Source organism: Ostrinia furnacalis, unplaced genomic scaffold, assembly GCF_004193835.3.
Source record: "Ostrinia furnacalis isolate ACB-3 unplaced genomic scaffold, ASM419383v2 OfSCF4231, whole genome shotgun sequence".
Lineage (NCBI taxonomy): Eukaryota > Metazoa > Arthropoda > Insecta > Lepidoptera > Crambidae > Ostrinia > Ostrinia furnacalis.
The window spans coordinates 62,728-134,816 of NW_021134470.1; the positions used below are offsets into that span (position 1 = coordinate 62,728).

Sequence of the window (72,089 nt, forward strand, 5' to 3'; positions counted from 1 at the left end):
GGTTTCTAATCTCTTCGGACAAAGCCCTCGCATAATTATGATAGAACTTCACTTTTTAAGTTCGTTTAATCATTAATTATGCTCGTGCTTTGTCCTCGAGATTAGAAATAAGAACTATGTAGATTTTGAGAGAACTGATGTGAAATGATAATAAAAACAAAGCTGTTTATTACTTTGCAAAAATAATAAATCATTAGTAAGAATACAATGCTTGTTTTATAATTACTATTAAGTGTGACATAACTGTCATAGTTACCCGAGTGAATACTTTCGTATAATTGATAATTAAGGGTAAGTAATTAAAGGCAAGTATAATTAGCTGTTATATTAGCCATAATGTAAGTGGGAAAGTTAATTATTGTTTCCCAAATCAATTGTCAGTATTAGGTTCTTCTGTCAATTAAATGTTGATTGTTACTTCTGGACGCAATAGGCATTCTGTTAAAGAATTTGCCCAAAGTACCTATTTGAAATAACGCTCCAACCGGGGGTAATTCTGATAATCAAGATTAATTCCTAATGTATATGCTCTAGACGAGGCAGCATGCCTCGTGCTGTGAGTGGTGAATATCAAGGTGTCAATATCACAAGCCTGCAATGTTAATTGAACTAAACTTGTGACTAAACTAAGTGCTCGTTGTTAGAGCGGTAAAAAATTTCGTAAGCAACACTTTGCACAAAATGCTTGTACATGACATAAATTGTCAAGACAATACCAAGATTGATTGTTGTGCACTTGGGCGCGATGTCGTGATTAGATTGAATATTTGTATGCATAATATTTGAATGCTTATAAGGAAGGTTTGAACAATGTGTGTAATAATTACACTAACTAATGACAGTAAAATGGCTAATTTCTCAATATTTTAAATTTTTCGGAAACCATAATATCTGATTATGTTTCCAATATGACAGCCAAATGAAAAGACAAGCTTATTACAGCTATCGAAATTCACAATTTTTTATTAAAATAGTGGAATCTAATACCTCAATGAATGATAGTTATGGCAAAAGTAAAACAATTTCCTTGAAATTGTTTTGTACTGCTTGATCATCAGACAATGATGAAGATATAATATCCATAGATAGATGAAGATGTAATCTTCGTTTTATATGAGACATTTAGACACGTGTAGCGTTTTTATTTTTATTCAATTAAAGAAACAAAGCTAGATTACGTTATAAGGGTACTGCTAGTATACCCGTCGCTTGATCACATGTGATTTTTCGCAATGTATGTGTAATACAAAAAAGGAAGGAAACCGCAGAAATAAGCTTGACCTTGTTGTCTTAAAATTTTTAATTGCGTATGCATCGGGGTACCTATCTAATTTGGGGTATATAACGATAACGAATTTAGCAAAATTAACGATGCCACGTTCTCCAAATGTAAAAATAATAAAATGGTGAATTTGGTAATGTCGAGTCCATACTAATATTGAATGGACTCTTCAAGATTCGGTATCTACCATGCTATTATCTAGATAAGATAGATCATTAGATAGGACACATCATTGTGTATTGATGATTATAATGATTTTTCTAGTTTCGCATCATTGCCACAATTATTTTTATTTGTGTTAAGTGGGGGGAAACTGCACGCCACCTATGCGGTGTACAAAACTGAATTTCATTCTGAGAAACTGAAAATTTTGAAGATCCTTAGTAAATACTTTTAGGCCAAGAAAGGTCAATGTTTGGAATCTTTGCAGATTAATTCTTATATTATGTTTTTAATATTAGATAATATTAATAAAATAAAATAGATGTTGGACCATGGGTCCCCAGAAGTTTCCCCGTAACACGCCGCCCTCCATCCCGTAGTTGAGACATCGGAGTACTATATTTCATGACACTTAATATAAGTTTATGAATAGCCTGATATAATTGCAATTTTTCTATGTCCGAATATAATCATGTATTATGTGATTTATACTGACATTTATTAATGGTTGTGAGATTGAAATCACATAACTCTATCCTAGTACAACAGAGTCACTTATTACTAGTGACCACTGATGGTAAAAATTTAAAAGCCAACCGACATATTTTACGAGATTCAACTGTTGCGGTTCTGAGCTGGATGCGGCTGGTGCGCTCACGAGCATGACACGTGATGACTGTTTTGAAAGTCAGGAGGTCAAGTCCTCTGTTTTCATCGGTTGTCTGCCTTTCGGGGAAGTCCCTTCAAGGTTAAATTCGTATAAGAAAGGACTTTTTTGGTGGCTGCTGATTTGATTTTGGGATTCAATTTCAGATCAGCTCCAAACTTTGAAGTTCGCTAGGCAGTTTTTAGTGTTTTGGAAAGTTTTTATCAAAAGACATGGAGTCAATCTTCGGTGTTTGTAATAAATAAATAAATAGATGAGTCTTTTAACAATTTCACACAGCGCCAGCTGGCCCCAAAGTAGGTAATAATTGATCTTATCTTTAATGAGTCTAAGTAGAATTACNTAAATTCGTATAAGAAAGGACTTTTTGGTGGCTGCTGATTTGATTTTGGGATTAAATTCCAGATCAGCCCCAAACTTTGAAGTTCGCTAGGCAGTTTTTCGTGTTTTGGAAAGTTTTTATCAAAAGACATGGCATCAATCTTCGGTGTTTGTAATAAATAAATAAATAGATGAGTCTTTTAACAATTTCACACAGCGCCAGCTGGCCCCAAAGTAGGTAATAATTGATCTTATCTTTATTTTTTTTTTTTTTTCTATTTATNAGGTTCGCTAGGCGATCTTCGGTGTTTGCATTGAAGTAATATTACTACGTAGTAGGTACATTATAACTCAATGGGTGTTTGTAATAAATAAATAAATAGATAAGTCTTTAGAGAATAGATAATTCTTTGAACAATTTCACACAGCGCCAGCTGGCCCCAAAGTGCGATTGCGATTGGCATCGATAAGAAATATAATATAATATAATAAGAAAATAATGTACTTTTACAAGTATGGAACAGCCCTTTTGACTGCCTGCTAAAATATGTAGCGGGTAGGTAACAACTTAATACGAATTTTCTGCATGCCTAGTAATATTAACGTTTATATCAATTTAAAATTAAATATTATCGCCAAATTGTTATCACCGAAAAACTTAGACTTGAGTTTACTTGNGGTTCTGAGTCCAATGTTTCGATAGCTACTAATGGTTTTTCACCTGCTAACGATTTGGCATGTATCATATCACCGCCCCGTAGTGTGGATATGAACCCATCAAATCATGTCTTATTAAGATAACTCCCAATTTCTAAACAAGTAGGTATGCATTATTGCATTTTTTTTTTTTTTTAATGTGATAATGTACTTTTACAAGTATGGAACAGCCCTTTTAGTACGAGAGCCCACGACCAAAATTTNAAGCATTACCATAGTTAACTACGGTTTTATATTTTTGAGGTGTCGTTTGTTGATATTTATTTATGATTGACAAAAGAACAAGGCAGTGGTCAGTTACTGTTGTATTTAAAACCGCAGTAAAAGTCGTGTTGCTCCCTTTATCTACTCTTAAAAAGACATGATCAAGGCAGCCGTCTCCCCTCGTTGGTAAGTTATGAGCCGCTGAAAGTCCATGCAGTGATAACATGTTCAAATAATGTAATCTATTTGTTCGTTCTTGATTTGTTTCAATTGGGGAAATAATTAAATCAATATTGATATCACCTAAAATTAATACATTTTTGTGAGGGGCGGTGTTTTCAAAATGATTATTGAGAGATGTAATAAAGTTACCTGCGTTTAAAAACGAAGGGGAGCGGTAAATACCTAGTATTGTATAATTTAAGATTTGTAATTCGATTCCGGTAGCATTTGCAAGTTTTAGCTCCTTAAATTTTACTGATAGACTATTTTTAGTGTAAGCGACTACCCCGTCACTTTGGTTATTATGATGTTTTGTTTGGAAGGATTTGTAATGTTCTAATTGCGGTATATTTTTGTTAGGGTTTAGCCAACATTCCGTTAAAATTAAAATATCGAATTCATATTTCAGTTGTGCCAATGTAAGCTGTAAGTCATTAAAATTTTTGTATATACTTCTAATATTTTGTGTTAAAACTATGAAATTATGTGTAGAATTGTCAGAATTTATTTTTAAATCCTGTATATTACATTTGAGTGATTCTGAGAGCTGTATCTGATCGAGTTCTTTAAGCGTATCAAAGCTATCCATTTAAAATTAAATTATTACTCTTGAGGTTACAACTGGGGTAGTTAGGTTGTGCAGTTAGCGGCAGGTTAGGTAGTGGAGAGTGTAAAAGTGTGGGTGTGAATGTGGTATAAAATTGTCTAGATGATTGAGTAAATGGTGTATAGAGTGATAGGTATCTGTAATAAATGTAGTATAAGAGTTCGTTTCCATAATAAGTGTTGGTGGTGTAACTATATGTAGGTAAATGTAAGCCTTGTTTGTGTTTTGAATAATTGTTTTGAGAGTGAGTGTGTAGTTTGAGTGAGGTATAGAATGTGCTACTGTTATTGTGCAATAGGAGTGTGTATGTATGTGTTTGAATATGTGTAAACGTTTGTGTGTGTTTTGTTACATTGTATGTATTTAACATATTATTATACACTAATAATTTTACCAAACAGTTAAAAAACAATATTTTATAAGTGAAAAATATTTTTATGAGAAATATGCACATAGATAGTCATTTTTCTTGCATTAGTTGTTGCACTTGTGCTTCATGTTGAATGTGAATAATTTTTGACGTGTCATCTTTCCTTACAAGTACTTTACCCATGGAGGTCCAGCAGTACTTGACCTTTTGAGCTCTTTTCAGATCCCGCGCCAAGAAAAACAAACGAGCCCCTTTGGATAATAACAAATAATTATAAATAAGTATCCCTGGATATTTTACACAGTCATCTAGTACTAATCTAAGCTTATTGCTATAGGCACTCTTTTTGTAAATATTTACTTACACCCGACTACATTTCTATTTCTGCTCCTAATAAGAAAAAAGAAAGAAAAACACAATTTTGTTCTCCCATGTAAAAAAAGAACTTATAAAACTCATTTTTGCAAGTAGGCTTTTAAAAAGACTTTATACGTCCCAGTATTAACCCTACCACTGCTTTGGGACAATAAATGGGCCAATGCTTTAGGAATATGGATCTTATACCTAAGATAGATGTAGATAAATTGTGCACCTAAGTATGTGTGGATCGAACCCGAGATTACTTCATAGTCGTTTCAGCCAAATGACGTCCACTGCTGGACAAAGGCCTCCCCCAAGGTTTTCCACAATGAACGGTCCTGCGCTGCCCGCATCCAGGCTTTTCCCGCGACCTTTACCAGATCGTCGGTCCACCTAGTAGGAGGCCTGCCCACGCTACGTCTTCCAGCCCGTGGTCGCCACTCGAGAACTTTCCTGCCCCAACGGCCATCGTCTCTACGAGCTATGTGCCCCGCCCACTGCCACTTGATTTTAGCAATTCTGCGAGCTATGTCGGTTACTTTGGTTCTCCTGCGGATCTCCTCATTTCTGATTCGATCACGCAGGGAAACTCCGAGCATAGCCCGCTCCATCGCCCTTTGGGTGACCTTGAGCCTTCTTATGAGGCCCATAGTAAGCGACCACGTCTCTGATCAGTATATCATCACTGGCAACACGCATTGGTCAAATACTTTCGACTTGAGACACTGCGGTATTTCGGACGTGAGTATATGGCGAAGCTTCCCGAACGCTGCCCATCCGAGTTGGATTCGACGATTGACCTCTTTCTCGAAGTTGGATTCAGCCAAATGACGTCCACTGCTGGACAAAGGCCTCCCCCAAGGTTTTCCACAATGAACGGTCCTGCGCTGCCCGCATCCAGGCTTTTCCCGCGACCTTTACCAGATCGTCGGTCCACCTAGTAGGAGGCCTGCCCACGCTACGTCTTCCAGCCCGTGGTCGCCACTCGAGAACTTTCCTGCCCCAACGGCCATCGTCTCTACGAGCTATGTGCCCCGCCCACTGCCACTTGATTTTAGCAATTCTGCGAGCTATGTCGGTTACTTTGGTTCTCCTGCGGATCTCCTCATTTCTGATTCGATCACGCAGGGAAACTCCGAGCATAGCCCGCTCCATCGCCCTTTGGGTGACCTTGAGCCTTCTTATGAGGCCCATAGTAAGCGACCACGTCTCTGATCAGTATATCATCACTGGCAACACGCATTGGTCAAATACTTTCGACTTGAGACACTGCGGTATTTCGGACGTGAGTATATGGCGAAGCTTCCCGAACGCTGCCCATCCGAGTTGGATTCGACGATTGACCTCTTTCTCGAAGTTGGATCTACTTCATAGTAGTAAAGTTTATTTAATGACCTGATGATAGTCATTTGACCTGACTAAATTTTATTCTCCACTGCAGGAGCACCCACCCTCTCTATTTAATTTGCCAGATGCAAAAGGAACACTTTTCTCTTGTCTATTCATTTAGTCCGCGAATTTTGCTCTTAAATACACTCGTTAGGTACTTTATATGATGAGATATAGTTATATGTCGCATGTTTCCAACAAAATTCAGACAGATGTTGAACAAAGAATATTAAAATTCAAAATGTTTCAATAAACAACTTTTTCCGCTTCCATAACTTGGTTCTAAGTGCAAAACTTCGATATTTATTTCGTTCTACTGATCTGATGGGCTGTTTATATTTTTCTCAAAAGAACTTTTAAGTGGAACACAAAGAGCTTGCGAGTTACCCCAGTTGATATTTCCTTCATCGTATCCAGTAGGAATATACAGGGTGAAAGTTTTGAAAAAGCTTACCGAGCAAATAAATCTTTCATGTTATAAACGCGATTATTGAAGCTTAGGATTTTATGAAGATTGTTTTAAATTTATTACGTGTAGCCCTGTAAAACTTTGTTTTACCGGTTGTTATCCTGTTTTCAGACGTTTAATTTTGACTAATGTAGGCGTATTCACTTTTCATTGGGTTTTTCGTTGAGCTCATTGTCAATGAGAACACACCTACACCTACAAACTACTCGACGGATTTGACGCAGTATTTGAGATGTCATCAATCATCGTAGAAAACAACATTTTTGTATTAGAGCAATTTTTCTATTTCTCTAGCTAGGTTCTGTTTCTGAGTTTTTAGTCATATTTTATGCTCTACCAACCTAAAATACCTGACGTATACGTACGTATTCGAATACGAATAGGCCTGAAATTATAACCACTAATTATGCTATTATTTACTTAGACTGGGTCTGAATAAGTATTAAAATAAGGTCACATTCGTGTATCTAGACAACATAAGATTTTTTTTTTTATCCACAACGAGGAAGCTCTTGGCCTGTATCTCACCTTCGCTTCACCCGGAATCCTCAACCACGGAGGAACTGGCTATCTTACCTCTAACTGCCGGAACACAACAATGCTGTTAACATTGTTGTTGTGGTAATTAAAAGTTTCAATCATACTCGTAAAACTTAAAATAATGAGTTTAAAAAGGGTTCCTATTGAGAGGGGCGAGGAATCGACATTAAGCTAGCGAACTTCGTACCGCCGTGGTCGCTATTATTCAATATTATCTAATTTTCAACACACCCTGTATATCAACGAAAGATCCAGCTATCACAACTGAAGTGCGGCCACGGGGGACCCGTCACAGAATACATAATTCACTCGATATCTGCTCTGTGATGCGTCACTCGATATTGTCACTGTGACGCCGTGACGCGCTCCAGAGTGGAACAGTGACGTTGATAGCATACTATAGTGACAGATATATTGATACTCATGGTATGGATAGAGCTTTAGTAACATTTTAAAACTCTACAAATAAGGGCCCTCGTCCACGGCGACTATCTAGAATATCTAGAATCCAAATCACTAGTTCTGAATAAACCACGGATACTCTCGGCGCACTTAAGGGACTCTTATCTAGGTTTAAATAAGACGTCAATATTTAGGTGACAATTTATTGCTTGACACAGGTTGTCAATGGTTCACCAAGGTGTCAAAGGTTCACGGATGTCAAAGCCGCCCAGGTATATAAAGCCGGGGAAAAAAATCTGGACACCGCGGTACAGCTTTACATGTCTCAAAGTACAGTGACATCTCTCGGCAAATAATACAAACAAGTTTCATGGAAGGTTTATACATATCGCCCACCAAGGACCTTCCTAGGTCCTTAACAACAGGAAAATCGAAATAAACCCAATGAAACTTAATGCGAATGCATCGCCCACCATGAACCATGTTACGGTACACATCAACAATAAAATAAAAATAAATCATGTAAAAAACCATTGTACCGTAAAATAACAAAAACATTTTCAATAAACCTTAAAACTAAATAAACTAAAATTATTTAGCCTCAGGAAGGAGACCAAATCGTTTACCTTGAAACTCTACAACTTTAGCATCGTCATTACCGGGATGGACCACAATCACCCTGCCACTAAGCCAAGACCCGTAGCTAGTTGTTCTCCTTTATGACAACTAAATCACCAACTGTTAGGTTGACGAATTTACATAGTCCACCTCTATGTTTTTCACCTTACGACGTTCATGAAGTTGTGAGTTTTCAAATCTCCAACCAAATTCCAACATGTTGTTCACATCAAGAAAAGGAGTCAAGAACTGGAGCTCAATACGTTTGGGTAAGTATTCATTTTCTTTTAACCTTTCAACATCAGCACTAAAGTTTTCAGATTGGCATGCAACTATACTATACAACCCATAGCCTTCTGTATCTCTACTGTCGTTGAATACCCATCGCGTTTCTCAAGCGTCCCTTTTTTTTACTTTTCTTTTTGTTTCAGATTCTTCATAGGTCTGCACGTCGACCTTGTAACGGATCACAAATCTTCACTGCAATTCCAGGTGATGCCGTCACTTTTTATTATTTCATCATTTTTCCTTTTCAGCCTTTCTTCGTTTCCTTTCCGTTGACTTACTTTACCATCTTTCATTGCCTTGACCAAATCTTCATTATTAGTAGTCGACTTTTGCAATTCAAACCCTTCTTTACCTAACGTTATGTTCACCTCTCTGTAAAGTTGAATCCTCTGATCGATAGTTCCGCAACCCATCATGAGATCGTCCACATTAAAATCTGACAATATCTTTTCAGCCGCTGTTGGAGAAACTTCACCATGATCCAAATTCATGCTTACATATTCATTAGAAACCTCTATGTATTTCTGTTTCAGATCGCCGTTCTTCAGTCTTCGTTCTAATGAATACATTCTTTTTTCAGGTGTTTGCCGGGAATTCTTCTCATCGGGATCTTCATTCTTCACCGGAAGACGACGCACAATGTATCGACCAGTGTCATCTCTACGAGTAGTTTTGGTAAAGTATCCTTCACGTGTCTTTTGATCTTCTGTACATGTTCGTTCCTTTGGCAACGGAATGTCATCTTCTAGCTTACGACATTTTCTTTGAAGCTGATTATCCTTCACACTACAGTGCATCACTTTTATTGTTTCAGAGGGCTTCATCGGCGTGTTAACGACACCAGACAGAACCCATCCCAGTGACGAACACTGAGCAAGTGGTGAACCAAGCGGTCCCTTGATGACTCCGTTTTGAAGTACCCGGCTATATACTTCTGACCCTAACAACAAATCCACCCTGTTAGAAGTATAATAGCTCGGATCCGCGAGGACAATGTCCTCAAGCTCCTTCCACTCCTCCGCTGTTATCTTTTGGTTAGGCAAAAGCGAAGTGATAGAACCTAGTACATAAGCCTTCACCGTCATAATAAAGTTTGGATCAACCCGTGATGATATTTTTATTTCTACCATCGACTTTGTCGTGAGCCCGTTCGTGCCACCTACTCCTACTATCTGCCCTCTAGCTGGTATCTTCTTCAACCCCAATAAATCAACCATAGCCTCTGTAATAAAAGAGGATTGGGACCCTTGATCCAACAGAGAACGAATAGTATAGGTCTGGCCGTGTTTAGATACAGTATCTACAAGTGCCGTCGCTAGCAATACCTGGCTACAATCCACAGTGCTTCTTGTAGACGTGCAGGAAATAACAGCACCAACTTTCTTGGTATCAGCCGTAGTAACCTCCCCGTTTTGGGGTTCCTGAGCAGCAATCTTGTTCGTAGGATGCAGCAGAGTGTGGTGCTTCCTCTTGCAGATGCGACACTTGTACTTACTGTAGCAGAATTTGGCAGAGTGATTGTTTCCGAGACAACAAAAGCAAACATTATGTGATGCAACAAATTCGCGACGTAATTGTACTGAGCTATCCCTAAAACCCTTACACGTGCTTAATTTGTGCTCCTCCTTACAAAAGGGACAGACTAACGTGGTAACGTGCATGGTCTTAATCTGACTAACAGGCAAGTTTCTGTTAGGAATTGGTTTGGACTCTGAACTCAAAAATTCAAGGGCGCGGTAACGGTTGTTAAGAAACCTCTCGAATTGACCGTAAGTTGGTAGCTCGGTAGAGTTATTATTCGCGATGCTAAACTCCCATTGCCTTTTTGATTCAGGGTCCAACTTCAGCGTTATTATATGGATTACCAGCACGTCCCAGGTACTAGTATCTATGCCAATATTAGACAGAGCGGACAAACAATCATTTGTGGTGTCCATCAGACCTTTCAAACCACTAGCCGACTCACAAGTTACATTTTTCTGGCTTAGCAGTCTCTTCAAAATATGATGACAGATGTATCGTTTGTTGTTGTACCTCTCATCTAATAAGCCCCAACAATAATCATAATTACTGTCTGTAATCGGAATGTTACATAAAAGTTGCTCGGCTTCACCTTGTAAGTACCCCTTTAAATACAATAATTTCTGAGCATTTCCTAATGTCTTGTTTGAATGAATTAAGGACCGGAATAAGTCTCGGAAGGTGTTCCATTCCGAGTACTTTCCTGAGAAGATCGGAATATTTACTTTTGGCAGTTTTACATTAGGCGCCTGTAGAGTGGGCTGGTCAGAATCAGTGTTGGAAGTACTTGTGATTATAACGTATTCAGATAAACCCGCTTTTAATTTACATTTATAATCAATATAACAATCTTCTGCTTTGTCATAAGTATCGCTTCGCATATAGGTCGACTTGGACAATACTTTAGGTTCCGAAGTGCGCAACAATTCCTTATGACCCAACAGAAACTCATTCCACAAACCTTCAAGAAGTTCCAACCTTCCCTCTCTTTGGTCAAACGATCTTTCGGACCTTTTTTGAAATTCGTATTCGCTTTTTCTATCCTTGACGCAAGATCAAATTGACAGTTCTCTAACCGTTCCATCATAAATGACAGTTCAACTGACATGTAAACAAATATCCAAACAAAATGCTAAAAATTCCGAAAATTTCTAAGTGTTTGAGAAAATTAATAACTCTGACAGAAATCGGGCATAGGTTCCCCGTAGCAACCGCTTTTTCAAAACTATTCTAAGTTATAAAATATTAATCTAAAATTATTCTAAGTCAATGTAAACAATTTAAAATTTCTAAGTTAAACTACCAGTGTAAATAAAGTCCAAAATCCTTCAACTTTCTTCTCAATAAACTGCCAAAAGAGTACTCACAGTTATATCCGTTTCACTCACACACTATCACAACAGACGGCGAACTCTTCATCCAACACGAACTTCTTCGGGTTCCGAACCCGAACTCCTTTCGGGCTCCGACACGAACCGCTTAGGGCTCCAACACGTCCTCCTTAGGGCTCCAACACGACTCCCTAGGGCTCCGACCGTGTCTCCACCAGATGGCGCCACCTCAGCGCAGCACCACCATCATCATCTCCTGATCTTCCTCAACCAGTTGGTTGCCCTGACAGCACCACAGCTGGTACTGTCAAACTGGTGTCAGCAGCTCCTAGCTGACCCAGCTTCTTCACCTATCCTGTTTGCGACAGCAATCCACTGTCCAGGACGTCACCCCCCTCCAAAAATGCACAAAGTGTGATCGCGGCACCTGCACCGTTACCAGTGCCCAATGGACATCAGCTTCCTGATGATATCCGACTCGACAGGACCATGGATAAACCACGGATACTCTCGGCGCACTTAAGGGACTCTTATCTAAGTATAAATAAGACGTCAATATGTAGGTGACAATTTATTGCTTGACACAGGTTGTCAATGGTTCACCAAGGTGTCAAAGGTTCACGGATGTCAAAGCCGCCCAGGTATATAAAGCCGGGGAAAAAAATCTGGACACCGCGGTACAGCTTTACATGTCTCAAAGTACAGTGACATCTCTCGGCAAATAATACAAACAAGTTTCATGGAAGGTTTATACAAGTTCCTAACTAATTGTGTTAATTAGTAGATGATCTGACACTATAGTCTGAGCTAAATAGAATTAATTTTGCTTTTATATTCAACTACCTATAAAATGTAGTTAAAAGAATAACTAAAAATGTAGGAATCCAGATTATCAACGATCTCTATTGTGAATAAAAACTTGGACGAACAATAGTAAACACAGACAATAGAAGTGATGCCACAGTAAAATGGAATAGTAAGATATCTACGAGTAGCACCTGAGTTTTTCTCCAGTCCGTAAAAGAGCCAATCGAAAAGAAGACGAAAGTGAAGCTGTTAGAAGCTGATAGTCTCTGTACCGTACGTTCCAAAATGCGATGAGATTAGAGAAAGCTCTTGGCAAAAAAAGGTGTATACACCCACACAACATAATTACATCAATTTAACAAATTACATCAATTCTCAATAGGAAAATGGTGTAATTGTAGATATTGCAATCTTTACCATCATTATTCCTAGATGTCCCTAGAGGTAAAGGCTTCATAGAACGCCACAGCCAGTGGGTCTTGACTGTTTCTGTCTTGAAGTCCTCTTTACCTTCATCGGGTCACCGGGTCAGCGGCGATCAGTCTGCGTCTTTCAATTTCTGTCCCCCACTTGAAAACATTTCTTCCCAAATAATCTTCTTCTTCTTGTCGTGCCGACATCAAACCTACACAGTGTCAGCTCAAAACTCCGCCACAAGAGTGGTTCCCGAATGATTATACAGTCGTTTTATGCATGTCATCTTATCTTATCTTATCATGGAGATGACTTACTATTCCCTTTCACTGTGCCACTACGTACGGATTAAAGTGCTTAAAGCCACTGACAAAGTGTAAGCACGTATTGTGGGGTCTCCAGCGCATTGTGGCCGTTCTCGGCGTGGCTTATCCTTTGACACAAAGAAAGCCGCCACTTCTGGGCTTATTGTCATCTTGAGTGACTGCTTACGCGATGAAGAGACTTTTGTTGCGATGGGTTTTGACTTTTGAGTTATTCAAGCCATGGAAATAATTATTGAAAAAATGTTTGTCTTTAGAATACATTGTTCGTTCGTTCGTTCGTTCGTTTCAGCCGAAAGACGTCCACTGCTGGACAAAGGCCTTCCCAAGGATTTCCATAACGATTGGTCCTACGCTGTCCACATCCAGGCACTTCTCGCGACCTTTACCAGATCGTCGGTCCACCTAGTGGGGGGCCTGCGCTCACTACGTCTTCCAGCCCCACTCGAGATCTCCAATAGGCCCTTTTCAGAGCACATAAGCTACCCTACCTGGTGTTGAGAAGTGTCGGAAGAAAGTCATGCCCGTTTTCACCATCAATCCCTAATTTGTAAGTGACCCATGTGATAACACATAACAGGAATTTTAGTTTTCATAGGGGTCACTGAAAAAATAAGGGATTGTGGGGAAAACGGGCATCAGTCACCTATGTCAGCCTCTTATTTAGTACGGAAAATCCCATAGAGCACATAATAAGCATAAATCTAGGGCACATTATAGCGTTACACTTCATTCACTAAAAACTAACATTCTGTGACTATTTTAAATAGGCAGTACTGCCTAGTACTAAACTAAGCATACCATTGCATTAAAAAATGTCACAGAGTTTTCTAGAATTGTTCTTTTCCAAGTTGTTTTCCATTTTGTAATTAACTGTGTTTAGCTTTGTAGTCTTAAGAAAAACAAATTCTGGTTTCATTTTAGCTACATTAACTTTACAAAAGGCGGCGACAAAATATCTTTTATTTAGACATGTACCAATTAAAATAATAATGTAAAGTTAGAGTATCTCCTATTCATCTTAGAGGTCCTATTTTCAGAGGTTTTTTTTAGCTCTGTCTCTTTCATAAATTATTATTAGCGCTCCTGCACACGACGCCGCCGCCGCGCCGCCCCCGCGCCTTTGCACTGTTTAACCGTGCCGCGTGAAGCTCGCTGCCGCGCCGCCGCCGCGCCGCCGGCGAAATTATGCTTTGACGGCGCGGTGGCGGGCTTTACTCGGCCCATAAATGAACAGTGTATGGGCGCGGCGTCGGCGCAGCGTCGGCGCGGTGGCGGCGTCGTGTGCAGGAGCGCTTAAGCCATTACCGGTTACCAGCTGCAAAGATCCCTTGGTTCCTTTCGACTTTCAGAACTTTGAAGTCCAATTCCCAGATGTGACATCCTAATGTAAAACCACTAAGTATTTGTTCCCAGTTTAGTTGTAACTTTGTAGGAGAACTAAAAATAAGCATTTGGTTAAAGATTTTTATTTGGCTATTATAATTTACCCTATGGGCAATAAATTGATGTTTTTATTTAAGAAGGAACCCTGAAAAGGAGTAGAAAGCTCGATTCTACATGTTGTGGTCTAAATCGTAAGCGTAAAGTAGACTGAAAAACTGAAAGTATTACGCAAGAAAACTAAGTGAACACAGCTGTAGATCTCATCTAAACAAGCGACTTTCTTTTAAACAGCCGACTTCAGGAGAAATTATAGCCCAAAAAGTTAGCGTATTTCTGGCGACAAAATATACTACTGGGCGCTTTTGCTAACAACTAGGCAGTCGAAAGTCGTATCGATTGTGTTTGGGCAAGTAATAATAAAAAAAAACATTTAAAAAGAAACAAGAAATGTCATGAAATTAAAATAACACTTATGACGCCACGTACCAAAATATGGTAAAGATTCATGCTTTTTTGCTCTTATAAAAACTAGTTAATTTTAGCTTATATTATTCGACGATCAGAGCCTGTACCTTGCACCCCAAGCTACTCTGAATCAAGTCAGCGACAGGAAGTGCGAGCGAGGAAAAACGACCGTTCCGGTCTGGTAATGGTTTGGCTATGCCGTCCGTGGGGACTGCCTTTGAACAAAGCCTTCTGAGAAAGAAAGCCACTGCTGGAAAAGGTTTCCACAAGGAATTCCATATCAACTGGTCCTGTGCTGTGGGTATTCAAGTACTTCTCATGACCTTCACTAGATCGTAGTTTCACCTACGGAACTATTCCCACCTCACGTTCCCACCGCTGCAATTCCTGTGTAGCCACGGTCTACAGCTTGACCGCCAATAAAAACCCAACCAGTGAAGGTTAAGTTTGTCCCGGGGGAGAGTTTAACTATCATTAGACCCGAAACGAAATTAATCAGAAGAAAATAGGAGGAGCTCGAAGTTAAGGTTTGGCTTCGCTCCATTGCAAAGCGGCTAATAGGTGACAAACAAAGGTTTAGTAACCCTTATGAAAAGTAGGTAGGTATTTTCATCTAGTGGGCAGCCTGCCCAGTGCTACGTTTTCCGGCCCGTGGTCGCCATTCGAGAACTTTTCTGCCCCAGCGGCCATCAGCTCTACGAGCTATCTGCCTCACCCACTGCCACTTCATTTATAGGTAAGGTTCATTGCGCTGTTGCTAATAATAAACTTCGAAATCTAAATAATATAACTCAAAGGTTGACTGACTAGTGATCTATCAACGCACAACCCAAACCACTGGACGGATCGGGCCGAAATTTAGCATGCAGGTAGATTTTATGACGTAGGCATCCGCTAAGAAAGGATATTACGAAACTGCATCCTTAAGGGGGTAAAACGGGATCCACACGTACGAAGTCGTGGGCGGCCGCTAGTTATTAATAAATTAGTGAGACTGCGCTGCTAATTACTAAATGGAAATGCTTATTTTAGTTTCGCTTTAGATTTTAGTTTAACTCAAACGTTAACTCGAGGTGTCTCCACTGAAACAACAATAGGTCGAAAGATTAAACCATTAGCGCTGGGAACAGGTCGAAAGTTTGAAGAAAACAATTTTAGCTCAACGTAAACTTGGTTGCATTTGCACCGAAACGAACGAGCTATTAACGAACGCAATTGAAAATTAGTCGAAAGAGAAACTAAATTCGTAGTTCATATTTCTAGCCAAATACAGGATGGTTGTTTTGTTCAGATGAGTCACATTTTTACAAAGTAGGTATCAAATATTTCGTCAGGTCTTCTCAACAATCAACCATTGCTTTTCTAGCAGCCATTTGTCTAGTACACATCCCACTCCCAGGGGAAAAATATGACCTTCTTTGGGTTTTTATTGGCGGTCAAGCTGTAGATCCTGGCTACACAGGAGTTGCAGCGGTGGGAACTAGCTGTCGGAATAGTCCCGTTAGTATAAATCCCTATTTATAGAAAGTCGTAACTATGTACCTATGTTTTATAGCTGTAAAAGTCTCTAACGCCCGTATTCACAAACATTACTGTGAGATCTCAAAGTTCACGTGGACGTATGGGGTCACACACGAACCAATCATAGAGCTCTATTCAACGCTGTGCGTTCGATTTGCTGCTTCACATAAGCAAGCATCGTTTGTCAATACAGGCGTAATTTAAGCGTCACTAATACCATGGCATGCTTCAGAAACCTACCAACAACTGCCATTACATCACCATGTAAATTAAGATCAATTTTATTCAGAACTCGTTCCTTAGTTCCTTCTTGTGAAACGACATATTCATATTTAAATTTATGGCGAAACTTTGAATAGTTAAGCTAGAGGAGCAATATAAGTTTCCCGCCATTGTTCTACTTTGAAACTCCCTACTTTTAAGGTTCAAAGTTTATAGTCCATTCTGTTGTTGGCAATATACAACGATAAATATCATCTACCTACTTATGTTCGCTGTAAATTTTACTGCAATTGCGAACGTAAAAGTTGCAGGATTGTTTTAGCGCGGGAATGAAGAACCATTTAATGGGCTCAGAATAGAAATAACTTTTAATGCTGTTTAAACGATTTATTTGAATTTATCTACTTTGTATCACATTATTTATTTCATTTCTTGAGTTGTTGGTATTGTTAATTTTAGTTGTTACAACTGACTCGAATAGATTTATCTGTTCACTACGTGCATTGTTTTCGTCTATAATAAGTATAATGGAAGAAAGTGTTTTATTGATTGAAAACCGTTATTATAAAAATATTATAATAACGGTTCTGCTTACAGCCAACTTAGGCTGGGTTGCACCATCTTGCTTTAACTTTGAAAAACGTCAAAAATTTGTCAACCTCCATAAAACAAGCACCGGTTATCGTCAAAGTTAGGTGGTGCAACTCAGCCTTAGTGCTGATGTGATGCTTGTTAAATATTCATAATAACTAAATTATTTTCGTAATAGAACCAGCCAAGCGGCAAAATCTAGAGAAAAATATTATTTTCAGACACAACTAGACGATTTAAATAATTAGAAAATTTTGTGAGGTGTAAAATTGCAATTCACTAAGTTTAAAATACGCTGGTAACTAATTAAAGTAACTTAAGTAGTAAGTAAGTAAGTAAGTTTAAAATAAAGCTACACTGTGATTGGTTCATTGATTTGCTATTTCAATAGTTAATCTTATTATTTGGATAAAAATTGTGCTAATTTAGCTCTCTTGTTAGTTTCGTTTATGCGCAGTGAACGGGTTAATAAAATATTGGATTAACTTTTAAAGTCGTATTTGCAAAAAATACTTAGGCTGACTTGCAACACCTAACTTTAACGGTAACTATGACGATAACCGGTGCTTTTTGTATGAAGTTTGACAGAATTTTGACGATTGTCAAAGTTAAAATAAGATGGTGAAACCCAGCCTTAATTGAATTCATCCTGCCTCCTCAACCCGTATTTGACTCTAGTAAATAAAGAAAAATAGATTTACGCCCGTTTTCACCAGCAATCCCTAATTTTTAAGTGACTATGAAAAGGAAATTCCTGTTATATGTGTTACCATAGGGGTCACTTAAAAATTAGGGATCGATGGTGAATACATAATTTGTAAAATCTCACGTGAGATTAGGGGGAGGAGGAGGGGTTAGAAAAATCTCACGAAATCTCACCAAGGCCGCAAGGGGGAGAAGGGATTGAAAAATTACCAAAATTGTCTCACGTAATAATTTGAATAAAACTTATAAACCTGTAGGAGTACGGACCAAGTCTGTAGACTGAAAATAATAAAAATGGGTGTCTTTTGTTTTTAATATACAGGGTGTTAGGTAAATGGGTAGGTATATGAGCCGACACTAGCCCATGTTAACATGGTCATATAAATGATATGGTGAAGTCAGAAAACTGATATCTTCATTTTAATTATTTCAATTTTCATACAAGTCGGATTTTGTAAAAAAAAATTGTATGAAAATAAAAAAATAATGATATCAAATTTCTGACTTCACCATACCATTTATATGCCCATGTTAACATGGGCTAGTGTCGGCTCATATACCCATTTACCTAACACCCTGTATTTCAGCAATGGAGGTAATTTTCTAAATTAAATATCACGCTGTATGGATGTAGGTACAATATCTACATTTTTAAGAACAATAAGATTCATCTTCAAATTCAAATATTCTAAGACTTGCAAATAAGATGAATTTGCATCAAATTAATTTTTATAATTTGAATACACGTTACATTCTGATCTTGGTGGAATAAATGGCAATGCCAGATTTTGTATGGAAAGTGGCGTCTTTTTTTTTTCGCGCGGCCATCGACCAAACTTTGTTTTTTGATTACAAAATAGTGTAATAAACCAAACTTACTATGACATGTATACCTCTAAACTCAGTCTGAACTGAGTTACGAGCATTAGAAGTTTGATTATTTTCATACTAGATTTGCTTTTTGTGCGCAAGTTTTGTAAGAAATTGCAACAAAATATTGCGCTATTTTTTTACGCATACTGATGTCTGGAGCCTTTAATGGATGATATTGTTTGTTTACACATACAATCTCACTATTTTGTTGCAATTTGTTAAAAAACTTTGCGCGCAAAAAGCAAATCTAGTATGAAAATCATCAAACTTCTAATGCTCGTAACTCAGTTTAGACTGAGTTTAGAGGTATACATGTAATAGTAAGTTTGGTTTATTACACTATTTTGTAATCAAAAAACAAAGTTTGGTCGATGGCCGCGCGAAATGAAAAAGACGCCAATTTCCGGCATTGTCTTTTGATTGATGTTCGCAATATAATTAATTACTGCTTCATATCTTTAGAAACCCTTTAGAATTATTGTGGATTATAAAGTCTTAAATTATATTTAAATTAATACTGTGAGTTATAATAATACTTGTGAGTTACCTATTTATAAGTAGGTATGAGCGTATAGTAGTGAGTTTATTTCAAACTAGCTTTTGTCCGCGGCTTCATCCGCGTGAAATTTAATTTGTCACAGTTCGTCATAAATTATAGCCTAGGTATATGTTATTCTGGGTTATAAACTACTGTAGTTTCATCAAAATCCGTTCAGCAGTTTTTGCGTAACAAACATCCAGACATCCACACAAACTTTCGCATTTATAATATTAGTAGGATTGGAGGACAGTCACAGGCAAGAAATAAAAAATAACAAAATATTTTACGCCTACCAATTAACGTAAGGCAAAGTCACAAGGATAGACCATAGTTGGAAATAAATAGACAGGACCAACCAACATACGCAGGTTATACTACAACATTTTGAAAGGTGTCAAAAAATAATTATATTCAGTCGACAAAGTCTAATATCTTGTATTTTTAATTATTTCGTTTTGACTAAAATAAATGTGTCAAAACCTTTTTTTACTTTTTATAGTAGAAAGATGGATAACTAACAGGTCAACAAAAAATATGCGATGCGATCGATTTTGATGTTCTTCTTATCTTGAGTCATTCTGAATACTCAAGATTGTAGAATATTTGTATGACAAAACAGTTACTTGAATATTCGACCTTATCACGTTGAGTTAAGGAGAACTGGCAAACCTTCTCAAACCGTTGCGCGCTACACGTGGTAACCGTTCTTAAGTTATAATTTCGTCGCTCTCAATAAGTCTTCGGTAGTATAGTGGTCAGTATCCCCGCCTGTCACGCGGGAGACCGGGGTTCGATTCCCCGCCGGAGAGAACTTTTTGTATTTTTATTATTTTTGTTTCTTGAAAATATTTGTATTTTAATACTTTAATTTACATTTCCAAATTCTTTTAAAATTACTATACTACGAGTATTTACTCATAGGCCGAATTAGGCAATAGTTGTAATAAAAACATTATTTTATTGAGCACAGATACTGAAAGATAAGATTTATAAAAAATGTAACATACATATAGGGTGTACTAAGTGTAAACAGTTAAAATATTCATTACTAAAAAATTACGTCTTCGACAATAATAATATTATCCAGTTAACTAAGATCTCTCATTTATATAGGAGTACTTGCAATAGAGAGGTCAAACTAAACTAGAACTACAGTACATATCGAAAAATGAGTTAATTAAGTTGGGTAAATTGCTATCAAACAGTAACATTTAGGCTGGGTTGCACCATCTTACTTTAACTTTGACAAACGTCAAAAATCTGTCAAACTCCATATAAAAACACCGGATAACGTTTTAGTTACGGTCAAAGTTGGGTGGTGCAACTCAGCCTTATAGTCCTTCCTTAGGTAACATAACGGGCGTTTTCGAAATCTTGGCGATATTTTTTTGTCTGAAAAATCAATATAATAATCTAAAAAACCCGGGAAAGATTTGGGTACAGACACAAGATAGATGAAAGTAAATAAAAGCTTGTAAAAACAATATACTAACTGGCCCATCAACCCAGTTCTAACAGTGTGTGTAGAAGTGTTTTTATTGCGATTATGATATTGATTCTTATGAGACGCAGCGTGGGACGTCCACCCACAAGGCGGACCGACGACATCATAAAGGTAGCAGGAAAGCGCTGGACGCAGGCCGCTACCAACCGGGTAACATGGAAAGCATTGGGGGAGGCCTATGTTCAGCAGTGGACGTCCTATGGCTGAGATGATGATGATAATATTTATTGATTGGTCCCATACATTTTTTTTAACACCTTGTAGGTATGTATATTATTTTTAATACACCTGTATTTTATCTTTATTACGTTAATAAATAAGATAATTTTGACCACTAAGCTGGAAGATAAAGCACTCTGGTCTTTGGTGGCCATAATCACTATGTGTTATGTCACTGCGGTCAGAATGAACGTGTTTGTGTTTTTATTGTTGATTGTAAAGATTTTGTGTGTGACCGGCAAGTACAATTGGGATTATAAAGGGCAAGTTTATTTATAAGGAAAATGTCAAATTAATTTTTGCTATAGTGAAATATTCATCACTACCTAGTGATTGTGCGGCGCTTCTTCTCAGCACTTGCCAAATGTTTGTCTCGAAGCACTGGTAGGGCAAAAAAAGAATGAGACATGTATTGGCTCCCGATTTGTAAGTACACACGGCCACACTGTTACTGATCTATTTCCGTTTTTGCTCTCGCTCTCATCAAATGGTGATTCTTTGCGATAGAACGAGACGACATGACAGGCAATGGATAGTTAACACTGTTGCCGATGGTACTAAATCAATTAGTCTATACAAATAAAGATACATAATTTTGATTTTGTTTCAAATCACTATTGGCACTTATGAACGTAGAAATGGAACGTCAATAATGGCTTTTATGTTTTATCTTTAAACAAAATAAAAGTTGAAAGAACACAGAAAGAACAAAAGTTGAAAGTTAAAAGAAGCAAAAAAAAAATTATTTACCAAGTAGGTACTAATAAAACTATGCGTGTACTCATACAAACAACATAAAACTGTACCCGAAGCACGAACAAATACAGTTTTCGTTATGATAATGGCGCCGCTACGGTTTTTAAGGAATATGATTACGAGAAGTAATTCGTGCTTAGGGCACTGACTGGTGCAGGTGTAAAAAAATTACCTACCATTATTATTATTAGATGAATTCATAAAACATACATTAGGCCACTGAGGTTTCAATTAATTATGAAGTAACCAAGGCAAGGAGAACTTAACTACAAATAAAAAAAATAATACAAAATAATACAAAAGGTAAAACACTTAAAAATTACAGAAAATGTATTTTATTTGTTGTATTTAATATTGGTTCGTTCGTTCGTTTCAGCCAAATGACGTCCACTGCTGGACAAAGGCCTCCCCCAAGGTTTTCCACAGTATTTAATATTATTAAACACTAGCTTTCTGCCCGCGGCTTCGCGCGCGTGGACTACATTATCTACATATTTTACGGAACCCTATTTTTTTCCAAAATAAAATGTAGCCTATGTTACTCGTGGATAATGTAGCTTTCGAATGGTGAAAGAATTTTTAAAAACGATCCAGTAGTATTTGAACCTATTCATTACAAACAAACAAAGTTTTCCTCTTTATAATATTAGTGTAGAAAAATAACAATAGTCGTATAGGCTGAACAACTATTTTATCCTTTAAGAATTTTTATTTAAAACATTTGTTATTTGATTACAAACTCCATAATCATATTATTTTATTACGTTTATCGTTAATTCGATCAATCACGAAGAATTAAGGGAACTTTTATCAGACAAACGTTGTTATCATAATTTTAAGATATTTAATTAGCATAATTAATGTCTATGAAAGGTCAAAAAAACGTATGTAGCTATGAATCGGCACTCAATAAAGATTCAACAAACTATTATACATAATAAAGTATATTAAGTTCATCATCATCATCATTTCAGCCACAGGACGTCCATTGCTGAACATAGGCCTCCCCCAATGATTTCCACATCGCCCAGTTGGTAGCGGCCTGCATCTTTATGAGGTCGTCGGTCCAACTTGCGGGTGGTTATTTAAGTTGTTTGTTTCATATTGGACCAAAATTACTTATGAAAAGGTCAGTTAACTTCATAACAAGGTCTTTCTTTTATAACTGAATGAAACACACTATGAAATTATCTTTAAAATAACTTGAAAAAAAAATCGAGAAAATTTGAATCACTATGAAATAGTTTTTTGGCCGAATCTTAAAAAGGTTTTTTTTGTGTTTTTTACTCATAATAGTCGCAGGTACACCGCAAATGTTGTAAACTTCAATCACAACTTTTTTTCTCTTTCTACTTCCAGTTACAAAGTCTACAACGTAGACCTGAAGACCGAAGGCCAAGAAAAGCAGTTCCATCTCCTGAAGAGTGACGCTGTGGACTATTGGCGAAAGCCTTCAGTAAAGCATGGTGTGGTCGGACAAGCTATGGTGCCTCCTTCTCATGAAGAATGGTTTGAAGATCAGCTTGAGCTATTGGGGGTAGAAAAAGATATCGCTATTGAAGATGTTTATGAGTAAGTGTTTATGTGTGTGATTTTTTTCATTATCAAGTTTACGTACCCAAAAAATACTCTTGAACGTATAAATAAGGGTTCCTTGTCAGGACTACGGATCCCTAAAAATGCCCGTCTCGTCTCTGTTTGTCTGTCAGCGGGATGAATGATCCGTAGGTAATAAGTAGACAGAATCATCATCATTATTTCAGCCGCAGGATGTCCACTGCTAAACATAAGCCTTACCTATTAATTTCCACATCGCCCGGTTGGTACCTACCTACATCCAGCGTCATCCTGTTACCTTTATGAGGTCATTTATCCACCTTGTAATTGGACGCTTCACGCAGCGTTTTCTGGTATGCAGCCTTCACTCCAGAACTTTGCTGCCCCATCAGCCGTCAGTTTGTGTACTATGTGGTCATTGCCTCTTTGTATTACTTTTATTAACTGACTGTAGCTATGACAGAGATGAGTAACGATAAATATTAAATAATGTCTATTGATCTTTCAAGTCTTTGAAGTTTTTTTCATGAGTAGTTGATGTTGGTTTTTTTGTGATTTCAGTTATTTAGAAGAGAAAGACTCAAATGTGGTGAGAATAGCTCGCAATGATGCTGATGGCGGTGCTTCTGATGATATTGGTCCTGAGGATGAAGACATTGAAGGCAGTGGCGAGCAAGACATTGGCTCTGAAGAAAATGGCTCTGAGGACGATGACGACGAATCTGTGGATGACTTTGATTTTATGGACTACTATCGGTATGATAAGGTAACGTCAGATCTGTATTCCTTTATACGAAAAAAAGGTAAAATTCTTAGGTTCGTTTCAGCCAATGGCCTTCCTCAAGGATTTCTTCAGATGTCATAAATTTTAAATGCAACATTAATATTTTTACAGAGCAAAACAATTTTCGTCAATATTCGTCCATTGGAAATCTAATCACACCTCAAAAATGTTGATGTTTTTATGTGAATTATAGTGGAGGTTGTCCAAAAATGCCTGTTCACTTGTGACTTGAAGGAATGAAAAATTCAGGAACGTGTAGACTAATTACTGTGCCTGTTTCTTGTTATTGTAAATAATAAGTTCCCATGTCTACTTTCAGATTCTCGCCCATTTATACCGCCTACAAGAATCTTACACTAATTCAACTACTTCCTTAGAAGTTATCGAATTTGGTCGCACTGAAGAAAACCGACCTTTAGTTTATTTGAAACTAACAAACATGAACAATCAGACAGACATACAAAAACCCGTTATAGTGGTCGAAGCAGGGATTATACCTAGAGAATGGATTACTATACCCGCTTCTTTGTATGTGGTTAAAAAAGTTTTGAATGAAACTACGTTTTTGGATGACTTTGAATGGGTGATCATTCCTGTATTGAATCCTGATGGATACGAGTACACGCATACTAATGTAAGTCTTGTATAATTTATATTTTAAGTAATTATCTAAACGTACCTTTAATAAGGTTGGATGATGTGCATAAACTCACTTTTGATTGAAAAGATAGATCACTATGTCAGTCAGTCAGTCTGTCAGTCAGTCAGTCAATCAGTCAGTTAGTCAGTCAGTCACCTTTGAGTTGTATATATTTAGATTACTTAATTAAATTGCTCTGGGTGGCACGTTAAGATCTCCAATTCTCCATTCTTTCTCAGCTAAGTTAATATTTAAAGTGCTATAAACAAAACGTATCTTTTTTAACCTTTAACCAGTGACACGTAGTCTGACAGGCGTCTCATGTTTTTCAAATTCTTAGAATTGACCACTTCCCCTCGCTTGCAGCGACCCAGCGTCTTAGTAGCTTTTGTTTTAGTGCTAAAACGACCACAGAAGAAGGCAGACGTGTTATCGGTTGTTTTGCACGTAAGTTATACGAATTAGAAAATCGATCGTAGCCTGTGAGGCTACATGTCCCTAGTTGTCATACAAAAACTTTTACACTCTACTTTTTATTTTAAGTGCAAAATGGCAGAAAAGACTAGGAAATGATAACTCCAGCCCACGAATTCATCAAATAATAAAATATTACGAACGGTCAGTCAATCGTTTGAACCTTTTGAACCTCGTCAAGGTTCAAACGATGGACCGTCTGTTCCATCCTGAAACAAGTCAAGCCAAGCAAAGGGCATGCATGTTGCATTTGTCTGCCTAAACTACACAAAATGACAGTGTACACAGCGGACAGTGGCGACGTAGACGTACACCCGCCCCGGGTGCCAAGCATCAGGGGGTGACAACGGAGTGACAACTCAGTCGCGAAGATTTGTGCCCACAGGTGCATCTGCATGACAAGGACGTCGCGCATCTGATATGTCATGATAAGGGCGTGCATGCAATTGGTATCATCTCATCATAATTAAAGCTCATGACTTAGTACTAAAATCTTTCGGCTTCAAATCGGTAACCCGAAAATTCTGGGGGACACCAGACCATTCTGGGGTGTCTTAGCCCCCGCAATATGAACATCCAACTTATGGTCTTATGGGAGGGGGGGGGGGGGGGAAGGGGTCGCCCCCGGTGCCAAGCCATGCTACGCCGCCACAGTACGCTTGTGTTGGGGTGTTACAATCCCATATGTTTGCAATGTTCTCGCCTTTTCTGCAAAAATTGCCATTGATTTTATGCCAAATTGAGCGGGTGTCAGAATTTTTATTTTTAGTTTTCAGAAGTGGCTTTTATGTTTTTTCGATTTCTGTATTATTAGATTTTTAGTAAAAAGTATTGAATTTGACATAGAATTTATATAAAGTCTATTAAAATGCTAAAAAAGGACCTCATATCAATTGAGGCTGAAAATTATCACTAATTGGTAATTATAGCTTTTTTCTATGTAATTGTAAAAAAATGATTGAATTCATTTACATTTGTTTTATTGACATACCAATAGTTAAATACAAATACAATTTTAAAGTAATCCACATGCAATTTTGTCAATTCTTTGATCTCGAAGTAGTAGCCTGTGAGACGGGGGGGGGGGGGGGAAGGGGTCGCCCCCGGTGCCAAGCCATGCTACGCCGCCACAGTACGCTTGTGTTGGGGTGTTACAATCCCATATGTTTGCAATGTTCTCGCCTTTTCTGCAAAAATTGCCATTGATTTTATGCCAAATTGAGCGGGTGTCAGAATTTTTATTTTTAGTTTTCAGAAGTGGCTTTTATGTTTTTTCGATTTCTGTATTATTAGATTTTTAGTAAAAAGTATTGAATTTGACATAGAATTTATATAAAGTCTATTAAAATGCTAAAAAAGGACCTCATATCAATTGAGGCTGAAAATTATCACTAATTGGTAATTATAGTTTTTTTCTATGTAATTGTAAAAAAATGATTGAATTCATTTACATTTGTTTTATTGACATACCAATAGTTAAATACAAATACAATTTTAAAGTAATCCACATGCAATTTTGTCAATTCTTTGATCTCGAAGTAGTAGCCTGTGAGACGTCATGTCCCTTATAGTGTTATAAAATAGTCATGTCACTGGTTAAAGGTTAACAAATATACATCCGAGTATAACCTCGCATTAGGCATGATATAATATGTATGTATATGTGTTCAGCGGTGTTACAAATGAGAGAACCATGTTTTCATGCCACTAATACTGTTCTAAAAATAGGCAGTTTAATTTACGTTTTAAGCTTAGGTGGCACATACCTGCGATGAAAGTTTCTAAGGGATAAGAAAGCAAAAAAATATGATTATCTGAGGAAAAAAACACATTCATAAACAATTGTAGGTATGTTTATAGATTTGTCATAAATTAATAAAATAATGTTTTTAAATATGTCGTCATATCAGTAATAAGATTATTTGATTTTGTTCATCAAAATAAATCTGAGCTATCATAAAAACAATTTGAGTTGATAAAACAACTAACAGAAAATAGCTGATATAACACTAGATTTTGAATTACCTACTACATTATTTGCTTCCTTCGGCCTGTAGAAGCCGACATAGTTCTAATCATAAGAATAAAAATTTTACCAACTAAGATAAAAAATGTTTTGTAATCAAAATCAATTATATTAATGCATTCTCCACCTTATTACAAAAAGTTAGACTCTGGTTGAACTCTGGTTTAAATTGACATTTAGTATGATCACTAGCGGCCGCCCGCGACTTCGTACGCGTGGACCCCGTTTTACCCTTAGGGGTGAAGTTTCGAGTTTTTTAGGGTTTACCCGGAAATTATTCAAACTTTTCTCGCTGTAAAAACCATCCTTGGACTTCAACAAACATTTTAAAAAAAGAATTGGTAAAATTGGTCCAGGCGTTGTTGAGTTATGCGCTTACCAACACATTTTGAGATTCATTTTTATATTATAGAAGATTACATTTTAAAGTAGTGTTCGTCCCGGGTTTAACTTTTTTGTTTAATCAATATTAACCTTTTTTTAAATATCTCATTCCAGCTTCGTTTTTGGACCAAATCTAGGAGCACCAACAGCAACTTGGGCTTCATCTGCCCCGGAGTGAACATCAACCGTAACTTCGACATCGACTGGTTGAATTTCGATTCCAGCTCTAGTGCTTGCAGCCACCTCTTTGCTGGAGTCAGTCCTTTCTCAGAAATCGAGAGCCAACTCGTACGATCCATCATCGAAGAGTTTGGGAGTCGACTGAGGATGTATATCTCACTGCAAAACACAGGAGGCTTCATTTCATATCCTTGGCATTACGAAAGGGCTGCCAGTGGGATGTTCAGACAACACCTGCTCTTAGGCAGGGATATGGTAGCTGCTATGGATGAAGATTATTCCTTAGATATTTCTGCAGAAGCTTCTGGAGACAGAGTTTCAGGAACGAGCACAGATTATGCTAGAAATGCAACTGTACTGTACACTTTTAATGTAGATGTTGTGCCTAGAGGCACTGATGCAGTTTTAGTACCGAAGGAAGAGATAGTCGATATTGCAGAAGATGTCTGGAGAGCTGTATCTGTTGCTGCCAATGGTGTACTTTAAGCTGTGGGAAATCTCATGTTTATACATATTTATATTGTTTAAATAACTCATTATTTATTGTAAGCAACTACACTATATTTTTATACCAATCAAGAAAGCAATCTAGAAAAATAATCACCGATTAAATACTCAATTATTTAAATATAGGAGGATATTCCTCCTATCACTATTTATAATCCATATCCATAATGTTGTCATACTTACTTATGATTCAGTTCATTCGAAAATATTACAATCATCTCCATTATGAAAATTTATTTAGTTTCAAGTAAACTAAACTACATCTTAGTCCTGCAATAAACTAATTTAAACTAAGAACGAGTTTTCAAATAACATCGTTATCTTCTTTTAAATTTTTCTCATAACTAAGTCGCAAATTCCCAATAATTTTCGAGGCATCACGAACCACTTAGGATTTCTCCGGACCAAATTTGTTTTCACTCCCTGCAATCATAAAGGAAGATTCTCATTTTGAAATCCACAGACGTTTGCACAATAGAGAAAAGTGAGCGAAGAACCAACATATAAAGAAGTAAATACAGTGATATTGTTGCAAACTTGGTTCTGCAGATTCTGAAAATTACACTCTAATTTTCGGATGATTAGCTTGAAGCCAGCAATATACTTTAGTAAGCTAAATAGTGCGCGTCTTTTACATTAGTTTAGATAGATCTTTACGAAACACAAATGCAAAAAAACGTTATGATTGATTTTGCAAAGAATCAAATGCACATACCGATACAAAATGAATTGCGATAGTGAAAATTAGTTTACCTTCTGATTTTATTTATACTGTGAGATCCTACAGATTTAATATGCTCCAAAAATTTGTAGTTAATCCTCAATATAAAATCCTCGATTTGGAAAATAAAGTGAAAAGTTTCCGTCGGCACCTGCTTAAAATAGTCCCAGGAATTTAGATTTGGTTTTGAAATAAAATTGGGCGATCTGAATAAGGTTGCTAGGCTTGGATTGAGAATGCCGTGAAAATTTCTAATTAGATGTCCGGCCGAATTCTGTCCCGGGGTTGAAAAGGTAAAATATTCCATAAATCAAGACCTTATTGACTGACGATAACAAGTAGGTACATATCAATGACTAGCGGCAGCCCGCGACTTCGTACGCGTGGATCCCGTTTTACCCCCTTAGAGGTGGAGTTTTGTAATATCCTTTCTTAGCGGATGGCTACGTCATATTAATAAAATCTACCTGCATGCCAAATTTCAGCCCGATCCGTCCAGTGGTTTGGGCTGTGCGTTGATAGATCACTATATCAGTCAGTTACTTTTGAGTTAATATTTAGATGTAAGTATTAATCTAAGGGGCTGCTATGTAAACATTGGCCTCTCCAACCCGTCTGACTACCATAGAGTATATATAGGCCAAATCCTCCGTTTACCTTTGGAAAATAAAAAGGGTCTTGCTTCTGAAATGGAGGCCAAATGCCCAGACGATAATGACATTAGACATTTGTTACACTTCGCAAATTTAATGCGAGTCCTCTCTAAGACATATTATATCCACACGCTCACCTGAAACGTTAGCTTAAACTTCATACACATCCGTGTTTGACTACGGAATCCGTAGAAGTGTTTGGTGTTCCGAACGACATTTCCTAACCGAAACTGTGTTCCGATTCGACAGAAGTACCAATGTAAAGTAAAAAGGGACAGCAACCCCAAATTTTACAATTTTGAATAAGGACTTGTCTTTTGTAATTTTAAGAGACAGGATAAGTGTACGATCATCATCGTCAAACGATTAAGTCGTTTCAGCCATTGGTAGTTTATAGTTTGACATAAGCCTCGATAATACCCGTGTACCTATGCAATGTAGGTCATTGTTATTAGAGAGTTTTTATGAATAGGATGAAGAGCTAGTTTTTTTAAATCAGTCGAACTTATGCTCTATTTCTTCAGTAGAATTTCATGTGAATAAGGTCGTGTTCATCATTCACGAGTTGGTTATTTAAATAGGTTTTCAGAATGATAACACATTCTGACTTTATTCTGCTCTTTTCTTATTGCATTACAAGCATAGGAACTATATAGAAGCAATAAATATTTGAGTATTGAATACGTAGAGGACGCAGTTTATAAAAGATGTTGTGGACTACGATGACCATTAGGTACTCCAATAGCTGTCAGTAGTCTGCTACTAATACTTAACCTTTAGTTGAAATCAATACTACTGTTCCTTTTGACACTGTGCTAAAACTGTGTCCCGATTCAACAAGAGCACTAACGTTTTCTGGCTTCCAAGATGTCTGCCTTAATGATGGTGAATGTCAACATCGATAGTTTTCAGGATTGAAGCTTTGAATTGAATTACCTGACATCTAACCTATTATAAGAACCCTTGTAACCTTTGTTCATACACAATAAAGACTTTTATCATCATCATCATCATCATGTCAGCCATAGGACGTCCACTGCTGAACATAGACCTCCCCTAATGCTTTCCACATTGATCGATTGGTAGGCGCACTATGTGCCCTGCCCCAAAGACTTTATTACTTTATTACTCTGAACCTATGACCAATCCAGAGCTAGCTAAATTCTCGTATATTAGTAAGTTCCCTAGAGAGAAACTTGATTTAAATAACGGCACACAAAGTAGTTATAATTATTTTGAATTCCCAGTTTAGTTGTAAGTCTTAGGTTGTTGAAGCCTGTACTTTTGACCAAAAAAGGTCAATCGAGTAACTTAAAGGCAGCTAAGTTGTAAGTCATGGCTATGCAAGACTTATAGAGATGATTTTGAACTGAGAAAATTGAGTCCATAGGTCATGGTTATGGGCACAATCGAAAGCATATCAGACTATGTATTTTGTTGCAAAATCGCCCCTCATAATTTTAGCCATAGGACGTCCACTGCTGAACATAGGCCTCCCCCAATGCTTTCCATGTTGATCGATTGGTAGCAGCCTGCGTCCAGCGCTTCCCCGCTACCTTTACGATTTCGTCGGTCCACCGTGTAGGTGGAAGTCGCCCCTATTACAACTTTATGAAGTGCCACAGTATTAACATTAAAGTGCTGTTGTCCATACAAGACTATTGTGGCAACGAAATGACCCTGAACAAGAAACTTTTTATCGATATCGACAATCATCCTCCCCAGCACTACTGTCCAGCGGCTGTCACGTCTCACCTCCAGGCAATATCCCCTCCCACGGCACGCGGAGGCATCCAGCGAATTCTTTGCTTATTACTTACCTGGCTGAAAAAACAAAGCTGAAACATTTTGTGCCAATAGCGAGGTTTAAAATCGAATTCAACGACAATGTAATGGGTATTTTTAGATGCAGATTTTTAGACTTAAGCAGTGAAGGTAATTATTGTGTAGTTAGATTGTTCAAGATATTAATCACCTAAACAAAATACTGTTAAAAACCTGCTTTGTATGTGAAAAAATACAGATTCTGTTTTTGGCAAGAATTACACACACACATAGAGAGAGAGTTGTGTTCCAACAGTGGCGCCCAAATGATCTGATGATCATTAAGCGTCATGAAATAATTCGCTATAGTTTATAAAAATAGGTCATTCGAGAACAAATATGTAGTTTTAAGCACTGGTCTATTTTCTCATACGAGCCTGAAGGTACCCTTCCCAATGAAGTTTTACATAAAAAACATTTCCTTCTAACTTCGTTCCCAGCAATTTCAATATTTGTTTCAAACGAAGTCCTATCGTATAAAGTTCTGTGTATTTTCCGATCGTTTGAATTGTGTATTTTTCTCTGAGATAACAAACAATAGAGATGAACTAACTGGTTTGTTATTTTTGGTCAATTTTCTAGAGCTAGAAATCAACTATTGTAAATGAAGCCTAATTTAAGAACGAGAGTGTAAATATTAATATGTTTGCTTACACTTTGCCATATTAATCATCATCATCATCATGCTATTGGAGATACTCCATTGATTAAAGGGCTGATACTTAGCACAATGGTAGATCACACTCAGACTAACCCCCTTACTAATATAACATAACTTACACGTTTGTTGAACAATGTTTTAAAGTGACGTTTAGTATGGAAATTTCATTAAAAAAAATTTTTCAACAAGTGTGTAACTTTTCATAATTCCCCTTACTAAGGGGGTTAATCTTTTAATTAAATGTAAGCAGCATGCATGGAAGTTCTCATGCACTTGGTTATATTGCTCAAGGGGTCGGACTGGCCGACTCGTGATCCGGGGAACGCGGGTTCGGTCCCCGCCGCCGCTCGACTATTGTGGTGAGCTCACTCGTGACACAAGCATATTTAGCTTAGTACGAGGGGCTAACGGGAATATTAGTAATTTGTGTAATAACAAATTACTTATAATCTTTTAAAAAAAAAAAAAAAAATCATGTTTTTTATTCATTACTTAGGTCCATTCCAGGGCGTACAACATATGGTCCTGGTGCTGAGAAGAAGTGACAAAATAACGTTACCAAGAATACTGTCGAAAGTGCAAAAAAATTTAAGTCGAATGGCATAATTATATATTATGTATGTATAACTCATTTTTGACCCAAATGTCGCTTATGCCCTATTTCCTTTTACCCGTCAATGTTGTGTAATAGCTTAAATTATTTCATGCCTGCAATCTTTCACGTATTCTTAGATTTGCATTAATTACTTTATAAGGAAAATTAGCATTTTATCGTGTGAAGTATGAGTTGAAATTCGTCCAGTGGTTTGGGATGTGCGTTGAAAGACCACTATGTCAGTCAGTCAGTCACCTTTGAGTTGTATATTATATTAACTTAAAATATAATTAGTAACTTATTCCTTATACTTATTAGTTAAATTATAAATCCACTAACTACGGAAAACAAGAACAAGTATTACCATACTAATTAAATACTAACAAGCTACACTCACACAGAATGAATTAAGACAATAAGACAACAGCACAACTAACTCTTAATTCTATTTAAATGCAGACAATAAAACGAAGCTTCAGCTTGGCTAGCTTAACCCTCTAGAGCGAAAAAATATAAGGCTTTGTGCAAACGGAGAAACAAGAAACGCTTTTTATATGATATAAATTACTTGCAATTTTTTACAGGGTGAAAACTACTGTCACGGTCTGAAAGTAAATATCTACACCTTTGTATTTTTAAGGTACCAAACTACTTATTTATGGTACTGTCAAATCTACATGCCATTCCATTCCTCCATTTAAGACACGAGCCATTCAAAAGACAACTTCTAAGTCTTAGTAAATACTCAAAGTATAGTAATGATTCCAAATAACGTCACAGTCTAAAACGTTGCCTGCAGAAATAATATCCGTCCGTATGAGCAGCTCCTAAAGCCACTCTTGTAATTAAAATTCTATTAGGAAATAGAAAGTGTGGCATAAAGTGGTGCCTTGCGGTTCCCCGGCATCGGTGCAATGTTCTAAATTCATTGAAAGTTAGAGCGTACGGATTACGGCATTACCATTCTGGGCTGCTCAAAACTCACACTAGAAAAAATAGTGCGGGTCAGTAGTTGTCGATAATTTAGTATTCGATTTGTTTTTCTATTTATTAATGTGTAGTTGTATTTGAGTGATGGCTTTTAAGCAATGACTAGAAAATGTAACATTCGTGATATATCCAACTTCGTGCTTGCGTCACTACGTTAAAGGAATTGAATGCAACCCCTCATCGATCACTATTCGCCTTTATCATAAACGGTAGATGCAATAAAATGGTTGTTGGTGTTGAGATTATGTTTATTGTCAGTTTTAAAATGTTTATTATCCAAAAAGATTTTAGGTATGGCACAAGCATCCTTTTAATTTAAATTTTACATCGAAATAGGTATATTGAATTCGAAATTAATTTTGAAACTTATCAAAACCAATACAAAAATCAACGGAGCATATTTTTTCTCATACTTAAACTGTCCCTCACAAATCTGGCCCCAGCTTTGATGCCTTCCCAAGTCTCGAATCCAGCTTGTCTGATGAAAGCTGGGTCTACTAGGAAACCGTTCAAAGTTTGTCCTGCACCAGAGAATGCGGGGAGTTCATAAGTGTAAGATAGCGGTATACCGATGGCCTGGGCATAGTCGCTGGAGCCGCCTGAAGCAGCGTACAAGACGTGAAAGACGTTGCCGACAATGTAATTGGGTTTGTTGGGCCATTTGACTCTGTCGATAGCTTGCGCCATATTGACACCGACTAGGTTGATAGTCAACGCATTGGGTGGGAGAACGCCGTTGGCGTATCCGTACAGGATCATGCTTCCGAAACTGTGGAGATCCATGAAGATCTCAATACGGCCGGAGTGTTCGTTGAGGACGTCTCTGATATTTGCAGTTTCGGGCTCGGAGAAAGGCCCGTGGCCGTGGAAAGTGTCAGAGCACACGCTGTTGCTGGAAGCTGTGCCCCAGAAGATGTCGAAGTTTCTGTTCAGATCAACACCCATGCAGAGGTTGCCGACCATTAAACCGTTACGGCGGTTCTTTCTCCAAAAGCGGAACTGTAAAATTAATTATCATTTAAAGAATCTGTGTATTATCATATACATAAGTATATTAATAAATAAGAATCTATTATATGAATGAGTATTGTTACAGTTTTATGAGAGATACCTGATATTAGAATATAATTATTAGACTGTCTATTGTCAAAAATAATTTTTAAACTTTGGGAAACCAACAGTTCAATCAAGGTGTTTTTTCATCATGTTTTTTCGAGAAAACAATAACGACTAATATTATGACATCTAGATCTTTGTTCTCAATTTTACTTACGTTCGTGTGAGTCCATTCATATCCGTCAGGGTTGGCAATAGGCATGATGATCCAGTCAATATCATTGACCAAGTCAGCCTCAGTGACGTCCAGGACCAGTTTCTCAATGGCAAACAACGTAGCTGGGAGGGTAACCCACTCTCGAGCATGGAGAAGGGACATTAGGAATACTACGGGTTTTCTTGTGTCCTGTTAAAAGAAAAAATATTGATTAGGTACAACCGACTTCTGTAAAAGGAAGAGTTCATATTGATGATAAAACAAGATAAGAAAAACTTTAATAAGTTTTTATTTCAAAAATTTACCTATATTCGATTTGGAAAACCATTGAAATTAGTGTTTAGATTGCAGCGATATACACACCTGGAAATTGGTGGTGGAAATTTTCAAGTACTTCATGTCACGACCTTCAAAACTTTTTCCAGCTGATGCAACGGTGACCAGATTGGGGTAAGCGTTAGCCAATTGGACGAGGTAGTCGTCGACCTAAAATGAAAAAAGATATTTTTTTGTGAAATCCAAAGTTCAAAATGGGTCTAATCAAACTTTTATAGACATGATGGTGCTCTATGTCATAGTTTAAGGAAGCATTTAACAAATACACACCACTTGGAATCTGTGAATATTGTCGAAATCAAGACCAACGACGGAAGACCTGTTGCTAGTCCTGGCCGCCATTTGAGCCAAGATTTTGTCTTCGATTTCTAATTGTCTGAAAATAATAAAGGAATTAAATTACTAGATACTGACAAGTGAACCAATTTTAATTTCCAAGGTGTTAATCGCTATGACTGAAATTGAGTCTCAACTCAAATATTATTTGGCAGTTGTCATTTAAAGTAATAATATCCATAAGTACTATTACTACTAATATTAACTTACTCCCGAATGTTCTCAACTTGGATCCTGTACTCTACATCTTTAGAAGCCAACAGAGTTTCGAAGTTCGCCTTCTGGTCTTTGGGAACCAGGATCTGTCCATTGCGTCCAGTGTTTGCATAAACAAACACGTCGATCGGGAGGTCGTTTTCCAGGCCATTGACGAAGTTAGACTGCTCTTCATTCTTCACGACAATTTCGTAGAGAGAGTGTCTAAAAGTAATTATTATTATAATAAGACGGAACTAAAGTCAACTTTCATATTAAGTCGTTTTGGTGCAAATAATGGCGTTATTCTTAAAATTGTTGCTACAACTGAGAAAAAAATCGGGCAATTTTCATCTCTCGTTCGAGCTACCGCAACTCCTGTATAATCAGGAAAATCAGGATCTACAGTTTGACCGCTAATAAAAGTTAAACCAGTGAAAGTCAAGTTTGTTCCAGGGGAAAGTTATTATCATTGAATCCGTAACGGAATCATTGGAAGGAAAAGAAAATATTTCGTTACTTTCAAATTGTGTTCTTTGAAGACAAAGCCTTTTCTTGTTTTTTTCTAATGAAATTTGTAGCAGCTTTAATTATTGATTTTCCTTTTTTTAAGCCCTGAATTTCACATGAGTCTTTAATCATATTAAGAGTCGTATTCATAGTTTGATAACATTATAGACCTCCATAATAAACAACTTTTACCAGAGAAGTGCTTACCCATCGTATACTTCGTGCTTAGCACACACAATGTAAAAGGTGACACTGAACACAAAGAAACTCTTGAAAAGGTTGGCCATGGTGCTATGGCCAAACGAAGAACAGCTACTGTGTTCAAAACAGAAGGCAATTATTATATTAATACTGTCTTAAATCCCCATATTATTATCTCCAAGATAAACCGATGTCTGCAGGATTAAGCGGTATTTGGTAATTTTGATATGTCATCACTATCTGTTCAAGGTATATAGCCGCTTGGCCTTGCGGATTCGGATCTAGAAGAGGTTAAAGCAGATAGTTATGCAGGTTCAAATCCCAAAGAGGACAAGGCTAATAATTGTGATGAACAGGAGCATGTCAAGAATTTCCATGACTTCGTAGATACAAACGTTTATTATGAAAATTTATTTGATGCAACAAATAATTGAGTATTGATATCGAGTGGCCTTAATTCGAGCTCTGCTTTCTATGGGTTTAAAACTGTGATGATTGGTAAAAATATTGAAGCATTAGGTACCAAATAGATCAATATACTTGAATGAATAATTAGGATACATACAATTAATTATGGTAGCACTTTCTTGGACTTAGCGCCTTAAAACATAAAGATAACAATGTACGTTTCAATTAATTTAACACCTAAACAAGATAGTTTACGCACGTGGATTGATTAAAAATATAGCGTCATTGAGTTATAATTTTATCTGATGATTATAATTATCAAGCTAATTCATTTCTAAGTAAGTTACATACTTGAGTTTTTTGTTAGTTAACTTTAATTAATAAAAGACCCAGATATGTAACTTAGAAATAACGCTGGGTGAAATTGACTAAAGATTTATTTTTACCCATCCCCCAACCCATCTGGCAAGTTGAGGAGTGAGGCCAAATCCTCCATTTGCCTCTGGTAAATCAAAAATCATCTTCTTACAGTAGATACGGAGTGTATGCTAAATCCTCTATGCCTCTGGTAAATTAAAGGTGACCATCTTCTTACAGTAACTAGAGACTGATGATAATTTTAATTATTGTTTAAGTAGACATGATGGTTATAAGAAACACCTCCAAATAGTCAAGGGAAAACCCCGTAAAATTTGATAATTTTGAACATATTGTAATTTAAAGGGATCATCTAGATTAAGCATATCATTTTCATGAGTATTAAGACGTATTGATATTAACCAAAACAAGATAATAGTAAAAATATTGATCCGTAATATTATTATTGTAATTTTGCGAAATTACGACTGTTGACGATGACGTTTTTACACCTGAACCACTGAACTAATTTTGATGAATGTTCGTTTATAGCAACACATATTAAAATACCGTCTATCGCCTAGATAGCATTGAAGATATAAAATAGGGAATGAAAATGTAAAGAATAGGAAATGTGAATTGGTGGACCACCAGTCACAAGAAATACAGATTAGGAATGTTTAATGGTTGTCACCTTTAGTCATTCACCCTAAGATCACTGACTAGGCTTAACAATTTTATAGTCCCAATGCCTTATTTGATGCTCGCATAGAAAAGGACATGATATAGCTCAAAGCTCGATCGGATCTTAATGCTTACTAATTTCCCTTTTACTGCTACTTTAATGACGATGATTCAAAGAATTGTAATATCAACCATAAATCATTTTTATTGATTAACTTCCAAATTGACAACCTGCATCCAAAGCCTTCACCTTTGTGAGATCGTCTGTCTACCTTGTGGCCTATAATATGGTAATCATTTGGGGAGGCATATTTTAGCAGTGAATGTCCTGTGTCTGAAATGATGATGACTGATTAGTTAGGTAACTGAGATTTGGGCTGATTTGGGTACATAAAGAACATAAGTTGCAAGTGCATAGTCTGAAAACCTCTCTGCCGATCTTTGGTATCAGTTTTTCTGAATGGATTGATATTTTATTAATATTTTTGGAAATGCATTATTAAAATGCTTATCATCAATAAGCACGAGATACAACCTCATTGCGACCAGCTAAGCACCTCTGATAGCAACCTTATCTTATCACAAAGTGGAATTATTCTTTAAAATTGGATGATAAACATTTTTATCATTGATTGAGTTCTTATAAACGTAATTAAGATATTGTTATTTTGCAATTAACACAATCTTTCGTCATTTTCAATTTAATGCAAAGGAGGTGATTCTTTATTTTTTGAATTATAAATCTGTCGTCATAAAAACAATGTTAACAGAATTCTATTGAGACAGACAATTCCTCTGTGGTTGACGATTCCGCGTGAAGCTTACTTCCACTTTCGGTATAATCATCACTATTAATTTTCATACAAATCGGATTTTATAAATTTTATTATGTATGAAAATTGAAAAAATAAAATGATGATATCAAATTTTTGACTTGACCATACCATTTATATGCCCATGTTAACATGGGCTAGTGTCGGCTCATATATCCATTTATCTAACACCCTGTATATGAAACATCTGTTTTCAACCGACTTCAAAAAAGGAGGAGGTTCTCAATTCGACCCGTATGTTTTTTTTTTTTTTTCTATGTTTGTTACGCGATAACTCCGCCAATTATGAACCGATTTGAACAAATTTTTTTTCGGCGTATAGGTAATACCTCAAGGGTGGTCCCATTTAAATTTAATAATAAAAAAAACAACCCCCAAGGGTGGAAAATTGGGGATGAACTTTTTTATACGCAATATCTCCGCCGATTATAAACCAATTTGAACGATTATTTTTTTGTTGAATAGGTATTATCAAAAGGGTGGTTTCATGCGAATTTGAAGAAAATATTTCACCCCCAAGGGTGGAAAATTGGGGATGAACTTTTTTATACGCAATATCTCCGCCGATTATGAACCAATTTTTTTTGGTCTCAGTGTACTGCCTACCTTCAGTGGTAACATCAAGGTAATAATTAGTTAACTAAAAAGCAAGAAATAAGTAAAATTTTAAATAAAAAAATAAAACCGACTCCAAAAAACCTACACTAAAACGTAGAAAAATAATTACTAATTACCTACTTATTTATTAGGACGAATTATTAATATTTATGTAGGTATACCATGATTGATACTTTTGGAGTCGGTGCAGGCAAACTTTACATGTTTCATAATCTTGTCACCGACTCCAGAAGTATCAATCATGGTATACCTACATAAATATTAATAATTCGTCCTAATAAATAAGTAGGTAATTAGTAATTATTTTTCTACGTTTTAGTGTAGGTTTTTTGGAGTCGGTTTTATTTTTTTATTTAAAATTTTACTTATTAAATTCAGCCTGTATTGAAATATTGATTGATCTTTGAGATACCTATAATTGATGACTAGCAGAAGTTATTTTTTTTAAACCAGTCGATATATTAAATGCAAAAGTTTTGTAAGTTAGTCTAAATTACAGTTTATTCTGTAAAACCAACATAAATAAAGAAATTATATTCCCTAAGTAATATTTTGTGATTGAATCTCTAGTTTTCGTCAAAATTTCTCACAAAACTTGAGAAAATATCTTCACTCTAAAAGAAGAAGGCTGTAATGAAATTGTTCTGTGTTTCATTTTGATTACAAATTAATTGTGGGAGTCGGTTACGTAGAGTCAAACTATGAATGAGTGTTCAATAGAACAACGCAACTGACACACAACTAAAGGAATTAGGAATACAATCAATGTTATCAAATTTTGGGTTTTATCAGATCTAAGATAAAATGTTTTATCAACTGCTGCCGTTATAAAAGTGTAGATTAGTGTCAGGTCAGCAGCTATCGAGATGAAGGTTTTGGCGATCGCATTGCTTTTCGTGGCGGTCTACGCCAAGCACGAGGAATATGCTGGGTCAGTGATATTTTTGTTGTTTGTTGCAAAATCACACCTATTATAATTAAATTAGATGTCAGTATTTAGTAGTGCTTCCAGTTCAAAATCAGATTTTGAAATCCTTTAACGGTATCAATATTTTTCCATTATTGCTATTAGTTGCGTGGTCTTGTAGTTTGCAATTTCGGCTTCTAAAGCTGGTAGTTAGTAGTTTAGTACACATAGATTCAAATTCTTGGCCTTTACGCCAAAATTTCTTTTGAAATATGGTTTGCTTTGAAGTCTTATTAATGTTTATTGTATAAACGTATGCTAATACTCTAACTACTCTAATATTATTTTAAACTTATCTTTCTCTTATTGTGATAACTAAGTAAGTAACGTCTTTATAAATATTTGATTTCTTTATAAATATTCGTCAGTAAGAAGCACCTAAACTATACGTCTTCACCATATTCAACAGATTCTTCTGTGATTCCACTTTTGATTACGTTAAACTTTTGTCCACAGTTACAAATCCTACTTTGTAGGACAGAAGAACCAAGCACAGCAACATGCTCTGCAGTCCTTAGAGAATGAGTTCCAGCTAGACTTTCTGGGCCGTGTGACCAGCAGCCAGGAGACCTTGGTCCTGGTCAAGCCTGAATTCCAGGCTGCGTTCACCAAAAGCCTGAAAGCCTTTGGCCTCTCCTACAGGGTCCATGCCGATGACGTAGTCAAGTGAGTAGGGTCATTTTGAAATCAAAATTTGAAACTAGTGTCCTGTTTTGGTTACATAAAATTTAACCCAAATTATATCATTGTCATTAAATTAATAAATACTCGTAATTTGATATTAGTCCAAGTGAACATAGATATCTAACACATAAAATCAATGACTTTTTGACCAAATATTTTACAATGAAATAATATTTTCAACGGTCTAGTAGAAACAGTTGAATAAACAATAATGGCTGACGTAAAATTTACATCGTCTAATTTCATAAACAAAATACTGAGTCATTTATGTACAAATTAATACGTAAATTAACTTTATTGATCAATTTTAAGGTCCGTTTATTTCTTTTGATAATTACTCATCCCAACCCTAAGCTCCTTAGTGCGAAGGAGCCGTAATAAAATAATTTCATCTACAGGGAATACAGGATTGTAAAATTTTCAATTTACGTTTTAGAGCGCTCCAGAATGATGATAGGATTATCGAGGAGGTGGTTCAAGAGAAGGCCAGGAATGGGGGTGCCAGGATCCCTTATGACAATTATCAGCCTCTAAGTGTCGTAAGTATCTACTTAATAAACATAACCTAGGGAAATCTCATCTCTAGTTTAAAATAGTTATCAGTCTTAACCGATCGAATGAAAATATTCCAGGCACAATTTGAAAGTATTTGTGTTGTGATATGTGCAAATGATAGGTCAACTAACAAAAAAATATAATTAAGTCCAAAAATTATCAAAATCCAAAATCAAATCAATCCTTTACTAGATAACTTAACACGTTGAGTGCGAAACCAGGTCTATAGACCTTGTGTACGTCTCGCTTACCGTGCGGCTAAGAAAATTATAGTCTTCCTTGTCGTGCGAAAGGCATAACTTCAATTGGGTCCGGTGTAGGAAAGTGATGAATATATATCTATGATGTATTCTTAAAATAGAATCCAATGATGTACCTACCTTAATACCAGGTTTTTAGACCTGGTACCGCACGGAAGTAATAAAATGTCTTCACAATGCGAAACCAGGTCGAAGCACCTTGTACCCTGCGCACCTGGTACCGCACCCCACGCTAGCTTCGTGCAGCCAGTGTTGCCTCGCATTCGTAAGAAACGCACATGTCGACATGGCGTCAAGAGAAACAAACAAAATCAAAACTGCAAATTGATTATAATTTAATTTTCTACACGATTTATTGCTAATTTAAATAGTTTTTCGTGACAAACATTTGAAGTTGTAACTAAATGTTATTAAATAATATGTTTTCTTTAAATATAGCTTATTTAAGTATTTATGCACGTATGTCTTATTTGTAAAATATTTAGACTAAATTATTAAAACATCTTTGTTTGTAACTTTTTTAAATTTTTATTAAAACTTAATTAAAACTATCGATATTTGTATTTCACATCCCTAGAATACTCACCAGACTTTCCTACTTCAGTGCGGCACAGGGTGCATAAGCCTTGTATTTTGAATATAGCTATAATTTTTATACTAAACAAGTTATTCACGAACGCCTTCAGGTGTATGTCAATAAATGCATTATTATTAATATTCAAAGAAAAAAAACACAATATCTATTAACATGAAGCCAAAAATAAAATTAATATATCTTAAATATTACAAGGTCTTTAAGCCTTGTGCCGCCACAATGTAAGTTTTAATACCAGGTTTATTGACCTTGTACCGAAGGAATGGAAAGTATTAGAAAGTTACTGCCGCAGCAAAGGTGTTAATAAACTGTTATAACTAAATAAAAGTCTAATCAATCAGTACGTGTCTTGATAATCTTCCGATACTAACCTGCAAATTAATTAGATTGTCCACTTGTTCTTTATTATTGAACATAATCTTATGAGTGGAAGGAATCCTTGACCCATAAATTAGAACTATCATCTTCTCTTTCAAGTACGACGCCTACCTCGACGACATCGCTCGTCGCTACCCCAACGTGGTCACCCTCGTCAGCCCCGCCAACTCCTTCGAAGGCCGCCCCATCAAGTACCTGAAGATATCCACCACCAACTTCCAAGACACCAGCAAGCCAGTCATCTTCATCGACGGAGGCATCCACTCCAGGGAATGGATCTCACCACCCACCGTCACTTGGGCGATCAGGAAACTGGTGGAAGATGTCACCGAACCTGACCTCCTGGAGAGGTTCGACTGGATACTCTTGCCTATGGTCAACCCTGACGGTTATGAACACAGCCACACATCTGTAAGTATTCATATTTTGAGTTAGTATACAATTCTGTTCGTGTGGTTGCTATTATTTGACTTGCTTTCGTGAAGTCATCAAAAATATCTGTTTAATAAATCACATAGTCATCAAATAAATGTCATTCATGTTATCAATAATTATGTACCTTTTTGGGTGAAAATTCAAGTTGTTAAAGATCAAAACTTTAATCAATGGAGCATTAGGCGTACTTGGTACATATGCTCAGTGAATTGAACTCTTAATCAATTTTCAGAACCGTTTCTGGAGGAAGACACGTTCGGCTACCAGCATTGCATTATGCCGAGGAGTTGATGGCAACCGCAACTACGACTTCGCATGGAACACCGTCGGAACCAGCACCAACCCTTGCTCCGACACTTATGGAGGCCCTACAGCCTTCTCCGAAATCGAGACCAGGGTTGTTCGTGACATCCTCCACGAGAACCTCAGCAGAATGGCTCTGTACCTCACCATGCATAGCTTTGGTAGCATGATCCTGTACCCTTGGGGACATGATGGTTCTTTATCCAACAACGCATTTGCACTCCAGACCGTTGGAGTTGCTATGGCTGATGAGATCTTCACTCATAGTCTCCCTAATTTCCCTAGATATTCTGTTGGCAATTCTCTTCTGACTATTGGGTACGGCGCATCAGGTGCTTCTGAGGATTACGCTCACAGCATCGGCGTGCCCCTGTCGTATACTTACGAGCTTCCAGGGTTGAACGCTGGTATGAACGGTTTCATTCTGGACCCTCGGTTCATCGAGCAGGTCTGCCGGGAGACTTGGGCAGGCATCGTCGTGGGCGCCAGGAGAGCTGGCGACCTCTTCGTCCCCCATCCTTAAATTCTCTATTTGAATAAGTTGTTGATGATCTTTTTTTATAATAAACATTTTTATATTAATTGCCTTTGTTATTTATTGCACGTGTATTACATTATTACATACATTTAAAAAAACACATTTTTTTTTCAATTTTTTTTATTTGAAACGTAAATGTATTAAAGTGATTCCCAAAACATACTACTGTTTTGTCGTACCACTCCTGAAACGACAGCAGTGAATATTATAAGTATGTAAAATGACAGATTATAGAGATTATTATCTTCTCCTAAGATATGATGTTACTGATAGTTCATAGTATCCATTAAATACGATAAAAAGATTTGGCAAACATTGATAGTTGATTATGATAACTTGTAAATTAACTAAAAAGTGATAACTAAATTAGTACGGGAATTTTGTTATTGAAAATAGACCATTTTATCAATCTTAGAATAAAATCTATTTACGATAAGTCTAATTGAATCTCCTATTTTTTGTTGTTTTTCTATGTCTGAATTTTATTAGGACTTGGGGGCCTCGTTTCTTGTTTAATGTAGTATCTATAGGAGACAGGTTTAAAAATCTGTTTTTCATATTAAAAGTACAATTTATTGGCAAACTTAGGGTCTCTCCGTCTCTTCCACGCTCTCCGAGTAAAGTTCTAAGTAGTTACTCAACCTTAATTTTCTTCTTATATTTACTTGTAATTTTAACGTCAAGGTCTTTTAAATATTCTCTGAACGAATCAATTGAGGTGATGTAGAGATGAGGCAAATTTTAAAAATATCGATATTTCTATCGACCACCGTACATCCTTCAGCATCCAAGCAAACGCGAATAGAATACTCTGAATTGGAAATTGATCCGCAATGCGCGGAAACTTCTCAAGATGAGAAAATTCCAATTAAACCAAGTTTACATGCATCGGAGGCCACGGAACAAAATGCTAATTTGCGTCGAGAAAACTTTGGATTTCCGCCTTAATCAGGCTTCTGGAGCTAGATAATGCTGGAAATAATCTTGATTCAGCTCTTGGGGAATATGGAAGAACTTAAACTCCCAGGATTTGCATAGCACACATATAATCGCATATAATTTGACCCATTAATCCCCAAGTGGTCGCACGTGTTCACGTAGGTAACAATTGATTGTCCATTGTTTCTTGATTCGCAGGGGTGGTCTTAACCCTTCAGAGAAATGACCACCTAACTAATCAACGGCCGTATGACATCATACACTGTTCTGCACTTCTGTACTTTTTCTGTACAAGATTTGCAAAGATGTGACGTTATAGGTCTGTCTCGTTTTTATAATTTTGTCGTACGTTAGAACAATAAGGCTGAGTTGCACCACCTAACTTTGACCGTAACTTTGACGGTAACCGATGTATTTTGTATAGAGTTTTACAGATTTTTGACTTGTTAAAGTCAAAGTAAGATGGTGCGAACCAGCCTAACTGAAGCAATAGAACTGTGATAAAAATTTGATCATAAATTCTTTATAATATGTAGGTACATTTTGTTCTTAATATTTTTTTTCTTTTTTATCCACTCTGAGAAAGCTCTTGGCTTGTATAAAAACATAAAACTTATAGACTCATTTTGATTTTGAAGCAGACTTTTAAAAAGCACTTTTACACGTCCCAGTATTAACCCTACCACTACTTCGGGATAACGTAGGTAATATAAAAGACAAGAGAATTGTGTCCTTTCCAAAGATCTTTCTTGAGACATGACCTCATTCAAATATCAAGCAAAACACAATAGCCAAAAATTCCCAACCATGAATTTTCCATCACGAAACCAACCTCCAATGCAACGTTAAATCCAGTGGAAAAATAAATTAATAAATTTCTTCCCCCAGCTCTTAGTATTTCCACTGGAACTCTGACCATTCCCGGCTTTGAAAAAATATTGTCTAGACTTGGAAGTAATAGGGGTGCCCGGGGGATAGGACTAGTCTGAATTCTGAATATTAATGTTTATTGTTGTTTAGGGAAACTGCAGTTTAGGCAACATTTTCTTCAAGTTTATTTAGTTATCTTGGAAAAGATAATTTTTTGATGTATTTGGAGAAGTAACATGATAAGTCAATATAAGGAATTACTTGGAAGTTAAGTAGGCCTAAAGATAGGACAATAAAGATTAACCGCCTCTGTGGTCTAGTGGTAAGACCACCTGTTTCAGACGCAGAGGTCCCGGGTTCGATTCCCAGTGGGGGCAGATTTTTTTGTTCGGTTTGGTTGGTGGTAGGGCTTATTTTAAGTCCGTCTGGCTAGCTACCACTATCTTACCTAAGTCTGTCGCCATAACATTGTTGTGTTCCGGCAATTAGAGGTAAGATAGCCAGTACCTGCGTCGTTGAGGATTCAGGATGAAGCTCGCTTCCACCTTCGGCCTGATCATCACTTATCATCAGGTGAGATACCTGCAGGTCAAGATCTTCCTCGTTGTGGTTAAAAAAAAACTGTCAATGTAAGTATAATCATCATCATCATCGTTTAAGCCACTGGACAGAACGTCCACTGCTGAACATTGGCCCTTAGTGATTTCCAGATTGATCGTTTAGAAGCGTTTTGCAAACCTCTATCTAAATATAATGTAACTCAAAGGTGACTGACCTGACTGATTGACATAGTGATCTCTATCAACGCACAGCCCAAACTGCTGGGCGGATCGGGCTGAAATTTGGCATGCAGGTAGATGTTATGACGCAGGCATTCGCTAAGAAAGGGTTTTACGAAACTCCACCCTTAAAGGGGTAAAACGGGATCCACGCGTACGAAGTCGCGAGCGGCCTCTACTAAGGTAAAATGAGTATGAAAATAACTGTCTTTGAAATAAGATATTATTTCTTGTTTCAACTTTTCGATTGATTTGGGATAATTAGTTTATTCGGGAAGGAATTTGAGGAGTCTACTTAATACTTTTTTATTTTAGTTAATTATTGCATCCAGTAAGTTGGTACAATAAGTGGACTTACAGTATTATCTATAGAACAGTCAAAGTTACAATTTCTTTATTAGCTTATTTAATTAAAATTATTCTTTGTGGCTAATTAAAAAGACAAAACAGATAAAAGAGGCGCTCACTCACGGAGCTTAAAGAATAATTGTAATATAGAAAAACCCAATTACATAGGGATTCGTGGGTGTTTTCATATCTTCAATTATGCTTCTGACATTTTGATAAGTTATGATTGAGGAAATAATATGGAAGGTACAGTCGACGGCATATCCAGCTAAATATCGTGAAAGTATCTTATATTTGTTGTAATAAGGTTTGTTTTGTGGCGTAAATGTAGACACTGAGGTGACGTACGACTGTACTTTAAGTAGGCGGGAGAAGTAAATCACAAATAGCTTGGTAGTGTCAAAATGTCAAGGAATATAGATTTATTGAAATTCAAGCTAATAATTATGTCTACAAAATAAATTCGATTTGTTGAGCTATAATTAATTATGTTAATTAGTAAGTAACTACGTATTATAATGTCAAAGAAAGTGGATTTATTAAAATTCTAGCCAACGCTACGTCATAAATGTAATTATGTTCTTGTAAACAACATCTTCGTTAAGATACTATAGAGCCATAAGACATACGAGTAGCTTGAGGAGTTTTGTTTGTAAGCATTTATAAATTGAATCATAGTAAAACTACATTATTATTGCTAATGATTTAAAAAGTTTATTGCAAAATGAAAATCGTCCCAAATGAATCTACAAAAGGTTTCCCGTACCGGGAATCGAACCCGAGCCTCCTGGGTGAAAGCCAGGTATCCTAGCCACTAGACCATTACGGGATTGTGAGTCACAACTGGATAAGTAAGTATTGCTCATAAGACTTGCTTTCAGTACAGTTTCGGTCGGTATAAGTTTCGGTTCATGCGTCAATAATCTTCTATATCTATAAAAGCGAAAGGTCACTGATTGACTGACTCACTCATCACGAAATCTCAGAAACTACAAGTGCTAGGAGTCTCAAATTTTGCATGGGGGTTCCTTTTAGAACGTAGGTGCTCACTAAGACGGGATGTTGCAAAATTCAATCCCTAAGGAGGTAAAACGGGATCCACGCGTACGAAGTCGCGGGCGGCCGCTAGTAAAAAATAAAGCAATATTTAAAAGAATAAGGCCTACTATTTTTTAAATTTAATTATGGGTTCCTGTATTTGCGAGAAATGGTATTGGTTAAAAACATTTTTGTTGGCTAGTATTGACGTCAGCAAACGATCAACTAGAATCTTATGTATTTGTACGTAGGTGTTATTTTGGAACAAAACTGTAAGTACATTCAACTGTAAATAATAGTCGACAGCACATACACTAGATGATCATTTTTGTTGAAAAATCGCCTCTATTATCAGCTACATAAGGTGCCTCTGTTTAGATTGACGTGCTGTCAGTACATAACTTTAGGATACTGTTTGCTCGCCAGTTGCTAGATTCTTGGCATGTTCAAACTTCACCAATGTTGTGGCTAGCAACTTGTGCCTCGGGCCGAATCGGACTGCAAGTTGAGATTCTGTAAGGCTGGCTCAACACGTTGGCCCCAATGTTGGTCCCACCGTTAGATTTTGGAAAATTGTTGGCGTCAATGTTGGGTTAAACTATTTTCTAATCTCCAAGTAGGATGAGTGGAGTTGTGACAAACGTTGGCGCCAACGTGTTAAGCTGGCCTTATAGAAATAGACGACCTCTTTATCTAGAAAATTTGTTCAACATTCTTTATTTATTTTAAAAATGTGTTCTTTATAAGTGGCAGTGTGAGTTCAGATCGAACGATTTTATTTCCTTTTTTTATTATACTTTTTGTATTTTGTGCCAGCTTTATACTTTTTGAACTTTTTACTGTCTTAATTTTATTTTATTAAGGTTTTGCTTTTATTTTTTACTGTGTTAATTCTATTTTCGTTTTGTATTATGGTATTTTAATTTAAATATCTGTTTTACAAAATTTTACCTACCTGAATTATTGAAAAATGCAGAAATATACCTTAGGACGCATCTTTTTAACTATTTATCGATTTCAAATCGAATAAAATCTACCTACTTTTTAAATATTTTACAAAATTTGATTAACAATGAATGCAAAAAAATCTTAACCGCTTACTTAAACATTCTCAGTAAACCTAAATTTAATTCTAGAAATAATTCTAGCCAAATTCAATTACATTCTCATGCGCAGAGCGTTTAAGTAGTAGTTAGCCACAACATAGCCCAAGTTCCGAACTCGGAACAACTAATTGTGGTCCAATTAAAGTTACTGTAATTAATCCGACGCTGTGGTCCGGTGAGTAGAAGCTCTAGGGTACTGGGTTCGATTCCAAGATAGGTCAAACAAATAGATTTGATATTGTGACGTAATAATTTTTTTCAGTTTTGTTTCCTAAGTTTACTATTTCTGCATTTTAAGTGCCTACCTATCAATATTTCTACGGTTCTACGGTTTAGTTTCAAAAGTTACTACTTACTTACTTATTTTTCTAGGTCATCGGTCCATAGAGGTAAATTATTACAACTTACCTTGTACTTTTCATTTTAAAAATCCCTGACTGATTGGAAAGTTCTTTCAAGCTTCCAATTTTGTTTTTCATAAGCATATCTTCTGTACGATGTGAATAAAGATTTATTATGTATCTTGGTACATATTTTTGGAAAACAAACCAGTTTAACATCTAAAAACCTTGTGTATTTGATCTCAAAACTAGATGAAAAAGAAATGTAAAGCCTTTCACACACTCCCCTAGCTCCGATCCTGTGAAGCCATTCGGTTGATTAAGGTCTATCAGTTAAAAGCCTACGCTTAGTCCAGAGGTTCCCAAACTTATTTAGTCTACTGCCCACTTTGAGAATAAATTATTTTTAGCGCCCCCATTTTTGTAGTCAAGAGTCGAGCTCAGTCGGTGTCTAAGAGTCCTCCTAATAGATGACGCCTCCCACGCCTCTACACAACGTCCCGATTTTTTTTCTGGGTCTCTTACCGCCCCCCTTTAAGCCTGCAGCGCCCACAAGGGGGCGTTATCGCCCACTTTGGGAAAGACTGTTAGTCTCTTTGACATACCCTTAGTATTCACTGGCCTGAATGGGCTAAGCTTTTTAGTTATTAACTGGTTAAGATCTGAGCTTTGGAAAGTTTTGTGAACGTGATTGGTCAGATAGGAATGTTTGTGAGGGTAGATAAAGATTTTTTGTAAAGTCAATATGATAAATTCCTCCGTTGTTCAATTATGCAGCAGCTTTTGAAGCTCATGAACTGATCTTCCCCAAACTAACAAAATTGTCATAAAACTGCAAATATTAGTTGATTAATATAAAAATAGTCTGAGATTCTTTCAGCTTCAGCATGTAACTGAAAATAGCTAATAATTAGATCGAAATCCTTCGTCTTCTTTACTTTGCAATCACCGAGTCACAGTGTTTGTAACCTGTTTTGAGATAAATAAATATTTACTATCTATCTATCTTCAAGTTTTGTAGACACGAGTACGAGTCACATTTTAAATTCTATATCTATTCAAGTCAGACTCGAGACACGAAACACTACTAATAAGTACTACCTATACAGGGTGTAACAGGGGGGGTGGATCACCGTAAGTCAAACGATGGGGGACTTCAATACCTATCGATATAACCCCCATGTATGTTCCGCAATTTTCAATGGTTCCAAAGTTATTGAGATTTTTGAGAAATCTATGTAAAAAGCCGGAATTCAGTATAAAAGTCTTCACTGTAGCTTAACTACTGGACCTGCTTGCATGATTTTTAACAACTTTAAATTATTTCTAACAACTTTCAAGGCCTCTAGTGAAAAAAAGTACTTGAATTTTTGAAACAAAGAACATTTTACATAATTTTTTTTTATTCTTTTTTACGAATCGGTATCGTGATTATCAAGACCCACTATTGAACTACTTTTAGAAAAAAAATCATGCAAGCAGGTCCAGTAGTTAAGCTACAGTGAAGACTTTTATACTGAATCCGGCTTTTTACTTAAACACAAAAATCTCAATAACTTTGAAACCATTGAAAATCGCGGAACATACATGGGAGTTATATCGATAGGTATTGAAGTCCCCCATCGTTTGACTTACGACGATCCACCCCCCCTGTTACACCCTGTATAAATTGCTAGATCGTCTAGAAACATAGTCGGTCTTCGTAACCGTTCCGTATATTTTATTGACCGGATAAATAAACAGTCCTGCACATTTTTCTGGTCCTTCGAGCCGGATCGTTGTCTACCGATCCCGAAGTTATAGAACCTTCGAGAACACCGAAGCGGCCTTCGTGAAGTGGCACAGTATAGTACCGACAGAAGATGCCTGTGACACGTTCCAAGAAAGGCAAATCGAAAGCATCGCAGCCAGCTACGCCACCCATGACGCCACCACCAGAAGGCGTGACGTCATCACAGCAGTCCGCCGTAACCGCACAGGAGGATTTAATTCAGCTGGAGCCTCCATCTGTATCGCCAGTTGAAACAGACGTCACAGGACAGCACTCGACGGCATCACCGCGAGCACCGCTTGCTCATACCGACTGCGCCCGTCGACTAGCCGAGGCGGAGGCAGAGATAGCCCGCCTACAGTTAGAGCTTGCCATTGCCCGCCGCAAGCTTATAGAAATGGAGTCCAAAGATGAAGAACATGAATCGGCACTTTCGAAACAAGAGCATTGCGACTTACAACCGCAATCGCTTTCGACCGTCACCGCACCGCAGCCGACATCATCGAAGCAATTAATAGATCTCACAGAACTCGCAACGGCAATCGCAACCGCAGCGCGCACCGGACAGCAGCAACAGTATCTAGAATTGCCGAACTTCAGTGGCGCGCACTACAATTGGCTCGCGTTCAAAGCAGCCTACAACGAGACAGCGAGTTTTTTCAGCGAGATAGAGAACATCGCACGACTCCGGCGGTCACTTACTGGACGAGCAAAAGAAGCCGTGACCTCTTTGCTCATAGTAAACGCGAAGGCGCAAGAAATCATGCGCACTTTAGAAATGCGCTTTGGCCGCCCGGACTCAATAGCCCTGTCCGAGTTGGATAGTTTGAGGAGACTACAGAGACTTGTCGACTCGCCGCAACAGATTTGTGTGTTCGCCAGCAAGATACAAAATAGTATAGCGACACTCCGTGCACTTAAGCGAACACACTACCTCTGCAATCCGGAGATAGTGTACAGTTTAACCGACAAATTAACTCCAGCGCTTCGGTACCGCTGGTACGACTTTGCGTGGGAGCACACCGAAGAGGAACCGGACCTCGTAAAGTTCAGCCGCTTCATCGAGCGAGAGGCCGAGAAGTGTGCAAAGTTCGCCGCTCCCGAACCGATTTACAGTACAGACAGTTATCGATACAGTAAACCACAGCCTACCCAGCGTGTCTTCCACATCGAAGAAAACAGAAGAATACAGAGATCGTCGTGCCCAGTGTGCGACGGCAACCACTCCGTCACCGACTGCTACAGAATGAAACAAGCCGACAGCAGCGACCGCTGGGAAATCGCAAAACAGAAGCGCCTGTGCTTCCGCTGTCTTCGTCCCTGGACAAGAGCACATAGATGCCCAGGGATACCGTGTAAAGTAAATGGGTGCAGAAAAACCCACCATAAATTACTGCACCACGAAACAGTTGCGCCTACAGAAAAAGTGCATGCAATAGTTTCACTTACGCACGTCGATGAAATTGCGAATAAAAAACGATCAGGCGCTATTAGAAATCGAACATCATCGCAAAACCGGCGGGAGTCATCGACAAATAGAAACCGACGGGAGTCATCGCAGCTTCCATACCGGCGGGAGGCTTCAGGGCGTGGAAATAGAGTAGAACATTATAGAAACTTCGAGCATCGTTCATCATCCATCGCACCACGCCAAATATCACGTGACAAAGACAAAGGGCGCCATATAGAAGAAACCGATAGACAACGTCTGACTACAGAAACAGTAACCAACTGGAGATTGAAGACTTCAGCACCGGCGGGAGCTACAGTACCGCAACATAGTCACCGCAATAGTTATCTCCGTCACCGCTTCACCGGGCAGAGACAACAGCCGTCCTGCTAGCTGATTTTCTGCATCGACGAGTCCGTCGCTGCACGGCGGGAGTATGTGCAGGACGACTACAAATCGGCCGAGCGGAACCCTAAAAATATCAAAAGAAACCGCAGTAAATACATATACGCAACTATAGCTATAGATAATGTAATAAATCATCGGCACTCGGCAAGTACCAAAAAAGACAGAGACAGCGCGAGCGCGCAAAGGATAGCGATAGCACGCGCGCCCGCGATAACCGCCCTTAGCGCATACGCAATAAGGCTCATATCCGGACACCTTATAGTTTGTTTACGATTCCCGCGAGTTCGAGTAAGTACTTGCGTATTCCCGAATACGGGCGGACCGCGTATGTTTCTAGAAAATAGGCGGGATTTAGTGATATAAAAACAGGCTGCCGGGCCGCACCTAGCATAGTCTTCTCTAATCAATCGAAGAGAATAGTCTTCTCTAATCAACCGAAGAGAATAGTTTTCTCTAATCAATCGAAGTGAATAGTCTACTACAAGCAACCGAAGAGAATAGTCTCCTACAATCAACCGAAGTGAATAGTCTCAAGACAGTCTCAAGAGCGCATAGTGAAGATAGTGAATAGAACGACGACTACAGCATAGACCTCGGACACCGTATAGCATAGCGACTTCGGATACCGTATTGACCGGACTCCTACAGCGTGTGACATCGACCGCACCGTGTTCACCGTATAGAACGTCACACCGCACATAGTATAGTAGCCACGAGGAACGAAGACGTGGCAACGATCCACCACCGATTATAGTATAGCAGTGCAGAGATTGGAGACACCGTCAGCGGAGCTTTTACAGTCTACAGTCCACCGCTCTCCGTTCACCGCATTCGACAGCCCACTCCGCTCATTCACTCCAGTCAACGATTATCTGGCCTCCGATAGTTCCGTACAGTTTTTCTAGCCGGATAATAAACAGTCCTGCACAGTAATCACACAACGTACCAGTATGGCTCAGAACACAGATCACCTCCACCTCCCCTCTCCTTGGAGGTGTTCTGTGGCTCAGAAGCTATCTAAGTTATACGTCTATCAAGTTTAAGCTCTAAAGCTTTGACGTTGTAAACTGACAGACTGCCAAAAATCCCTCTAAAATATTATTATTATCTTTAGCCCCAGATCTCAGAGCATAAACTGAATCTAGAATATTCGGGGACCCAAATGGCACGAAATGCATTTCGCTGAGGAGCTACGTACGATGGCACTTGAAGACGCTTTCAAATGAGAAATTTTAATGAATTCTTGCCATCTTTGGACGAGGAATAGAGCTGCTGGATGTGGTAGAATTTGGGATACGAATGATGTTTTGAGTTCGTACCTTTTTCTGAAAAATGTGAAAGTATTTATAGATAGTTTCATCCACGACGACGCGCCCCACCATTCTTCCGCCAATGTTTGAGTGTTATCGGTCACGCTATCCATCGTGCACACGCACGCTACAATAATGACGCTCGGATTGCTCGGATGAAACTCCCCGCAACCCGCGCTTCCCTCGACCAAAATTGGTGGGGCGCGTCTTCGTGGATGAAACGATCACCTGACTGCTCCAGAAGGAGGATTACTTGAGGTTTTCCTCTACGTTTCGACCAAATGGCCACTCCTTGGCAAAGACTTCTTCAAAGGATTTATACTATGATCGGTCCTCCGTTGCTTATCCTCCAGGTGCTTCTTGCTTTTACTAGATCGTCGGTCCACTGAGTGGGAGACTACACTGAGTTACGTAAATATTACAAAATGATACTCAAAACTCTTGCATGCAGGCCGTTACCAACCGAAAATTGAGGGACTGAGGGAGGCCTATGTTTAGCAATGGACGGACGTCCTTTGGTTGATATGATGATGACGATGACTCAAAACGCGATTCAATCGTAACGTAAGTTCCGTTCTGTCAGATCCCTATGGCATAATTATCGTACGTCTACTTAAGAGCGTTGTAGCAAAAAGTTGGCGTTCGAATTTTAGGTTTTTATTGCTTGACGTCGCGTAGTGAGTGCGCAAACTGCATTTATCTGTACAATTTCAACGCTGCGTCGACTAAACGATCTTAATCCGTAGTTGTATCGTACCTAAGACAGTACATCATACATAATAATAAAGAAATAATATAATTTACCTATTTGATTTTTTCTCAGATTAGACTTTTAGCAAAATCAAGTTACGTAATTAATGTATTTTTTACACTAGTAAATCCCGCGACAAGTTTTTAATCTTTAAATTGAGTAAAGTAATAAATTGATGGGTTTGAAAGAATTTATGTTTTATTTTATTCTTTTACAGCATCAAAAGCTTGTTTATGAAAAATATTTACTATTTAAATTTTTCTTTTTAGTTTTTATGATGCGGGATGGAAAAATTAAAATTTATTCTGATTTTGTGACGTTTCCGCACATAAATATGGATAGGTTAAATAAATAGAATGAAATGTATGAAAACGAGCGTGCCATTTTTTAAACGTTATCTATAATATCTGTGTCCATCAAAGAGCTCGTAACTAAACATCGTAAGCGCCATTCAAATTATTATCTAAAAGTTAATAATAAATATTTAGTTTTTGTAAATCTAAACAAGTCAGGAAATCAAAGAGGTAAATACTGATATCATTGTGATTTTATAGAATTTATTATTATAAACCACGGTCGTATAATGCTAAAAAATCAGAGGTAACTTTAAGATTTTTATCCATAGAGCAAAATTTATCTAATCGTGTTTTTAAACAGTTATCCCATTAGGTACACATGCGTTCTGTAATACAAACCCATCAAAAACAATACTTGTCAAAAAACCAAGTCTCACTACTCAGTTGTTCTACGGTAAAAAGTTGTGAGATCCATGTAATACCAAGTCCAGTCCAGGAAATCATTAACGTTTTACATAAATATATTGACTTGGCCATCGCATGAAAACACGTGTAAATTAAATTATTTAGTGCGAAATGAAACGAAATTTTGCATGCCTGTGTAGACATGCAAAATTTCAGCTCAATGGGAAAACGGGAAGTAAGTAAATTTTAAGTTGCAAGATTTTACAACTCCAGATGTCAAAGAAAATAAAAGCTTGTAGATAGCTTTACAAAGAAAAGAAAGATTTATGAAGAAAATAAAAAGTACTGTCTACGATACATTTGTTAGGCCGTGTTGCACCGTCTTACTTTAACATTGACATCAAAATTTTGGATGTCAAAAATCTGTCTAACATAAAACACCGGTTATTGTCAGTTAGGGTCAAAGTTAGGTGGTGCATCTCAGCCTTAGTGTATTTTAATTAAATTTAATACAAATAAGGATGACGAAAATAATCGATAAGTGATCTCACTCGAATATTTCTTATAGTAGGTATACAAGATGTCGAACAAATGGTTACTTACTGAAAAAGTGCTTCATGAGACCTAGCAAACGGCATCAATAATATGTTTAAGAACGAACTGAATCTATTCAAAAAACCTATATTTCCAGCTTTCATACATTTAATACAGTTACATTACAAACAAACACGAAATCAATGGTTTCTGAGAATTCTGAGTGCCCAATGCCGTCCCCTTTATCTGTTTATTTAGTATTTATTAATTAGTATCTCTTGATGATATTGTAGCAAGTTAAACCTAAAGTCATGTTTTCCGTAAATAATTTAAATAAGAATGCAATTTACGAGTTTGTTGTTTGATTATTATATATTACTCAATTAAAAATTAAAATTTAAAAAATTAACACTTCTAATATGGTAGGTATGGCTGGCGGCATACATTTAGTATGAAATTCGGAAACATTGAATTTTCGCATAGATCCAGTTTATTCTTTGACCAGTTTCTTTACTGTTATTGTTTTAAAGAGCTCATGAAGCACTTACAGGAACAGTAAACANTACTATCTATACAGTATTCCAACTCGGCCATATTTTTTAAATAAATGTCAACAGCCGCGCGGTACGTCACCGTATGACAACATGCGATAGGGCTGCCCACCTGCGGACTATTTTCATTACATCTGTCTCTATCTAGTTTTGTGAATGTATTTTGTGATTGTAATTTTTTATTTTATTTTGACAAACAAAATACTTTGTGAATGAAATAGGATCAAAATGCATGTTTATTTGTGATTAGTAGATTTAAAAAATATATATATTTGTGTGTAGATTTAGTAACAAATCTTATAAATTTGCGACCGTAAAAATGTATGCACCTCGACTGAGGCGTACAAAATGCTTGATTATTATTCAGATTGTTAGGTAAATGGTGTACACAAAAGTGGACACTAGCCCATGTTAACATGTGCATATAAATAAGTAGTATGGTGAAGTCAGAAAATTGATATCATCATTTTAATAATTTTAATTTTCATACAAATCAGATTTTATAAATTTTATTTTATATGAAAATTAAAAAAAAAGATGATTAAAAAAAAGATTATATCACTGACTTCACCATACCATTTACATGTATATGTTAACATGGGCTAGTGTCGGCGTATAAACCCATTTACCTAACACCCTGTATAAATAGATACTTGTAATTATTTTTATAAAAAAAGCACTTACTGTTTAAAAAACAACACATCGTCCGTTTATTACTGTGGCACATTCGCGACACCCCCGACTTTTGCATGTCGAGCGCATACCGAGATTTGAATTTCGAAGGAAAGCTCGCGTTTCGTCCGTTTATATGAAGTTACAATACTGTATGATAGTATTACCGTGCCTGTGTAGACGTGCAAAATTTCAGCTCAATGGGAAAACGGGAAGTAAGTAAATTTTAAGTCGCAAGATTTTACAACTCCAGATGTCAAAGAAAATAAAAGCTTGTAGATAGCTTTACAAAGAAAAGAAAGATTTATGAAGAAAATAAAAAGTACTGTCTACGATACATTTGTTAGGCCGTGTTGCACCGTCTTACTTTAACATTGACATCAAAATTTTGGATGTCAAAAATCTGTCTAACATAAAACACCGGTTATTGTCAGTTAGGGTCAAAGTTAGGTGGTGCATCTCAGCCTTAGTGTATTTTAATTAAATTTAATACAAATAAGGATGACGAAAATAATCGATAAGTGATCTCACTCGAATATTTCTTATAGTAGGTATACAAGATGTCGAACAAATGGTTACTTACTGAAAAAGTGCTTCATGAGACCTAGCAAACGGCATCAATAATATGTTTAATAACGAACTGAATCTATTCAAAAAACCTATATTTCCAGCTTTCATACATTTAATACAGTTACAAACAAACACGAAATCAATGGTTTCTGAGAATTCTGAGTGCCTTAATGCCGTCCCCTTTATCTGTTTATTTAGTATTTATTAATTAGTATCTCTTGATGATATTGTAGCAAGTTAAACCTAAAATCATGTTTTCCGTAAATAATTTAAATAAGAATGCAATTTACGAGTTTGTTGTTTGATTATTATATATTACTCAATTAAAAATTTAAATTTAAAAAATTAACACTTCTAATATGGTAGGTATGGCTGGCGGCATACATTTAGTATGAAATTCGGAAACATTGAATTTTCGCATAGATCCAGTTTATTCTTTGACCTATTTATTGTTATTGTTTTAAAGAGCTCATGAAGCACTTACAGGAACAGTAAACAGTTTCTCGATATCTTGTATAATTAAAAATCAAGTGAAATCACTTATCGTTTCCACCCTGTACCTATACTTTTAAAAATAAACTCATTTTATACGTTCATTTGTATAAGTATCTACAATACAAATACCTAACCAACTTAGTTGACGTTTTATAAAACTATTTGTCTAAGTGTCATCGAGCGACCGCTGGTGGATTTGCCATTTACCTGACCTACCCCTTTATTACTAAACGTTTAATATCAGATGAATAGTTACGCACCAATTTCTTTCATTCAGTCGTCAGTAATTGAACTTTCGGAAAAACATGACGAAGCGTTGTGTGACCATACAGACGCTATTCAACTTTTATTAGTAAGGAAGAGTATATTTTATGTTGGTAGAAACACAATAGCATAGACTAATGTTTTGACACCCTGTTAAAATTTTTATTAGTCATTTATTTTTTCCTGACCAAACAGATACCATAATAATATCTTTTATCTATTCTACCCATATTCTGTAAGTAAAATAATAAAAAGTTTGAAAAGAAAGAAATTACAAGTCCGATTTACCTAAACAAATAAATTAAAAATACTTGCGGATCAAAAGTACTCAATCATACTACAATTTACGAAAAAATCACGCGTGACGCATATACGTCAGTGGGCAGTCAACTGACATAGACCCGGCGTCTACGAGTGCCAAAGCACGACTGATTTATGCCATTTGATGCACCCGATTTTATAGTATTTTCAAATTAATTTTTCATTTGAAGATTGAAGATAGATATTTTTTCTTTTTCACACAATAATAGTACTATGTTTCTTCTTAAGTATAAAGTAGTTTATGTTGCCAAATGACTTTTAGATTATGAGATGTGACCTGTTTTCTTGCAGTAATTTTCTCGAATTTTGACTATCTTAGACATGATAAAAATGCATTTTAATGAATTAAACATCAAAATTTTCTCAATACACTTTCTTCTTCAGGGTATGCTTATTCTAATGAATACATTTTATCTTCTTACTTAGAAATAAATTTGTTGTAATATTAGTTCAAAGTTGTGCCTTCGCGAGTTACCTGGAAATCGGGCTTTCGAAATTCGCTGTTTTCGTAGGCAAAAATCCAATTTGAACGAGATTTTGTCAATAGACATTCCGTAAAAACGTATGATAATTACGATGATATAAGTCAAAAGAAGCTATAACAATAAATTATATGACTAAAATCATTTCGAAATCTGCCAAATTCTCGATTTCTGCATGAAAAATGTGACAACGCTCTTAACTTCCTTCCATTATTAAATTAACCTAAGTAAATGAAATTAAAATTATTTGTAGGTGTCAACACGTCTATTGTGAAAACTTATTAATGTCTCTTCCAGTCTCTATTTCAAATATCTCCAGAGCACCGCTCAGAAGCAGGTAATTAACTATGGCTGATTTTAATGAAAATTATTATTGGCCGGTTGTTTGAGTTGATGGTGTAGCCCTGAATACTGAATAGATTGAAATTTTCTTTTACAATGTTGATCGACGTCTAGTTTAGTTAATGAAAAATAGTTTTAGAGCTAATTTTTAATTTTTTCGTAGGTTTGGGTTATTGTCGATTTGCCACAAAGCCTAAGACGAGCTTTAACGAGCCGACAACCTCCATTAAGGTAGGAAAGTAGGACCTTATAAATGTGGTGGTAATTAAAATGGATTTATTAATAAGTTGATTCTTACCTACAACAACATAGACCTTTGTTTTAGTAGCTTTGGAATTTATAATTAATGTTTTCATTATTTTAATAAGCCTAAAACTATAATAACGATGGATTATGCGCAGGTTTTTGATTACGCGGTGGAGGTTATTGCCAAATCTGATGTTATTATTAAGCTTGAAATATACTAGCTAAGCATCCAATTTTATGCTTTGGAAAGTAGAAAGGGAGAAAATATTGGCTGAGTTGCACCACCTTTTTTGAACCGGAACTATAACGATAACCGGTGTTTTTGTATGGAGTTTGACAGACTTTTGACGTTTTTTAAGTTAAAATAAGATGGTGTAACTCAGCCTTACTATCCTTCAGAGTTTGTTTCAGTAATGCAGGCAGACAGTAATTTTACGGGACTCTAGGTATTTGCGTGGACCGTACTTTCATTTATTTGAAAGTTATTTAACACTACAAACAGACACTCATATAATTATTTACAGATTTGACATAGGTACCTACATCATAATTTAGAAATCCCTAATTTTATCACTATCGCCATTAATTATAGTAAAAGTTCAGAAATAGAGCTTTTCCTAAAAATATAGCAATTGTTTAAATTTAAAAAAAATGACTTGTATTTTATAATTTTTTCTTTCTTTATAAAAATCAACACTTTTACACATACTTCGGCAAAACCTAAATCGCATCCACCTCAGTCCCCATATAAATATCGCTATTTCAGCTTCTCAATCTAGAGCTTCATTTCGCTGCATATTTCAAGTGAAGTGTGCATAAAGGTCCCGGCACACTACTTATCCACCGATAAGGTATCAGCCAGTTTGCCGCGTAGCTGATAATTTCCGTCGCAAGATGGCGTCGTTTGAGGAGAACGCTTAGGGACGCGGCTTGACTGCCGGCGATGTTTGAAGAAGTCGTATTGAAATTATGAGGTAAGCAACGTATATTTAGGTTTGTACCTCTATGTACTATGAAATGGGCCCATAGAATATACCTACCTACTAATGAATAATTTCAATTCAATATATATGCAAATATTTTTTTCATATAAAAGGTAAGACCGAGATAAGCTTAGAGCGCAGGACTGGTCTTTGTGGAAATATTTGGGGGAGGCCTTTGTCCAGCAGTGGACGTCATTTGGCTGAAACGAACGAAAAGTATAGATAGATTGAAATTCTCACACAACACAAAATTTAAAAAAACAAAGAATGCAAAAAAAATTACGTCAAATTCACGATGAACTTTTACACATTATTTCACGATCTGGTAACGAAAGAAAGCATTTAAAGATTGTGATCAGAAAATGCTGTAATTATTCACATATTAACCATAACCTTAGTAAAAATTTACCTTAAGATTGCTCATACTGGTCTATGCAATCTGAAATAAAAAGAGATTTGAATTTGAATAAACATTCATCTCGCTATAATCAAGCCACAGCCAATATTCACAATCAATAAGCCTTTCGCATATGTACAAATTGAAAATCAACCGAATCTCCACTCCATAAGGTCTACAAACCCGTGCCAAGTCACTGCTCTCAGACGTAAGAGCCCATATACATTTATCTCCCATACATATGCATGTAATAGAACTGTAAATGAGCTGGGACTCTACATTGAAAATTTTTTGGATAATATTATTTTAACAGATTTCATCATCACTTTTAGACGTAGGTCTCCCGCAATTCGACTAATAGTCCTTAATAGTCTAATGATTATGGTCTTTTAAGACTTTATAGACTTACTTACGACTTAAAACTATTATATTTCTTAAGCACCACTGACAAGTCACAGCAGGTAAGGAAAAAGTGCAATTTTGTTTCACATTTTTTACAGTTGGTTGATTGGAAACCTAAACTACAATCACTACAAACTACAGTCAATCTTGAGTCATTCTTAAAATATTTTTCAAATCAGTTTATAAAAATACGATTTTTAAGGTAGGTAACAAGCAATACTTATGGCACAGCAATTTAAATAATGTAGCATCTTTTAATACTTATTAAAGGTTCTAATTTTAGCAATCTAAGGGTGGGTTGCAAGATCTTACTTTAACTATGACGAACCTCAAAAATTTGTCAAACTCCAAATAAAAAAAACACCGGTTATCGTTATAGTTACGGTCAAACTTAGGTGCAACTCAGCCTAAAAGTATAGTCTGATGTAAGTATATACCTACTGTAGACTACAAGAAAATAAAAGTACCAAACTAATTTCAAAATTGCGATGCAACTCCAATTTTGTTTAGTAACAAATAAAAGTATTAAATGTGCGGTTGCCCTTACAAGATTCTCACACGTTATTGAACGCAGTCATCTCCCGGGATTGATACCTTGTGAATAGCAGTTCATTTTAAACTGGACTGGTATAACTTTTTGGGGTTCCATAGAGAAACTCTTGATATGTGTCGGGGGTTGGAGGAATGCCATTTAGCGAGCGAACTTTCTTGCAAACAAAATATTAGATTACAACACATTGTCTCGTGGTGCAGTTGGGTGAAATAACTTGAGTTCAAGTCTTCTTGGTTGATGTCAGACTTACGCCCGTATTCACAAACGGTGCTTGCTTAAGTGAAGCAGAAAATCGAACGCACAGACATAGAGCTCTGTGATTGGTTCGTGTGTCACCCTGTGCATCCACGCGCACTGTGAGACCTCATAGTAATGTTTGTGAATACGGGCAATTTTAAACAACCAAAGTAGTATTCTACATAAATAACACTAAAAATGCCTTTTGGGTGTTACTAATGTTTTAAAACTCTATCTGCGTATCTAAAATTTAATTTAAAACGCCATTGGAGTCCGTAAAATCTATAATTGCTTCGTTAAGATTAAAAAGGTCAAGTGTCCTCAGACAGAGTCGTCAAATTAATAATTTTGGGAGATTGGAAAGCTAACATTAAGTATTTACATAAAGAAAAGCTTCTAGGCTCTAGCACACACCAGCGGATATAACACGACTCGATCCATTTTGTATGTAGCGTAAAATTGCAGAATTCATTATAGCAGTCTAGTAATGACAGAATGTGCCTGTTTGCGCCTCAGACTAGCAGATCAGGTTCAGCTGGGATAGGTAGTACTCGTACTCAAATGAATAATTTTGATTTAAATTTAGACTATAACGTTTATTTGACGTTTACAATGGTACTCGAATGAAAGTTAATAAGTGAAGTAGGCGAAATTTATGTAATCGCGTTTTATACATGGAGGACAGCGCCACCTATCGGAGTAGGTACCGAAGAACTGTGCGGCACCGGTCGATGTATGTCTTGCTGATCTGTGACATATCGTTTCTCCTCCAGTTGCCGCTGGATGGCGTTGGTGTTAACAGTGGAAATCTTTGGGGGAAACCTTTGTCTAGCACTGGACGGCATTTGGTTGAGACGATAATCAAAATCGTACCTATAAACGAATTTGCCTATGTAACGTTATGTCGACTCGCAAAACAACAAACGGTTGCATTTGTCCAAAAAAATATTATACCTACAAACGTCACGCCACTCTCTCATCATGCAGTTATCACGTCACGTCATGTTTACGTTACATCGCAATCATGCTAACAGTGTACCAGGGGCTTAACCTCTAATAATACTAAAATATCTTAAATCTACGGACAGATATTCGTAAAAACTTAAAAATTATAAAACGAAAATCCAATAACAAAAATTCTTCCGAACTTCCATCAAACGAACTGGACAACAAGATGGCGGATCCCCGAAAGTTATATTAAAATGGCTCCAATAAGAGTTTTCGAGTTATCTGATTATGGACGGTTAAGTTCCCGAGGTTTGTAATAAAAAATATTAACTTGAACTTTTAATGTGGATTTTAGACATTTGTAATGTGTATTTTACCGAGTTGTTAATACCGAAATTTAAATACACTTGATTGAAATCGAGAGTACTTAAGTAACTAAGATGTATAAAAAAAACTCTGAACTGGATGCACTTATTCTGAATTATATTTTTTCGAAAAAGAAGACAACGTTTTGTTTCACTTCGTTCTTTCTATTTTATTGATTCCTCAATATTCGTTATTGCAAAATTAAAATTGAATACAATTTTAAGTTTGTTCTTTGACGTCAAAAATAATCAATTTTCATTACAGAATCTGCACGCGCCGAATGACGCTCGAAATATTTGGCTTTGTTTCGAAGTATAACACTTTAAAGTGATTATATGAAGAGAAACGTGACCCATTCTTTGTTTGAAGCCCAAAACTTGACTAAATAAGAGCTTGGAACATTTTTGATTTGTTGAACTAATAATATTTAGACCAATCATTTAATAGTCTATGATTGACATTAAAATGTAATTTTCAACATTGTTTTGTAATGTGAACCTAAACAGCTTTATGTAATCATCATCATCATCATCTCAGCCATAGGACGTCCACTGCTGAACATAGGCCTCCCCCAATGCTTTCCATGTTGCCCGGTTGGTAGCGGCCTGCATCCAGCGCCTTCCTGCTAAGGTAGCAGGAACCACCAATCAACCAGGTGATGTCGTCGGTCCACCTTGTGGGTTGCACCACACTCTGCGTTTTCCGGTACGCAAGAAGGTAGAAGTAGAAGAAGGTAAGCAAGTCTTGTTTTCAAGAATTCAGCAAAGTCTGCAACACTAAAAATAGTTTTAGTGGTTTTAACAGCTCTACAAAAGCACCTTTCGCCTCCCAGAGGATTTCTTTCCGATTGTTATTAAGTTTTTTCTTCAGTTAGCCCTCGTGGCCGGAGAACGTTATTATGAAACTCAATACCCCGTTGCATCGTATTGGAAATTGAATTTTACCGATATTAAAGTTATACGTATTGGTTCAATGGGGATGTTGCCTGGGTCAAAAAGCAAGAGTTTTAATTAGTCCGTCAGTTAACTTATCAAAAAATAGGTACTCTACACGTATTTTTCACTTTTTCAAACTAATGAAAATTTAAAGAGATAAAGCGCCCCAAAGTTCATAAGAAGAGGCCCGTGACGTCAACGCTTGCTTAACCCTTAATTCGACGACGTGCGATATACTTCCCATTGAACGAAAATAAATCTCCGTAAAAAAATTGACCGTATATCTTGAACTCAAGGTGTTTATTTGCTCCCTGAACTATCTAACTATGCTGTCAAAAATCAGCAAGGCACCAATATCGATGAGACGCAAGCAATCTCCAATAATATGACGGGGAGGAAGGGCCCGCTGTGCGGGCTCTCGGTAAATTGCATTTGATTCATTATTTTACGGCTTAATACTCTTGTAATATTATTAAAAACTATAGATAGGATACCTGCGAAGCTACTTAAAATGTATTTACTATTATACAGAGTTTTGTTTTCGTTTTACGACACCTATAACTTGCATGTCCAGTATACTTCCCGTCGTCGAATTACTAGTAAAGTAACTGCTAAATACTATGTCCAGTATTCTTCCCGTTGCCAAATTGTTATAAAATTAACTTTTGTGGATTTTGATAATAATATTTTAGGGATCCACACATAAAATGTTTTCTGCCTTACTATGTACCGTTTTTCAGAGTATCAACTCTAAAAAACAAGCCTTAGTAGCATTGGTGCCACCTAACACTACTCCTTTTCATATAGATACTGGTTTTTATGAGAAAATTGTTTTTCTCACCCTGCTTTTCCATCAGTTCTTGCATAGAGCACATGAATATAGACAGCTAATTCTTTAACTTTGTCTTACTCGAGGGAATAACGTCAAAGGCATGGACCAGAAGCGTTGTGGTACCCTTATTCAAGAAAGGAGATAACTCCTTACTGAAGAATTATAGTCCCATCACGCTTCCGAGCCATATCTACAAGTTTTTATGCGAGGGTTATTACATGCCGGTGTCCGAGAAGTCGTTGTAACCATAAACCACATCCATACACTGCGGCAGGGTTATACAGAAGACCAAAGAGTATTTTTTGCTATAACGCTTGGCGTACGTGGACTATGAGGAGGCTTTCGATTTAATTGAAGCTTGAGCAGTGCTGTAGTCTTTCCAGAGAGCTTCCGTATTGACCCATTGTTGCTTGCACAAAACGCCACCTTGATGGCGGTTTAAGTGCAGGAGAAGAAATCAGCAACAGGTCCAAGTGTGTTCCCAGTAATCACATAATGGTACCTACTGAAAGGTTACTTCTCACAATAAGCCCTCTCTATATCACAGCATGACATGGAGAGGGCTGTGCTTGGTGTTTCTGTGCGACATCTAATGAGAAGATCCGTAAAAAAACTAAAATCACTGATATAGCCTTATGGATTAGCATGCTGAAGTGGCAATGGGCAGGGCGCACATCACGCAGAACTGATGGCTGATGGCTACAGCAAGGTTCTAGTATGGAGGCAACGTGCCGACAACCGTTGCGTGGGAGGTCCACTCACAAGGTGGACAGATGAACCCATAAAGGTAGCAGGAAGGCGCAGGATACAGAGTGACCATCAGATTGGCCGGTTGTTAGCCCACTTGCCAACCTGATAATCATTGGGGGAGGACAATGTTCATTATCTCTTCGAGCTGGGGCAGAAAAGTTCTTGAGTGGCGACCACGAGCTGGAAGACGTAGCGTGGGTAGGCCTCCCACTAGGTGGACCGACGATCTGGTGAAGGTCGCGGGAAGTACCTGGATGCAAGCGGCGCAGGACCGGTCTTTGTGGAAATCCTTGGGGGAGGCCTTTGTCCAGCAGTGGACGTCTTTCGGCTGAAACGAACGAACGAACGAATGTTCATTAGTGGACGTCATAAAGCTGAAATTATGATGATGATCATTAATATTTTACTACGGAACCACTTGTTTCTTTTTTCTGTCTCTTCGACAACGGGAAGTATACTGGACATGGTTGGAGAGCGTCACTTTCTTATGAACTTGGCAACGTCCAGTATACTGGACATAGGTTTTTCAGGAAACTGAAATAGTTAGATTTTTTTGGGTATTTTTTCTGGGATCCTAGACAAGCTAAGAAACGAAATCAGTAACTGTTTTATAAATTTAACTAAAAAAAAATTCCGTCGAATGAAGGGTTAAAAATGCCGCACGTTGTGACGTCGTGCGCAACTTCAACGCACCATAACTATGTAATTATTTGTTAGATTGACAAATAAAAATATATGTGTCCAATATTTTTTGATATTAAACATTACGGACTAAAAAAATTTTTTTAGGCAACTAGCCTATTAGAGTTATATCGATTGGTGATTAGAAAGAACGATGGTGGTTCGTCCCACACATAATATTAGAAGGTATTGTTCCCAAGGAGACATCTTGTTTTTTGCTGGATCCAGTTTTGTAGTATACGTGTTATAACGATCACACGATCTAAATATATTTAGCAGTAGGGGAGGCCGAGGAGAGTTGTAACAGATTAGAGATGCGACACTAACGATTTTTTTGTAACTATAAGCTGTTGCGATAGTTAAAGTTACCAAAATTCGACAATGTCACAACTCCCCTCTGTTACAACTCTCCTCGGTCTCCCCTACAGCTAAATTTCATAAGATCCAACCTAAAACAAAAATTCATAATTTCGTAAACTAAACAATGAATCAATTAACGTCGGTTACAAATAAATCCAGCTATTGGGATAATGATGGATCGCGCCGTAACATGCAAAACAAATCGCTCCATTAGTCTGAGGAAGCCAAAACAAAGAGGACCATTGTATAAAGCACGCTGATTATTCCTAATTCATTTCAACAAAAGATTCGCTTCAATGGAGAATTCCAAATAAACGCCCGGTCATGGGTTATGGAGACACAGGGATCAGACAAAAACGCAGTTCCCTTTTTTATGCATGACAAGGCTAGTATTACTATACTTATGACCGCAATCGCACCTGGTGATAAGTGAGATGCTGTCTAGGATGGTACATACATATCTGCCCTGTAAATGCGTATTCACTCTCGAAAAGGCCCGGATTATAGTGTTCAGGAAAGACAGCAGCAGGCAGCGAATTCCAGTTCATAGCTGTTCGCATTATAAATACAAGAGTTTGCAACGGGGCGTCTTAGCTAGCTCAGTCTGACACCCCGCTGTTTAGTACTAAGTCCCAGTTCGCCTTCTGCGATGAGGGATGTGTACCTATCCAGGATGCCTACAGGGATATTCGACCAAGGAAACGCACAATCAATAACACAATGGCACTTATAATTCGGGTTCCACAATAGTTTTACTTATTCTAGTTTCACTGACTCTAAGTTTATTATTATCACGAGCAATTACTTTACAGGTTATATCACAATTACTAATTACTGGCAATGAAAAGAATAGCGACGCGCCCGATCCGCGTCCCGAGACTAGTTTACGTACCCGCGAGAGGGGCGGCGCCCTGTGCGAGGTTTAGCGAGTGTTAGTCTGGATACTTATAACTAGGGGGGTAGGATGTGGCCCAATTAGCTCGAGCCAGAGGCCGAAGCCCTCAGGTGAGCGCGACCACAGGGGAAAGGCGTTGGACCTACGTGGCGAGGGGGTGTGAAGTTCAGGAAGGGTGGCAGCAGGATTGCTACCGCAGGTCGGGGATGAGTATCGCATGCACTACTCGGTAAGGATTAGAACCGGTAGGCTATCAACGGTAAAACGTCTCGAATCGACAATTAGATCACCGACCGAGTTATCGAGATACCGAATCAAGCCAGAGTCGAACAGTTAGGGTTAGTGGGAACAATGAGGATAGCTATTCGCTAGGGACTCTGTTGCAACGGGGCGTCTTAGCTAGCTCAGTCTGACACCCCGCTGTTTAGTACTAAGTCCCAGTTCGCCTTCTGCGATGAGGGATGTGTACCTATCCAGGATGCCTACAGGGATATTCGACCAAGGAAACGCACAATCAATAACACAATGGCACTTATAATTCGGGTTCCACAATAGTTTTACTTATTCTAGTTTCACTGACTCTAAGTTTATTATTATCACGAGCAATTACTTTACAGGTTATATCACAATTACTAATTACTGGCAATGAAAAGAATAGCGACGCGCCCGATCCGCGTCCCGAGACTAGTTTACGTACCCGCGAGAGGGGCGGCGCCCTGTGCGAGGTTTAGCGAGTGTTAGTCTGGATACTTATAACTAGGGGGGTAGGATGTGGCCCAATTAGCTCGAGCCAGAGGCCGAAGCCCTCAGGTGAGCGCGACCACAGGGGAAAGGCGTTGGACCTACGTGGCGAGGGGGTGTGAAGTTCAGGAAGGGTGGCAGCAGGATTGCTACCGCAGGTCGGGGATGAGTATCGCATGCACTACTCGGTAAGGATTAGAACCGGTAGGCTATCAACGGTAAAACGTCTCGAATCGACAATTAGATCACCGACCGAGTTATCGAGATACCGAATCAAGCCAGAGTCGAACAGTTAGGGTTAGTGGGAACAATGAGGATAGCTATTCGCTAGGGACTCTGTGCAATGCAGCCGAGGGAACGATAGACGCGCGCGCGAACGTCTGGCTGTTGCAATGGCTCCCGAGCGAATGCTAGGCGCCCGCGGTCGCCGCCGTCTCATATATTAGCTCGGTCCGTGCGGCGTGCGGCCGCGCAGCCGTAGGGTTGTCAAAATCTCCGTGCTCGTTGCTAGGGCTGTCGATGCGTCGCGGGGCGCGTCACAAGTTTGTTAATTTATAACCTTCACAAAGAAAAATGATCCAAAACGTATTGAATAAAATATTACGTAACCTCATTTTTGGTCCCTGTATAACTTTTTTGAGTGACCAAAAATTACAACTAAAATGTGTACTCATTTCTAATGGTCTTGGCGGGGAGGTGGGACAGTGTCTTGATAAGACATTGGATCACCGCTCTAATAAACCAGGAGCAAATATATATAAATAATTAATAATGTCAAATATTACTACTAACATTAGATGTAAGAACATTGTTACTAACATAATTGGATCTTTGTAATCTGAATAAATGAAATTTATTATTATTATTTCTCTTTTGTTCCTTTCAATAGGAATGACCACTGCTGAACAAAGGCCTTTCCCACAGCAGAGCTACCACAGTGACCGGTCCTGCGCTACCCGCATCCATGTGCTTCTCGCGACCTATTCAGATCGTCGGTCCACCGAGTGGGAGGTCTGGTCTTGTGGCAGTAGGTGGGACATTATAAGTTGATGGCCGTTTGAGTAAAACAATTCTCGAGTGGCAATCACGTACGGGAAGACGAATATTAGGCAGGTTTCACACTCGGTACTTTCCTAAAGGTCACTTAAAAGTGAAAATAACAGAAATATTATGTGAACAGGTGTTAGTTCTACAATACCTATAAGGTAGTTGGTTACTTGCGTTATTGAAAAAAAAGTCGCATACTGCATCTCTGTGGCGGCCCAGCGATAATTCTTCTGGGCAATATCTTCAAAGAAATCTCACCAGGGGGCGGCATAACCGCAGACACTTATTTAATGTCCGATCATTTCCCCGATCGCCCCTTATTTCTTCGGATGAGCTCGTTTACCCCACTTCCCCCTTAAAATGACGGAGCTTCCCGTTTTTAGAGTTCGAGTCCTATTAAGGTCATTAGAGGGTAAGCGAATTTAGCAAGTTTTTGCGTTTTTTTGTTTTCGTAAGTTGTAATTAATGATTATAATTGAGTAAAGTTTTTGTGTAATTTGGTTATTCAACAACATCTCCGCTTCTCTCCGCTTTGATGGAAAGAGGGCCTTAGGGGAGGCCTTTGCCCAGCAGTGGGCGTCTTTTGGTTGAAAAGAGGAAGATAAACGTGACAAGGCTCAACCGGACCTAAGGCTGTCATGACAAAGGCAGGCAGGCAGCTAACAGCTTTGATAGATCCCTATAGATATTGCTTAATGACCGTGGTGTTTATTTTTTCTTAAAGGTTACTTAAACCTTTGTTTTGTCACCTGTCATAGCTTTGTGCTGAAGGAAAGATTAATTTCGTTGCGGGTCCAATGACAGATTAACTTTCAATTTTCCTGGGACAAACTTGACCTTCACTGGTCGGGTTTTTGCGGTCAAGCTGTAGATCCTACCACACAGAAGTTGCAGTGGGAATGAAAGGTGGGAATATTCCCAAAAATACCCAGAAAAATAACACTTAATAATTTTCTCCGCAACCATCTTGCTGACTCCCTATTTACACGGCCGCACGACAAAACATCCTAAGGCTAATAGATGCAATTTATACCCAAATCACGTACCCTCTGTTATTTTAGGGTTCCTTAAGGTTCCGGACCATTAGGTCTGTTTGTATAGGAACTGAATTGATTAGAGAAGAATCCTTCGTGCCCACCAAACAGTGTGAAGTTATGAAAAAGGGTGAAGATAAAAGATTTTTTGTTTAAATATGTTAGGATGACTCTTTATTATCTTTATTATTTCATAATAGATTATTATTTTAAAGCTGAGTTGCGTCATCTTTAACAAACTTCAAAAATCTGTCAAACTTCATACAAAAAGCACCGGTTATTGTAATAGTTACGGTTAAGAGCGTTGTAGCAAAAAGTTGGCGTTCGAATTTTAGGTTTTTATTGCTTGACGTCGCGTAGTGAGTGCGCAAACTGCATTT

At 37.4% G+C, this 72,089-nt stretch overlaps 3 protein-coding genes and 2 non-coding genes across 5 annotated transcripts; 3 read left to right on the forward strand and 2 right to left on the reverse strand.

The window, feature by feature from the left end:
• The first annotated feature begins 20,055 nt into the window (after positions 1-20,055).
• TRNAD-GUC (transfer RNA aspartic acid (anticodon GUC)) lies at positions 20,056-20,127 on the forward strand. The gene has a single exon. It is a non-coding gene; the product is annotated as a tRNA-Asp (tRNA).
• A 1,076-nt stretch (positions 20,128-21,203) lies between these two features.
• LOC114359083 (carboxypeptidase B) lies at positions 21,204-28,640 on the forward strand. The gene is made up of 5 exons (XM_028313333.1): positions 21,204-21,304; positions 23,157-23,369; positions 23,916-24,120; positions 24,458-24,772; positions 27,777-28,640. The coding sequence occupies exons 1-5, from the start codon at positions 21,204-21,206 to the stop codon at positions 28,326-28,328; spliced, it is 1,386 nt and encodes a 461-aa protein (XP_028169134.1). The 3' UTR covers positions 28,329-28,640.
• A 5,380-nt stretch (positions 28,641-34,020) lies between these two features.
• On the reverse strand, positions 34,021-36,775 carry LOC114359079 (carboxypeptidase B-like). The gene is made up of 6 exons (XM_028313329.1): positions 36,651-36,775; positions 35,949-36,158; positions 35,673-35,778; positions 35,430-35,552; positions 35,067-35,255; positions 34,021-34,792 (listed from the first exon to the last, which is right to left on the reverse strand). Exons 1-6 carry the CDS (start codon positions 36,728-36,730, stop codon positions 34,181-34,183), a joined length of 1,320 nt encoding a protein of 439 aa, XP_028169130.1. The 5' UTR covers positions 36,731-36,775; the 3' UTR covers positions 34,021-34,180.
• A 3,593-nt stretch (positions 36,776-40,368) lies between these two features.
• Positions 40,369-44,303, forward strand: LOC114359080 (carboxypeptidase B-like). The gene is made up of 5 exons (XM_028313330.1): positions 40,369-40,475; positions 40,968-41,177; positions 41,632-41,734; positions 43,083-43,394; positions 43,651-44,303. The coding sequence occupies exons 1-5, from the start codon at positions 40,411-40,413 to the stop codon at positions 44,242-44,244; spliced, it is 1,284 nt and encodes a 427-aa protein (XP_028169131.1). The 5' UTR covers positions 40,369-40,410; the 3' UTR covers positions 44,245-44,303.
• A 3,649-nt stretch (positions 44,304-47,952) lies between these two features.
• TRNAE-UUC (transfer RNA glutamic acid (anticodon UUC)) lies at positions 47,953-48,025 on the reverse strand. Its single transcript has one exon. It is a non-coding gene; the product is annotated as a tRNA-Glu (tRNA).
• Between the last annotated feature and the right edge of the window lie 24,064 nt (positions 48,026-72,089).

Coding starts and splice junctions, on each gene's coding strand:
- LOC114359083 (XM_028313333.1), top strand. CDS start 21,204: ATGTGTTATGTCACTGCGGTCAGAATGAACGTGTTTGTGTTTTTATTG. Junction 21,305..23,156: donor TACAATTGGGATTATAAAGG/GCAAGTTTATTT, acceptor TTCTACTTCCAG/TTACAAAGTCTACAACGTAG. Junction 24,773..27,776: donor ACGAGTACACGCATACTAAT/GTAAGTCTTGTA, acceptor ATCTCATTCCAG/CTTCGTTTTTGGACCAAATC.
- LOC114359080 (XM_028313330.1), top strand. CDS start 40,411: ATGAAGGTTTTGGCGATCGCATTGCTTTTCGTGGCGGTCTACGCCAAG. Junction 40,476..40,967: donor AAGCACGAGGAATATGCTGG/GTCAGTGATATT, acceptor TTTTGTCCACAG/TTACAAATCCTACTTTGTAG. Junction 43,395..43,650: donor ATGAACACAGCCACACATCT/GTAAGTATTCAT, acceptor ATCAATTTTCAG/AACCGTTTCTGGAGGAAGAC.
- LOC114359079 (XM_028313329.1), bottom strand. CDS start 36,730: ATGGCCAACCTTTTCAAGAGTTTCTTTGTGTTCAGTGTCACCTTTTAC. Junction 36,159..36,650: donor AAGCACGAAGTATACGATGG/GTAAGCACTTCT, acceptor AATTACTTTTAG/ACACTCTCTCTACGAAATTG. Junction 35,256..35,429: donor TTTCCACCACCAATTTCCAG/GTGTGTATATCG, acceptor TTCTTTTAACAG/GACACAAGAAAACCCGTAGT.